Source organism: Zingiber officinale, chromosome 4A (assembly GCF_018446385.1).
Source record: "Zingiber officinale cultivar Zhangliang chromosome 4A, Zo_v1.1, whole genome shotgun sequence".
NCBI lineage: Eukaryota > Viridiplantae > Streptophyta > Magnoliopsida > Zingiberales > Zingiberaceae > Zingiber > Zingiber officinale.
This window is the reverse complement of record NC_055992.1, coordinates 135,465,252-135,537,340: the sequence shown is the minus strand read 5'-3', so window position 1 is coordinate 135,537,340 and position 72,089 is coordinate 135,465,252. Positions and strand designations below refer to the sequence as shown.

At 38.0% G+C, this 72,089-nt stretch overlaps 2 protein-coding genes across 3 annotated transcripts; both read left to right on the top strand.

The window, feature by feature from the left end:
* Window positions 1–30,882: 30,882 nt before the first annotated feature.
* LOC121971356 lies at window positions 30,883–52,671 on the top strand. Of its 2 annotated transcripts, none has more exons than XM_042522586.1 (9): window positions 30,883–31,039; window positions 47,144–49,084; window positions 49,727–49,853; window positions 49,922–50,007; window positions 50,767–51,008; window positions 51,620–51,706; window positions 51,788–51,887; window positions 52,171–52,371; window positions 52,460–52,671. In XM_042522586.1, exons 1-8 carry the CDS (start codon window positions 30,953–30,955, stop codon window positions 52,357–52,359), a joined length of 2,859 nt encoding a protein of 952 aa, XP_042378520.1. In that variant the 5' UTR covers window positions 30,883–30,952; the 3' UTR covers window positions 52,360–52,371; window positions 52,460–52,671. The 2 variants fall into 2 exon arrangements, with proteins under 2 accessions (XP_042378520.1, XP_042378521.1); XM_042522587.1 differs by lacking the exon at window positions 30,883–31,039 and adding an exon at window positions 46,548–46,754.
* A 1,341-nt stretch (window positions 52,672–54,012) lies between these two features.
* LOC121971355 (50S ribosomal protein L13-like) lies at window positions 54,013–58,871 on the top strand. The gene is made up of 5 exons (XM_042522585.1): window positions 54,013–54,307; window positions 55,772–55,843; window positions 55,956–56,122; window positions 56,206–56,317; window positions 58,275–58,871. Exons 1-5 carry the CDS (start codon window positions 54,269–54,271, stop codon window positions 58,479–58,481), a joined length of 597 nt encoding a protein of 198 aa, XP_042378519.1. The 5' UTR covers window positions 54,013–54,268; the 3' UTR covers window positions 58,482–58,871.
* Window positions 58,872–72,089: the final 13,218 nt, after the last annotated feature.

Below are 72,089 nucleotides of genomic sequence, written 5' to 3'. Positions count from 1 at the left end.
CATTTACGCAAAAGGGCACAATGCGCTCCTAGATCGATCGGCTAATCGATTGGGAATAACCAATTGATCAGTCGATCGATTGACCAAACTTTTACGTGAAAGATAGTATGCTCCTGGATTGATCAACTAATTGATTGTGATGTCTTCTTCGTGAAAAGTAATAGAAGCTCAAATTGATTTGAGGATCGATTAATGAGTTAAATCGATTAAGGTCTTGGCCCAATTAATTGAGATTCAAACAAAATAATCTACACCGTTGATCTGGAGTTGGTGGTGCTCAATGGATAAATTTTGAATCGATTGGAGACTTACCCCTATCGATTCACGACAACATCTCTATGAGAAACGACTATATTTCAAAGTTGCTTAAAATGTCTTTCAGCGAAAAATGAAAGCAACTCTTGCAAACACTGTTCGATTTCTCTCAAGTGCTCAAGATCTTTCAAGTGCTTAAGATCGACTCAAGCACTCCTTCTTGCTAGATTTTCAAGCTACTCAAAGAAGAAGGAGCTATTTCAAAGTTTGTAATATTTTCTTCTTCTTCCTTGTTGTTGTGAGCTATTTATTTTGAGAGAGAGAGAGCTATAAATCTTGTAAGGTTTCTCCACTATCGGCATAGTTCCAAGAAGGAGAGGTTCCATAGTAGAAGGGTGACTGTGGTGTGGATCTTTAGACTATTCATCTCCTTAAGGAGGTGGATGCCAAGTAAATATAAGGAATTAGCATTGCCTTCAAGTTTTTGCTTCACAAAACCAAGAAGATTAAGAAATCGAAGTGAGTCATTCACCCCCCCCCCCTTTTTAGTTCAACTGGTCATAACACTAAGAAGCCTAGAAAAGTTATTAGAAATGATCATGGGAAGTTATCCCTAATGAATACCTAGAACACCCAAGGATCATCAATAGGTATTGGGTTTCTAAAAATGTGTTCTCTACACCTTAGATGGATTTAGAGTGTGTTAACTCTAATTAGAAGGCTAGTTAATCCAACCACGGTGAAGTTGACACTTTAAGAAAATTATAACGTATTGTGACATCTTGAAAATAAGAGTTGATTTTTACTCTTCAAGAGTAAAAAGCTTGATAATTAAAATTTTGAAGTATGAAGCTTGATTAAATTGGTACAAATAGGATATAATTCAAAGAAATGTCAAGTTGAGACTTTGACATTTGTCTTAAGGAGATATGGACAACTTATGCTTATTTTTACTTAGCGATTAGTTGAAAATACTTAGATAAAAAATCTATGTAATTTTTCTTATGAGCTATTATTGACATGTTTTTGTGTGTCCTATCACATGCGATGACATCATATACTACTTTTATATTCTTATGAAAATGTTATATGTTATGTCATGCATACATCATTTAGCTATGATAATTTTCTTTAAAAAATTCTTATTTGATGTTTGTTATAATCATTTCATACATTGTTTTAAATTCCTTGTAATTAAGGATAATAATTTAAATTAACATTCTAGGTAGGATGATCAAAGTTAAAAATGCCTAGATAGCGATGCATGATTGATAACCATGATTTTGCTACAATATTTTGATTCATAATACATGCTTTTAATGATTTTCTCATAGGTTAAACTCACATTTACATCACATTTCATAAATTACATTTAATCTTGGACTTAATTGTAAATTGGCTTATAATCATGGTATTTGATACTAATATTTTGATATATTCTTTGTAGGCATCAAAAGGGTCATAGACCCAATTAGATCAGACTGAATTTGGGCTCAAGTCTGGGGCCAATCAAGGAGAGTCAATCCATAATTAATTTGGACTGTTCATCAAGAATAAGAGAGATCTGAATCATCCATTGAAGATCTGATCCATTAGAGCTAAGTGGAAGTAGATCACAGCCGTTGATGAAGATTCAAAGCTTTTGATCCATATCTGAATTTATCCAGCCGTTAGATGAGATCCGAAACATTTTCAGTCGTTGATTGAGATCTGAGGAGATTTAAAAGCCGTGAGAAGCTACAATGACAGAGAGCTCGGGCATTTCTCTTCTCACGATTTTCACTGTTCATCTTCGTCCCCGATGCTCCTGTCCCCATTCCAGATCCGAGAGCTCGTCACCTTCACCGATGGTGATCTCTGAGCCGCCGGCGTTCATCCTCCGAGGTTAGAGAGCGATAGAGGGAGGTACGTCAGTCCGTGATTTGAATTTTGTTTCACCACCGCGTTCCTAGTCGAGGGAGGTTCCCGATCGGCGATCTTCGCATTCATTGAAGCTTGAAGGGAGGTTCACAGGAGTTCCTAATCCTATTCTGATCTTCATTCCGCAACGATTCCTTAATCGATTTGATCAATCAATCAGGTTGAGCAATTCACAGAGTTCATCCTCTGTTTTTCGGGTGATGTGATTACCAGCAGATTGGAGCTTGAAGGGAGGTTCCCAGGAGCCGAAAACATCGTCTGGTAATAGCTGGAAGCTTGGTTATTCTTAGTCGGATGCTTGAAGAGAGTAGACCTGACCACGGTTCGGAACCGACGATTCGACGGTTCAGAACCGCCGGTTCGACGGTTCCAGGCAGGTCGACCCTTAACCTTAACCGCCCAAAATGGTTACGGTTCATGGTTCGAAACCGCCGGTTCACGGTTCGGTTCCCGGTTCGTCACGGTTCAAGATTATTATGTTAAAAAAAATAAAAATTAAAAATTAAAAGTTAAACATTACAAATTACAAATTAAAATTTATTGAGAAAAAGGGCTTGCACTTATTTAAGTTGCCTACGTATCCCCTTAGGGGAATCAAAGCCCACGTAGTTATTTTACTTTTTTATTCTTTTACATTTTCACTCACTTCCATTTCCCGTTCCTATCGTATTCATTCCTTCAGTATCAAAATCTTCAACTTCGTCATCTGAAAGTTGCATTCCTTGGATTTTTTTTCTCCGCTCTGGTCCAATCGTCCAGTAATGCTTGAGCTTCCAATGAGTCGGGAGACAAAGTTGATCATCGTTCATCTAATATGTTGTCGCCGACACTGAATGTCTGCTTCACAGTAATAGTTGACACTAGACAAGCTAAAATTTCTTTGGCGATCATGGAGAGGACGGGAAAGTTTTGAGCCTTTTGTGACCACCACTAAAGGATATTGAAATTTTTGCTATCTATTTCATTAAAATCAAAAGAAGTCGTAAAATAATTCTCAATTTCCCGTGTGGAACTTGAGGATCCTCATGGACGTTTTGTCCGTTCTTTTAATAAAAGTTGTACTTTTGTAAGTTTTAAATTACTACTAGTAGTTTGTTGTATTTCAGAAATATTAATTTGTATTCTATATTTGACATAATATTGATTATAAATATCATATAAATAAATTCTAACATTATATATAATATTAACTGTATCAGGAGAAGAAGAATCTTTAATTGGAATTAAAGCGCCGTAATATAAAGTTAACATTTCTTGTAAAACTTCTAATTTAAATCTAGGATCTAAAGCAAATGCAATTAAATAAATTTCAGGAATAAAATAAAAATATTTTTCTATTTAATTTCCATAGCTAAGATGCAAGGAGATAAAGATTCATTATTAATATGTTCCTTTAAAACTAATACTATATTAGAAAAATTTTCTAAAACTAATTGAGTAGTGAGATAATAAACACCGGAAAATTGTCCAGTTGCATCATTAAATACTTTTAAAATTTTACAAATACTACTACAAATATTCTATTATTGTGAAAATAAATATATATTAGTATTAGTATTTTGTGCAAAAAATAAACATAATAATTCTTTATATTCAAATGAATCTTGTAATAATTGGTATGTTGAATTTCAATGTGTTGGTACATCACATGGAAATTTTTTAGGTTTTATTCCATTAGTTTTACAAAACCTACCCCATTGTTTCATTATAGATGGATGAGACCATAAATAAGAAATTACAATTCTAATTATTTTAATATAACTTTCTAAAATTTTTAAACCATCTTGAACACATAAATTTAAAACATGACATACACAACGAATATGAAAAATAAACCGCCAATAATAGGTTGTCAAACAAATTTTAGATCATCTATACAAGCGGTATTGGAACTAACATTATCTAATGATATTGAAAATATTTTATGAGTTAAACCATATTCTTCTAAAATTAAACATAATCATTGTGTGATATTATGAGCATTATATGATTCATCAAAAACTCTATAAGCTAACAATCTTTTTTGGAGGTTCCAAGAGTTATCGATCCAATGACAAGTCACACCCATATACGAATGTGTTTGCCAATGATCACTCTAAATATCAGAACATAAAGAAACTTTATTATCTAATTTACTAAATTCATCAATTAAATTATTTTTTCCGTGTTTTACTAATTTTTTAATTATACGAGTAAGTGTAGTTCTAGGAACACATTTAGCACATGGATTAAGAGATTCTTTACAAAAATCTTCAAATGTGCATTTAGATCCAAAACTAAAAGAAAGATGTTCTATGGAAACAAATTTAGCTAACGATTCTCTTAATTTATTATCTGAATATAAAAATAAACCGGAATCGGTACTACCGCTAGTTGAAAAAAATCTTGATAATTATGTTTGAGAACGGTCAAATCCAAATTCCGTCGGGTGCTTCGTTTCTACATGTCATTTCAACGACCCATAGCCACCGCCGGCATGGAATTTGTAGGAAGCATTGCAATGCTTACATTTTGCACGCATTTCTCCCGATGGAAAAGTGACATTCTCAAAATGTTTAGTGAAAATAGAAGACTTTCGAGGAGGAAGTTCCCGAACCTTAGAAGTAATTGCATCGATACTTCCTTGTGTTTCGGGTGTGAGATTCGGAAGATGCTCTATCTCGTCATCGGTGGATTGAATGTTGGGGTCCTCCTCCCGCGGATTCATTATTTCCTTTCCCTTCCGAGCTCGAGATGATGCACCTCCGCGGCCTCCTTCCATTGTAATTGAAAATTGGAAACGAAAGCCTGTAGAGAATACGAAATTGAGATTAAGAGTAGAGAAGATGTGTGTGAAAATGATGAAATAAGTTCTCTATTTATAGAGTTTTGATAGTAACGGAAACTAAATCATAGCCATTGATCAAAAAACGGTCAAATGATCCTAACTGTTGAAAAAAATACCCAACCCCCCACCCTCTCCCAACCGCTATGAACCATCGGTTAACCGACGATTCAAGTCGGTAAAAAAAAAAATTCAAATGCTGAATTGGCGGGCCGAACCGGCGATTAACCGGCAGTCCGTCGATTTTGCACCAACTGAACCGGAACCAGCCCAGCAACTTGCCGGGTTGGTTCTGGTTTGACCCGGCGAACCTGGTCAACAGGCAACTGCCCGTTGACCCATTTACGGGCCCGAACCGGGTCCGAGCTAGACCCGGCCAGGGATTGGGTCTACCGGGGAGGTTGTTAATCCAAGGAATGAATCGCACTAGTATCTCCTTCAGGCAGAGAAGTCTTTACAGCAATGACGTACAAGAAATGAGAATCTAAACTAGACAAGAGAAGCACACAAGTATAGAATTTGCAATTGCTTGTTGTGTTTAGCTTCTTGGACTAAGGCTATATTTATACCCTTGGTCGGGGCGCCTGGAAGCGTTCTAGGCGCCTGGAAGCGTTCCGGGCGCTTAGAAGGGGATAAAATTTTATCCCTTTTGCATAAATCGCGTTTGACCGTAATCTGGATAAAATCTAGGTTCGAGCGCCCGGACCAGTTCGGGGTGCCCGGACCAAGAAAGTCAACAGTGTTGACTTTTCCAGTCCAGGCCCTCTCCTCCGATTCAGCTCGCCTCGGTCCAGATCTTCCGCTTCGGCTCTGCTTGCTTGGGTGATCTCGGCCATCCGGAATAGGGCTCACCCCAATCCAATTTCCAACCTTCTCGAGCAACCGTCCGCTCTGGCTTCTCGACCCTCGAAAATGCCACGCACTTCCTTCTCATCTGCCCGCGTACTCTTCCGCATCACCTCGCCCCTCGGATGCACTGTGCTCGTCTACTCTCTCCTGTGCCGTCCTTCTCGCTAGCTGCGTCTTTTGCTTGACTACTTGTGCTCCTAAGCTCCTACACACTTAGACACAAGGTTAAAATACCACAGGACCTAACCTAACTTGGTTGATCACATTAAAACAACCTTGGAGTTCCAACACTATTGGAGCTAAACAGTGAAGACCTAGTTGAAAACTAGGCAATGAAAGTCCTAACTGGGCTAGAAAAGGAAAGTCCAAGTGGTTTAAGAAGGATAACACATTGACAAAGGAAAGACCTAACTATGGTTAGGCAAGGGAAACCCCTAACTGAGGTTAGGTAGGATGGAAGTCTACCAAGTGGCTAGTCCTAACTGTGGTTAGACAAAGGAAAGTCCGAATGGATCAAGAATAATCACACGTTGACAAAGGAAAGTACTAACTACGGTTAGTCAAGGAAAAACCTAATTGATATTAGGCGGTGTGAAAGTCTATAGAGTGACTATTTGTAACAGGAGGTTAGGCATGAGAAAAATCCAAGTGGGTCAAGGAAGACTGCACTTGGTGATCGGAAATCTTAATGGGTATAGGCGATGAGAAAGTCCTGATAGATCAAGGTTGGATGGATGCTAGGTAACTGGAATTTCCAATGAGTCACGATTGACTTTGGGGTTGGGCAAAGGAACCCTAAACTAGAGTTCAGAGTTTAGGGTTAAACTGTAATACCTCAGTTCTGAGGCTCTAGTTAAGTATGACTTAAAAGATTAGATGGTACTATCCATATCACCAAGGTGCACCTTCCTTTTCGGAAGCCTAAACTTAAGAACTCCAAAGCTAAGCATACTTGGCTTGGAGAAATCTGAGGATGGGTGACCTCCTGGGAAGTTTTCCAGGGTGCGTGCGAGTGAGGATAAAGCACGCTGAAAGGACCTACGGTGGTCTGTGGAGCTAGTCGTCAATCCGATGGGCAATTCTGGTGGTGTTCCCGGTTCGGTCTGGGTGGGGTCGGGCCGGGGCGTTACAAATGATATCAGAGCGACCTTGTGACCGTGAGTGCGCCTGTGGCTGGAGTACCCAGGGCACCACCTAGTGAGGGAGATTCTGAGATTTGTTTGTGGTGTGATTCATGATTACACAACGAGGGCGTTGTGTCGTTAAGTGGGGGTGATTGTAATATCCCAGTTATGAGGTTCTAGTTAAATATATCCATATCACCAAGGTGCACCTTCCTTTTCGGAAGCCTAAATTTAAGAACTCCAAAGTTAAGCGTGCTTGCCTTGGAGAAATCTAAGGATGGGTGACCTCCTGGGAAGTTTTCGAATGTGCGTGCGAGTGAGGATAAAGCACACTGAAAGGACCTATGGTGGTCTGTGGAGCTAGTCGTCAATCCGATGGGCAATTCTGGTGGCGTTCCCTGTTTGGTCTGGGTGGGGTCGGGCCGGGGCGTTACATAAACAATTGATTAGCATAAGGCCAATCGATTAGACATAGTGCCTATTTGATTGGGACTGATTGGAGTAGCCTCTTACAAATGTTGATAACTTAGAACAAGACTAGGAAGTGAGTACAGAAGTTATAGTTGAGTTGTTGTTAATTTTCTAACTCCAAGAGTCTTTTTATAGCCCCTTGAAAAACCTATCCATGACTTGCAGGCGCCTTCAAGTAGATCCAAGGCACCTTCAATAGATTAAGTTTTATCTTCCTAAGATAAAACTTTATCTTTTGCTAATGGGTATTGAAGGCACCTTCAACAGGCTTGAAGGCGCCTTCGCACTGTTCATGCTATTGGGTTGTAAGGTTGCAAATAAAGTCCTATATTGAAAATACATGGGAAAGATTATAGATTTATAAGAGAAAGATATCTTCATTGATATAAGACCTTTTGGGTAGGGCCCAAAAATAAAACCATGAAGGCTTAGGCCCAAAGTGGGTAATATCATACCATTGTAGAGATATCTAAACCTCTTTTGGTCTCAACAATCAGTATCAAAGCTTGGACTGCTAAAAGGTCAGTGGACCATATGAGTAGAATATTTACCTCGAATAAAGGAAGTGGGGGCTCCCGTGTCCAAATCAAGAAGACCAGGCACCCAGTAGGAAGTCCTAGTTGCGGCTAAGGAAGTCCTAGAAGGTCGTGTGGACCAAGGGGCAAGAAGACCTAGTGGGTTGAGGATCGGACATGGGAAGTCTGTAGTCTTTTGTTTGAGGGGGTTGTTGGGTTGCAAGGTTGCAAACAAAGTCCTACATTGAAAATGCATAGAAAAGATCATAGATTTATAAGAGAAAGATATCTACATTGGTATGAGGCCTTTTGGGTAAAGCCTAAAAACAAAACCAGATCTTGTTCGCGTAGGTGATGCTCCGGTTAATCGAAGTTGAGCTCACTATAACCCAACTTTGATCTTCTCCTTGAGTAGACTTCCTCCTTGGCTTCTCATCCCTCGAGCGTCGCACACGTCCTTCTCGTCTACTGGTGTACTCTTCCGCAGCACCTCGTCCCTTAGGTGCACCGAGTTCGTCAATTCCCTTCATGTGTCATCTTTCTCGCTAGTTGCGTCTTTCACTCGACTTCTTGTATTCCTAAGCTCCTGCACACTTAGACACAATGATCAACACAAATAGACCTAACTTAACTTAGTTGACTACATCAAAACTACCATGGGATACTTACAATCTCCTCTTTTTTGATGTGCATCAATCCGATTTAAAGTTAGGGTCAAAATAAAATACAATATAATAATTAAGTAAATGAAAATTACAATGATACTAATTATTTGCAAATAAGTATAGGAATATAATTTTTAATTATCTCACATCCCTCTTAACTTATACCTATTTTTACCCTTTTGATCACATAAAAAAATAGAAAAAAAAATAAAACAAGCAATTAGAAAAATTTTGAAATTTTTTTTAAGGGTACAAACAAGAATTGTCAGTAGGCTAATATTTTTTAGAAATAATTTTTAAAAATATTCTATTTTTATTAATTAATCTTTCTGCTTTTATAAAAAAAAATTAAAAATTACTTTTTCAGTTTTAAAAAAAATTTAAAATTTTTTGTCGAATTTAAATATAATAAGATAGATCAGTATAAAAATTTCTATGGAAAGATATTATTTAATCTAATAGAAATGATTTATTTTAGTAGAGCAACTTAATTTTTAAAAATAAAACTTTAAAAATTTATTTTCAAATCTAAAAATTCTGCTAATTTTCCTCAATATGTAAAACACATTTTTAATGATAAAAAAAAAATTAAAGTTTCCAAATTTATATTTTCTCAACTTTTTAATATTAAAAATTAACTTTTTAGTAATAATTCATAGAAATTTTATTATTTATAAAAAATTTTAGAAAAAAAAAAACCCTTAGTAGAAACACGATTGTGCTATTAGTCTAGAAATTTTGAACATAAAATTCAAATAGAAGATAAATCAAATATTTTTCTAGGTCAAAATAATTTCTATCCTAACAGTAAAAATTGATAATTTAATCTAGAAAGGATTTATAAATCCAATATAGGTTCCTACCCATTAGATTCATTAGAAATTTTGGTGGTACATAATTCTAGGAATTTTCCTTATTTGTCTCTTATGATTTTTAATGTACTAGTTTATTCTACCATAATTCTAAACTTTGATTTAAAAACATTTGAACATGTATTGCCATTTTCTAGTTTTCTTGTTGTGCTCTTTGTTTTCCATTTTCTATTTTTAAATTATCATACATTACTAAAGAGCATGAATTTATTAAGTTTAATTTAAGCTTATCATTTTCATTTTCTAATTTTAGCATATTTTTAGAAAGTATTTTAATAAATTTAAAAGACTATTGAGGAGGTAGGGAATGTACCTCACTTACCTCGTGATCTGACGCTCCCTCTTCATCGCTGCTTATAAAGATCCTCCTCCTTCATTGATGTTCATTTATGAGAAACTTTCGTAGTTCCTCTGGTGGTCTACCATCAGGGCTAATATGACATATTCTTCTAACTCCATTTATAATGTTAACGATTCGTCCCATGTCACCTTCAGGGTCTTATGCTTCGATCTTGTTGGTCTTTTGCCCTTTTCTTTCTCCTTTCTTTTAATTTTGGGTAGTTATTCTTGATGTGCCCTTCTTCTTGGCACTTGTAGCATCGAACTTTCCTTTTGTTCCGAAGGTGCTTCTTTGCCTGCGACTTATTAAATTTATTAGCTTTACAAAATTTATTGAAATTTCTCACCATTAAGGTTGTCTCATCTTCGTCGATGGATGCTTCAGAGTTTAGATCTTCTGTTCTTGCCTTCAGGGCAAATGTCTAACTTGACTCCTTCTTTAATTCTACACATTTAGATTTGTGAAGTTCTAAAGTGAAAAATAAATTATCTAATATACTTATCTCTAGATCATTAGAAATATAATAGGAGTTAATTATTGAGGACCATTCGAGTGTCCTCGGAAAAGCATTCAATGCATACATTAGAGAATCTCGATTTGTTACCTTTTCTTTAATATTCGTGAGTCCAGTGATCAACTCTTTCAGTTTGGCATGTAGTTGCACTACTGACTCTCCTTCTTTGAGCCGGAGGTTCATCAGTTGGTTCCGGAGCAAGTCCCATCTCGCGAGTTTTGCATCGGACGTTCCTTCGTGTAGCTCCAGGAACTTCTTCCAAAGTTTCTTTGTTGATTTATAAGCTCCAATTCGATTGACTTCTTAGGATGGAAGTACGCACAACAGGTGGAACTCAGCTCATCCGTTCACTATAAAGTTGGCTTGTTCTTTTTTGGTTCATAGGTATTCTTCTTTTTCAACTCCTTATTGATCTTTGGGAGTTATAAAACCGTATTTGATTATTAGTAAAATTTCAAAAATTAGTTTTGAAAAATACTCCATTCGCTTTTTCCATAGGGTGAACTCTCCCTCGAACTTCGACGGATAGATACTTGGTCCGACCATTTTCTTGTTTGCTTTGGTTGGTGGTTAGTCCTTCTAAAGTGGTTGAGTTTTAATACCAATTGTTGGTCCCGGTGTGGCCGGCAAGAGGGGAGTAAATTACCAACAAAGATTAAACAAGTTCTTTCGCGATCTTTAGATTTGATTAGTTATGCATAATTCATTGAATAAAATAAGAATGAATAAAATTAACAACTTCTAAAAGAAAAGTAAGAATGCTAGATTTACTTGGTTACAACTTAGGTGATTGTTAATTTAAGACCTTGAAGAAGCTCCACTAGAAATCTCCTTTGTTAAAGGTGGAGTAGCGTCTTACAGACATTGACAAGTTAGAAAAAGACTAGGAAGTGATTGCAGAAGTTGTAGTTGAGTTATTGTTAATTTCCTATCTCCAGGAGTCTTTTATAGCTCCTGAAAAAAATCTATCCATAGCTCGGAGGCGCCTTCAAGTAAGTCCAAGGCACCTTCAATAGATTAAGTTTTATCCGCCGAAGATAAAACTTTATCTTCGGCTAACGAGTATTGAAGGTGCCTTCAACAGGCTTGAAGGCATCTTCGTACTATTCATACGAGGCACCTTCTAAGCGATTGGAGCTGCCTTCCATGAAGTAGATTAGCCTCCAAGTTGATCTTGTTCGTGTAGGCGATTCTCTGGTTAACCTGAGTTGAGTTCACTCGAACCCAACTCTAACCTTCTCCTTAAGTAGACTTCCTACTGGCTTCTCATCCCTCGAATGTCGCGCACATCCTTCTAGTCCACTGATGTACTCTTCAGCAGTACCTCGTCTCTTGGATGCATCGATCTTGTTGACTCCCTTCCTATGTCATCTTTCTAGCTAGCTACGTCTTCAGCTCGACTTCTTATGTTCCTAAGCTCCTACACACTTAGATATAAGGATCAAACATAAACAAGACCTAACTTAACTCGGTTGGTCACATCAAACTATCATGAGATACTTACATGACCTAGTATAATTGGTTAGGTAGAGAGTTTAATCAATTGAGAGTGGTTTGCGACAACACAGTGAGGACCAAAATTGATTGGGAAATCGATTGTTCTTAGTCTAATTGATTGGGCAAAAGTTGGCCAATCAATTAAGGCAATCGATAGAGAATAGAGGCTTAGTGAATTGATTGAGGCAATCAATTCATCAGTTTCAAATCAATTAAGCTAATCGATTATAGCCTTTGTTGTGAGAGAACATAGAGCTTGGGAATTGATTGGGCAAGCGATTAGGTTGTTTTCTCTCGTGAACAAAAAACTTCTAAATCAATTAGAAATTGTCGAATTGATTGATATAACTCACAAATCGATTAGAGGTTTGAAAAGAGCTTTCTGCATGTTGTTGCGACTGACGTGACAATCGATTAGAGGAAAGCCTAATCGATTAGGAGGTGAAAAGCAGTTTGAACAATATCCATATAAAGAGGAGTTCGTCTAGGGTTTTCGCCGTCGATTCTTGGGACGTTGAGTTAGAAGTGTTGTTGTTTTTCCAACTGATCAAGAGACATTTTCACTCAACAAGATAGCAAGCTAGCAAGATCTCATTGTAAAGTGTTTACTTTCATTTTTTACTTGTATTATTGTTGTATTTCTCGTGTTCGAGTTTCTACGAGATTTCTCAACCTTCGAAAAGTTTCTGAGAAGGAGTGTGTTCAAAGTGAAGTTCTGTGTACGATGTGGATCCTTTGATTAATCACCTCAAAGAGGTGGAGATCAAGTAAATCGGAGGTGTTAACATTTTGGAGTATTCACTTCGAGTTTCTGTTGTAAATCATCATTAAAGAAGAGAACGAAACTATTCACCTCTCCTCTAGCTCTCTATGTGTCCTAACAATATTATGATTTTTTTAAAAGTATCCAAAAAAAAAGAGAAAAACATGCCTAGAGCAGTTGAGCAGACGCTCGACTTTTTCTTTCTCTTTGACTGGTCTTTTTCTATTTCTATCTCCCTAAATCCAAAAATTCCTAAACATAAATTTAATTTATGTGCTCTATTAATGAATTTTTTTATAGTATAGATTTATTATTTTTTTATATAAATACAAATAACATTTTTTATATTGAATCTTTCAAAATCTAGCATCAGTTTTGAAGATAAATCATAGAATTAATTTATAGCAGAGTAGGATATATGAAGATTTTTTTTTGAGACGATTTATTAGAAATAATATTCAAGTTATCTAATAGTGTAGATTTTCAGTTCAACTTCACATTTTTATAAAAATAAAATAAAATAAAATAATTGGACAAAACATTTTAAAAATATCAAAACATTTAAATAATGAAACAATTAGAAATACAATGGAAACATAATATTAATTGTATAACTAAAGTATTTACTCCTTTTTTTTATGAATATACTTATATAAAAAGACACTTTCGTCTCCATGATACAATGAAAAATTATTAGTAGGATGTGTTTGGTTCAAGTTATTATATATAATCTTAATTATATGATTACAAGGTAATCACATAACTAAGGTTACGAGAAATAAAATATAATCAAATATTATTTGGTTCAACCTAGATAATGTAATAAAAAAATTTTTATTTGAATATTTTAATAAATAACTTAATTTAATATTTTACTATATTACTCTAAGTTACAAAACTCATACATAATATTTATTATTATTTAAACTCTATGTTTTTTCTTTTTCTTTTTCATGTTTTTTAATTATTTTTTATTTTTTTATGTTTTTTTCTAAAATTGTTTACGTTATTTAATTTTTTTATGTTTTTATTTTTTTACGTTTTTTTATTTTTATTTTTTTTACATTTTCCCCCTATTTTTTTTTATTTTTTTAAACTTTTTTATGTTTTTATTTTTTTTTATATTTTTTGATCCTGTCCGAACGCTGAATCGATGGACGCTGGGCACGTGGCGCTCTCCGAACCGATGATGTGGCTCTCTTGACCGGCCGTATGGAGCTCCGATGAACTTGCAAAGAAGCCGGGCCGGGAAGTGGTTCCCGGCGACGACCCTCCGACGCTCAAGTCAGGCAAGAGGAAAATGCAGAGGTGGCTTCGAATATCAGAGAATGCGTACCTCCGGCGAAGTGTGAGGACCCTTATATAGAGCTGTGAGGAGGCTTATGCACACATACCAAGGCATATACGTGTCCTCTTACCATACCTCAGTATGGGCTTGCCAGAGGAGCTTGCCTGACACCATACTGCTACAGTCCGAGCACCTCTCTGATGGGACGGCAGAACCTTCTGTCGTAAGATTCTGCGTATGGCTTGGCTGTCGAACATGCTCATTGTCAGAAGATGTTCCTCGATGTCCCCTTGTCCTTTGGTCCCTTCTCTCCCCGCGCCGAGCATCCAGCCGCTTGGCAATCCCATCACGTCCGACCGGACGCAAGTACTGGTACGCTCGGGAGATTCCCGGTCGTGTGCTCGGGCTGAGACTGTTCACGGCATTGTTGCCTTATGCCTCGGCCGAGCGGTTCACCCGCTCAGCCCGGCGACTTTGTTCACCATGAGCATCGGAAACCCGACTCCCCGTCAGGTTGTCTTTGATTCTATTCTGACCCGTTCGGCCGGTTGACCCGACCCTTACCCGATCGGCTGAACCTCATCTTGCCCTTAGACTTTTGACCTCTACGTGTTATTGACTTCCCTCAAAGGGGTCCTCCGTCCTTACTGCCGGATCACTTGCCTCCCCTTCAAGTCTAGTCGAAGGAGGCGATTAGTCCGACTGACTGGACCATCAGTTGCGCCGAGCGGCGTCTATATGCAACTATCCTCCGCTCGGTCCCCACGGGGGCAGCTATAACGTCGGTCAACGCCAATATTCCTCGGATCTCTTCGAAGTTTGTGCCAATCTCCATCATTAAGGTCGGGCACGCGCTCTGTGCCTCGTTAAGGCGCTTATTAAATGCTCTCCCGTGGTGGAATGCCACGTGGCATTGCTGCCGTCATCGTACGGCGGCGGCGCCGCGGGTGACGAGACCGAGGCGGTTTGAAATGGACGGCGCTATGCGTGCTCCGGTTCTCGCGATCTGAATCCGATGGCGGAGGCCGCTCGGGCTCAACCCTATAAAGCCTTCGCCTTCTCCGCCTTCGCCGCATTTATGCTCTCGCGTGCCCAGAAGCTTCCTTCGGCGTTTCAGCGCTCCGGCAGCTTTGGTTCTCCCTTTTCCGGCGATTCCGCATTCCCCGTCGATCCTCCTTCTTCTCTGTAAGGCTCTTCTTCTGTTCTATCTTTGATTCTTGTGCTTTCTTTGCGTTTCTTTCCCGAGTTTTGGTTCTCGGGGCACTGTTTCATTTGCCATCTTCTTTCTTCTATCCTCTGCCTTTCGTCATTTTTGGTTTCGTCCGTTCGGACAATGGCCAGTTCCTCTCAGCCCCAAGACCAAGCCCTCGGCCTGTGGTACACCACCATGGAGTCGCGCTTCGATCGGCGCGACGTCGATATTCTGATGGATAATTTTGACATCCCATCTGACTTCAAAATTATCTTACCCACTCCCTCCGCTCGGCCACACAAACCGCCGCGCGGAGCTTTTTGTGTTTTCCGCGACCAGTTCACAACCGGTCTGCGATTTCCAATTCATCTCTTCATCGCTGAAGTTTGCAATTTTTTCGGCATTCCGCTCGGAAGCCTAGTTCCTAACACTTTCCGCCTTCTATACGGAGTTGTCGTCTTATTCAAAATTCACAACATTCCCCTCCAACCGGAGGTTTTCTACTATTTCTACTACCCTAAACAGTCCGAGCTAGGTACCTACATGTTCCAAGCTCGGCCCGGTTTAGTTTTCTTCAATAAATTGTCCTCTTCCAATAAACATTGGAAAGAGTTCTACTTCTACCTTCGTATGCCCGAGCGGGCCTCCTTCCGAACCTAGTGGCAGGTCGGACCACCAATTTCCCCAGAGCTCAAAAGGTTCAAGACCCGACCGGACTATCTTCACGCCGCCAACATGCTAGCCGGTCTGAAGTTTGACATCACTAAGTTCCTGCCCGAAGGGGTGATGTACATATTCGGCCTGAGTCCGATCAGGACCCCCTTTCGAGCGGCTTCGGTAAGAATCTTACTTGTACATTTGCCTTGATTGCTAACTGATTTTCTCCTTTTTCCTTTGCAACGAACATTGTCATGGAGTCGGTGATGGCCGACATTTTGAAGAGGAAGGCGGCGGCGCTCGAGGCCGCAGCTGCCAAAGAAATGGAGCAATTGGGCATCACCCCGGTCAGCTCTAACGAAGGAGAGAGCGAGACGAATGCAGGGGAGTCGGTCGCTCAGGCTTCTCTCCCGGAGCCAGCGGCTGGCGCAACTGCTAGCCGAGAGCCTTCCGTCTGGGAGAAAGGCTCCGCTCAAGAGGAAAAGCGCCCGCTCAGGCAAAAGAGACGCCGAGTGGAGACACCCCTTCGATCGGCCACGTCCGCGGTCCAGCCATTCGAGCGGACTACCGCGGATTCACGAGGCAAAGCCCTAGCGGTGGAGGTGATCTCGTCCGATCGGACCCCCTCCCAATTGGACGCATCCGCGGACCCCCTCGAGGCCGTTCCTGTCAGTGCTCTTCCGCCCGCTTCCCACCAAGTCCAACGCTCGGCCCTTTTGTCACAATTTTCTGCACCGGTCTCCGATCCGTCTCCAGCTTCGGCCCAGACGACTCCCGGTCGGCACCATACCATCCGGGTCTCCTTGCATCTCCCCACCGAAGAGCTGATGCCGGAGTCCGATCGGCTAACCGCGCCCGAGCACATGATTACAATGAAGGGGCCCCTAGCCGAGATGTGGGCCGACGCTCGGGCGCGCGTCGCCATGATTCCACTCAGCAATCTGGCCAACAGCCACATGCAGCAGGCCACAGGGGAAAGTTTGAGTTCTTTAAGTCTTTTATGCGCTTCTTCCGATCGGCTGTTAATGATTTTATTTATTGACAGAGATGGGTGGAGGAGATCGCCATCTCCAATCGTCTGGCGATGGTGGACGAGGAGCTAAAAAGGTTAAGGAGCTCGGGCGGCGCGCCCTCTCAGGGTCCATCATACATCGAGTTGCAGAGGGAGCTCAAAAAGACCCAAAACCTGTTGGAGGCCGAACGGAAGAAAACGGCCGACCAGGCTCATACTCTGGCCGAACTTGATCGCCAGAACAAATCGCTAGATCGCAAAATAAGCCTGGCCACTGAGCGGAAGAAAACGACTATCTCCGATCTGGAGAAGAAGAATGTCGAGGCTCGGGGCCTGGAGCAACGGGTTAAGGAGCTGATGGATCAGCTGGACGGCGAGAAGGCGAGCCGCTCGGCCAAGGCAATTAAGCATAAGGATGAGCTGAAAACTCTGCAAGAGTCCCTCGCAGCCTCCCAAGCGGCCTTCAAGGAATATCAAGAGGCTGAGCCTGACCGAGTAGCAGCCCTGAGGCTGAATTACATCCGTTCGGACGAATTCTCGAAGAAAGTCTACGAACGGATGTACACTGCCTTCGAGCTTGCTATGACTGCCACCACAGCTTATTTGAAGTCCAAGGGTCATCTTGCCGACTCCGTCCTCATCCCGGCCCAAGACCAAGCGGCGCTCCTCGGCATCATCCCCCAGGACATTTACGATTATCTGGAATAAGAGTCTATATGTAATTCGGCCGTTCGGCAAGAAAACTCCCCTTTTTGTAATTCGGCCGCTCGGCCTTAATTTCTTTAATACTATGCTATCCTTTTGCTTGCTTTCTCTTGCTAATCAAAACGAGTACTGTCCGTTCGGCTAGCCAACTACCGTTGTTTATGTTTCTTCACTTCTCCTCGTTATTCGCCTACCTTTCTTGTGTTCGAAAGAGAGTTTTTTACGAAGTATTTTGCATAGCTAGTCCGCTCGGCTGAATATGTCTTGTTTCGCAAACGGTCGCAAACGGGATTTTTACCAGATGTTCACGAAATACTTTTGGTTACTTGGCCGATCGGCCAAACGACTTAAAAGTCACCCCCTGTTTATTGTCGCCGGCACGACTCTTGATTTTTAATGTTGGCGCTCGACGATCTTCCGGCCGGAGGGTTTATAGTCGCCGGCGCGACTCTCGATTTTTAACGTCGGAGCTCGACGGTCTTCCGGCCGGAGGGTTTATAGTCGCCGGTGCGACTCTCGATTTTTAACGTCGGAGCTCGACGGTCTTCCGGCCGGAGGGATTATAGTCGCCGGCGCGACTCTCGATTTTTAACGTCGGAGCTCGACGGTCTTCCGGCCGGAGGGTTTATAGTCGCCGGCGCGACTCTCGATTTTTAACGTCGGAGCTCGGCGGTCTTAGGAGGGTTTATAGTCGCCGCGCTCGATTTTTAACGTCGGAGCTCGACGGTCTTCCGGCCGGAGGGTTTATAGTCGCCGACGCGACTCTCGATTTTTAACGTCGGAGCTCAACGGTCTTCCGGCCGGAGGGTATATAGTCGCCGGCGCGACTCTCGATTTTTAATGTCGGAGCTCGACGGTCTTCCGGCCGGAGGGTTTATAGTCGTCGGCGCGACTCTCAATTTTTAACGTTGGAGCTCGACGGTCTTCCGGCCAGAGGGATTATAGTCGCCGGCGCGACTCTCGATTTTTAACGTCGGAGCTCGATGGTCTTCCGGCCGGAGGGTTTATAGTCGCCGGTGCGACTCTCGATTTTTAACGTCGGAGCTCGACGGTCTTCCGATTCGGCTGACGAGGCCCTATACTTGTGCTAATTTTCCGATTTTTTACTCCTGCATGTCAAATATACAGCCGAACGGAAAATATACAACATATATTACATTGGCGCACCTTTCACCCCGCCCGGTAAGGCTGGAGGTGATTCGCGCTCCATGGTCGATCCAGTTGTCGTCCGTCTTCATCCTCCAGATAATAGGCACCCGAGCGGAGCTTTTCGATGACTTTGAAGGGACCCGTCCAAGGAGCCTCCAGTTTGCCAACGTTCCCAACTGGCTTTACTTTCTTCCACACTAGGTCGCCGACCTGGAACGCTCTAGGGATCACGCGCCGGTTGTAGTTCTGCTTCATTCTCTGCCGGTACGCCATTAGCCGGACGGACGCTTTGGCTCGCTCTTCGTCGATCAAGTCCAACTCCATGTTCCTCCGCTCAGCGTTGTCCTTATCATAGTTCTGGATCCGCACGGACTCGACGCCGACTTCAATCGGGACAACTGCTTCGCCTTCATACACTAAATGGAATAGCGTGACGCCCGTTCCCTCCTTTGGGGTCGTGCAGATAGTCTATAAGATGCCCGGCAGCTCGTCCACCCAACTTCCTCCTATGTGGTCAAGTCGAGCTCGAAGAATTCTAAGTATTTCTCTGTTGGTTACTTCCGCTTGGCCGTTACTCTGGGGATACGCCACGGAAGTGAAGTGTTGTTCAATGCCATAACTTTTGCACCATTCTTCGAGCTGCTTCCCGACAAACTGTCGTCCGTTATCATATATGAGCCGGCGAGGAATGCCGAACCGACAGATTATATGCTGCCAGATAAACTTTTTGACCATTTGCTTGGTGATCTTCGCCAGCGGCTCGGCCTCCACCCATTTGGAAAAGTAGTCGACCGCCACCAGTAGAAACTTCCGCTGATCGGTCGCCATAGGGAACGGACCCATGATATTCATCCCCCACTGATCGAACGGACAGGATATCGTAGACGCTTTCATCTCCTCCGCCGGTCGGTGGGAGGAGTTGTGGTACTTCTGGTAGGAAAGGCACGTCGCGACGGTCCGAGCGGCGTCTTCTTGCAGTGTTGGCCAGAAGTATCCAGCCAGCAAGATCTTCCTGGCCAGCGATTGTCCGCCCGGATGTCCTCCGCACGATCCTTGGTGCACTTCCTGGAGGATGTACGTCGCGTCTTCCGAGCTCACACATTTCAAAAGTGGGCGGGAGAAAACCTTCTTGTAAAGTTGGACTCCAACAAGTGTGAACCGGCCGGCTCTCCTTCTTAATAGATGGGCTTCCTCCCGGTCGGACGGTGTCGCACCAGAGCGCAGAAACTCCATGATGGCTGTCCTCCAATCGCTTGGAAACGCGAGGCTCTCCATCCAGTCAACATGAGCCACCAAAGATACTTACTCAATTGGCTGCTGAATGACGATCGGTGATATTGAACTTGCAAGCTTGGCTAACTCGTCTGCTGCCTGGTTTTCCGCTCGGGGTATCTTCTGGATAATGACTTCTCTGAAGTGGGTCTTGAGTTTTTCAAAGGCCTCAGCGTAAAGCTTGAGCCGAGCGTTGTTAATCTCAAAAGTGCCCGAGAGCTGCTGGGCGGCCAGCTGAGAATCTGAATGGAGTGTCACCCGACCGGCTCCAACATGCCGGGCGGCCTGCAAGCCGGCTATAAGGGCCTCATATTCTGCTTCGTTATTTGTGGCTCTGTAATCCAGTCGGATGGATAGGTGCATCCTTTCTTCTTGGGGTGAGAGTAACAGCACGCCAATCCCGCTCCCGAGCCGAGTGGACGATCCATCCACAAATATTTTCTACATAGCTTCGGGCTCTGGCTTTTGCACTTCGGTGACAAAATCTACTAAGGACTGCGCCTTTATCGCCGAACGGGGTTGGTACTGAATATCAAATTCACTTAACTCCGTTGTCCATTTGATGAGCCGCCCGGACACTTCTGGGTTCAGCAGCACTCTTCCCAAAGGGTTATTTGTCCAGACGATGATTGTATGTGCTAGGAAATAAGGACGAAGTCTCTGAGCGGTGAGGACCAAAGCAAAAGCCAGCTTCTTGAGTCCAGTGTAGCGAGATTCCGTGTCTTTTAAAATATGGCTCAAGAAGTACACGGGTTGTTCTTCTCCGCTCGTCCTCACTAATGCTGAGTCTACTGCCCGCTCGGTTGAAGATAAATAAATACAGAGCGGCTCACCTACAGCTGGCTTGGCTAGCACGGGCAAAGTGTTTAGATATGTCTTCAGTTCTTCAAACGCTCGATCGCATTCCTCATCCCAATGAAACTTAGTAGCTTTGCGTAGGATTTTGAAAAACGGGAGGCTCCAGTCGGCAGTCTTGGAGATAAATCTTGACAATGCAGTTATCCGTCCGGTTAGACGCTGGACTTCCCTCAGATTTCTTGGTGGCGGCATATCTTGCAACGCTTTGACCTTGCTGGGATTTGCCTCTATGCCTCGCTCGGTCACTATATAGCCCAAAAAACGTCCGCCTCTTGCTCCGAACAAACATTTCTGAGGGTTGAACTTGACTCCATACTTCCTCAGCGTTCGGAAGGTCTCCTCCATGTCCATAAAAAGATCAGCCGCTCGGACGGACTTGATGAGAATATCATCCACGTATACTTCTAAATTGCGCCCGATCTGCTCCTTGAATACTTTGTTCATCAAGCGCTGGTAAGTTGCTCCTGCGTTCTTCAATCCGAACGGCATTACATTGTAGCAGTAAGTGTCGTCGGCTGTGACGAAGCTAACCTTCTCTTGATACTCTCGGGCGAGCGGTACCTGATGGTAGCCCTGATAAGCGTCTAGCATGCATATTAACTCGCACCCGGCTGTGGAGTCCACCAGTTGATCAATCCGAGGTAGAGGGTAGAAATCTTTTGGGCATGCTTTGTTGAGATCCCGGAAATCAATGCAAACCCTCCACTTGTTGCCTGGCTTGGAGACTAGCACCACGTTCGCCAACCAGCTCGGAAACTGCACTTCACGTATGTGGTCGGCCTCCAGGAGCTTCTCGACCTCCGCTCGGATTATGACGTTTTGTTCGGCGTTGAAGTCCCTCTTCCTTTGCTTCACCGGCCGAGCGTCCGGTCGGACGTGAAGTTCATGCTGCGCTATACTTGGCGAAATTCCCGGCAGCTCATGCGTCGACCAAACGAAGACATCGCAATTTCTCTTGAGACATTTGATCACCTCCTTTTTCTGGCTTGCCTCCAGATCGGCCGCAATGAATGTGGTGGCTTCCGATCGGGTCGAGTGGATCTGCACCTCCTCTTTTTCCTCATAAATCAAAGAGGGTGGTTTTTCGGTTATGACATTTACCTCGATCCGTGGCGCCTTCCGCGTGGCATTAGCTTCGGCTCGAACCATTTCGACGTAGCATCGCCGAGCCGCCAGCTGGTCCCCTCACACTTCTCCGACTTTATCTTCAACCGGGAACTTTATTTTCTGGTAGAAGGTGGAGACGACCGCTTGGAACTCATTGAGCGCTGGTCACCCCAAGATCACGTTATATGCTGAGGGAGAGTCGATCACGACAAAGTTTGCAGTCCGCGTCCTTCTGAGCGGCTCTTCTCCTAGCGAAATAGCTAGTCAGACCTGTCCGACCGGCAGAACTTCATTGCCCGTAAACCCATAGAGGGGGGTTGTCATGGGCAGCAACTCGGCTCGATCAATTTGGAGTTGGTCGAAAGCTTTTTTGAATATGATGTTGACCGAGCTGCCTGTATCAATGAAAATGCGGAGAATAGTATAATTAGTTATTACCGCTTTGATGATGAGGGCGTCGTCATGTGGCACTTCGACTCCCTCAAGGTCCCTGGGCCCGAAGCTGATTTCGGGTCCGCTCGCCCTTTCTTGACTGTAGCCGACCGCATGGATCTGGAGCTGCCTGACACTTGCCTTCCTTGCTCTGTTGGAATCACCTTCGGTCGGCCCGCCAGCGATGATGTTGATTTTGCCGCGGGACGTGTTGCTTCTATTTTCTTCCTCCCGGGCGGACGACCTAGGCCGCTCCTTAGATACCCGGGGATTGTCCTCGTGCCTATGAGGATGATACCGCACGGGAGACTGTCGTCGATCGGCTTCACGGTGTCGTTGTCGCCTGTCGGATGATGGTGATCGACGGTGGCCACTCCGGGGCACGGGGTGGGCGATCAGGGGAAGACTTCGACAATCTCTTGTATTATGCGTGTCGGTCCGGTGGAACGAGCAAAGCATGAGGGTCTATACCTTCTTTTTTGGTTCGGGCCGCTCGGCAGATACCTCTTGAATGGCGTGGGATCTCGCATGTTGCTGAGGGCGGGCTGCTTCAGCTCGCGGCCCTCTGGGCGGCTGGTGGCCAGTGTGCGGCTTCCGCTCAGCAGGGGCTAGCCGCTCGGTTGGAGCTTCTTTCCTTCGGGCCGCCTGGGCTTCTTCCACATTAATGTACTCATTGGCCCGGTGTAACATATGATCGTAGTCTCGGGGCAGCTTTCGAATGAGTGAGCGGAAGAAGTCACCGTTCACGAGGCCTTGCGTGAATGCATTCATCATCGTTTCTGAGGTGGCCGTTGGAATATCCATGACCACTCGTTTGAATCGTTGAATATAAGCTCTGAGCGGCTCCCTAGGCTCTTGCTTGATGGCAAATAAACTGACACTGGTCTTTTGATAACGCCGATTGCTTGCAAAATGGTGGAAGAAGACCGTGCGGAAGTCCTTAAAACTTGTGATGGATCCGTCCGGCAGCCTCCGAAACCACCGTTGCGCCGATCCCGAGAGGGTGGTAAGGAACACCCGACATTTCACTCCATCTGTATATTAATGTAGTGTAGCGGTGTTGTCGAACTTACCTAAATGATCATCCGGGTCGGTGGTTCCGTTGTACTCACCGATCGCCGGGGGCATATAGTGCTTTGGCAGAGGGTCCCGCAGGATGGCTTCTGAAAATTGCCGATTGATCCGCTCGGGGGAGACGTCCGTTCGGGGGGCCTTGCCTTTTCTGTTGTCTCTCATGGGTGCCTCGTCTAATGAAGATTCTCGATCACGGTTAACTGCTACGACTTCAGGAGGCGTACGGAATAGAGCCCAATGAAATGGAACGGTGGCAGGCGGTGCTTCCGCTCGGCCTCCTGATGCTGATGTCACTTGTTGCTCCAGTCGCTCGGATTGAGCCTTTTGTTTATGTTGCTCCACGAGCTTAGCCGTTCTTGCCTCGATTAGAGCATTGAGCTCCTCCTGGGAGAGCATCACAGTGTGTGGTTGTTCAGCTTCGTCCATCTCTTCCGCTCAGATGCAGGTGCGTTCCCACAGACGGCGCCAATTTGATCCTGTCCGAACGCTGAATCTATGGACGCTGGGCACGTGGCGCTCTCCGAACCGATGACGTGGCTCTCTTGACCGGTCGTATGGAGCTCTGATGAACCTGCAAAGAAGCCGGGTCGGAAAGTGGTTCCCGACGACGACCCTCCGACGCTCAAGTCAGGCAAGAGGAAAATGCAGAGGTGGCTTCGAATATCAGAGAATGCGTACCTCCGGCGAAGTGTGAGGACCCTTATATAGAGCTGTGAGGAGGCTTATGCACACATACCAAGGCATATACGTGTCCTCTTACCATATCTCAGTATGGGCTTGCCAGATGAGCTTGCCTGACACCATACTACTATAGTCCGAGCACCTCTCTGATGGGACGGCAGAACCTTCTGTCGTAAGATTCTGCGTATGGCTTGGCTGTCGAATATGCTTATTGTCAGAAGATATTCCTCGATGTCCCCTTGTCTTTTTGTCCCTTCTCTCCCCGTGCCGAGCATCCAGCCGCTCTGCAATCCCATCACGTCCGACCGGACGCAAGTACTGGTACGCTCGGGAGATTTCCGGTTGTGTGCTCGGGCTGAGACTGTTCACGGCATTGTTGCCTTATGCCTCGGCCGAGCGGGTGAACCGCTCGGCCCGACGACTTTGTTCACCATGAGCGTCGGAAACCCGACTCCCCGTCGGGTTGTCTTTGATTCTGTCTGACCCGTTCGGCCGGTTGACCCGACCCTTACCCGATCGGCCGAACCTCATCTTGCCCTTAGACTTTTGACCTCTACGTGTCATTGACTTCCCTCAAAGGGGGGCCCGTCCTTACTGCCGGATCACTTTTATATTTTTATGTTTTCTTATCTTTTAACGTTTTTATTATTTTTTTAATGTTTTTTATTTTTTATGTTATTATTATTATTTTATTATTTTTTATGTTTTTTCTATTTTTCTATTTTTTTTACAATTTTTTTATTATTTTACAATTTTTTTTATTTTTTTTACATTTTTAAGTTATTTTTTATTTTTTTATTTTTTTCTTTATATTTTTCTTTTGGGTTATATTTTTCTCTTATCCGAGGATATTTTGGGTAAAAACATCGTTAATTCCGAAATTAAAAAAACCTTTGTTAAATCGGATTGTATATCCCTTTTGTTGACATATCAGGCAAGGAACATTATTCGAAATCATCGATTACCTAATTCAAATAAATTTTTCATTGATAATCTTAGATGAACAATTAAGATTATCAAGAATAATCCTCAACTAAATCTACCCTAATAAAAATAAATATAGGGATTAGAATTTGAATTTCAATGACGTCCATCTCTAATTATGTATAAATATAACTCCGGATTTATCCAATATAAATAGAGTTGTAAACTAATGAAGTTGTGCCAAATTTTATGATGTTTAAATTTATTTCATAGGATAACTGTACTAATCTAAACTGAATTTAAATGAATTAAGATGTTAAAATAATTATTTAAATTTGGTTTTTGTTTTTTTAAATGAGTTTGACCTAATTTCTATTTTATTTCAGTTTGATTTGTTTAAATGTTCGTGAGTTCTTAATTTAAATTTATTTGATCATTTGAAATTTTTATTAAAATTATTTAATTAATTATTGAGTTGGATAATCTAAAATTATTTATTTATTTAAAAAATTCTGTATTTATTTAGAATGTCTGATAAAAATTTTATTAATAAATATATTCATTATAATAAAAATGATTATGTTCACCATATGTGTCCTTTACCGTTCATCTTCCGGCTATATGAAGTTAAGTAAATCATAGGATCGACTAATAGCCAATCGTCAAATAATTAGGAGGTGAGAAGAATATTTTTCTGAAGATATGCATCTGCTTAGAATTAATTCCGCATAAATATGATTGTTAAATATTTTTTAGAAATACTAGTGATCGTGCACACGCATCGCGTATGTAATATAATATATTGAAATCACATTGACCCTTTATAATGGAATTATATTAATTAAAGTATTTTAGCATTAAAATACTAAAGTAGAGTTATTAATAGAGTCATTAGGGTAAAATACTTGACTTTTGTTTGGATTTTCGAGTGTCACCCTTACGTTCAGAATCAAGAATTAATTATTTGGGTAAGATTCATCAGACTAATGCAATAATGCACTAATGTAAGGGTGACGCTAGAGAATCCCAGTAACAAACTACTGTAACGGACTTCCCTATGAAAAAATTAATTTAATTTAATATTATACTTATCTTAGTAAAAAAAACTAAGAAAAGTATATTTTTTAACATTGTTGGCTTAAAATATTTATACAAGATTCTTTGATCATAGTGTTGTCAATTCTAAGATGTGAAATTAAAGAGAACTATATTTTTTTTATATAAAACAATCAGAGAAAATTAATGATGAGAAAATTTCATAATAATACGTCGCAGCTGAGTCTCGAACTCTAGATCACTGATTGTTTCGCTTGTGGAATTACTAATAAATCTTAGGATTATTTTTAGTGTGAATAGAAAAAAGGATATTAACATAAATTCATTTTAGGCTTCCCCAAAATTAGTTAGTAAAGGGGGAAGATTTTTAATAAAATAGTAAAATTATTTATGAATATTCATCATGAATGTTGTTCATTAATATTAAGAGCAGAATATAAATGTGTTTAATGTTGATCATTTAATTTAAAAGTCATTAATGTGGCAAAGTGTAACGACCCACCTTCCTTACTACTCTCTAAGGTGACCGTTACTTAACTACTAACTCTACTTAACCGGTATGATCGAAACCATGAGGAGTCCCTACCAAAAAATTTCGGCAGTCTCCCCTGTACTGGTGACCATAAACTGAGATACAAACATAGTATACATCAGCCACAGGTGGCTGGAACATATAACAAACTCTCACGCAGTTAAATAAGTGTCAAACACCAAAATAACTACTTATTAAACAAAACTCATCTCAGCATACAATCCAAAACAAGAATGAACTCAAATGACCTGGAATGTAAGATACAATCTCAAATATTTATTAATCACTAAAATGCGGAAACTTAATAATGTCCCAAGTCTCTCCCATAGTCCTGACATCACACACCATCCGCGTCACCTTGTCGCCTTCCTTTGCTAAATCTTTTCCTTTCCTGTATCTGTAGTAAGAGGAAATGCAATCTATAAGCAAAATGCTTAGTAAGCGCTATCTAACTCACAAAAATCTCAATATGCATGTACATATATCTATAACATGAACTAACTGAATGCTTACTGAAGACTACTCATGCTCATCTAATAGTAAAAGAATCAAACATACTGAAATGCTAAACATGTAAAGCTACTCATGCTCTTCTAATAGCAAATAAAAGTAAGCAAATCTAAATAACATGCTAGCATAAAAGAAAGCTAAACTTGCTGATTTTAAAACAAAGTGAAACTTAATTCATTTGTTCTAAACTTATTCTTTTATCTTACTTGTTTAAAACTTATCATTTAATACTTTTATACTTATGTAAAAAACTTGTTTTACTTGTTCAAAAGCTTATACTTATAATACTTAAAAATAGTAATCAACTTCTCTTGGGCCCAGATATAGTACCATCTTATGCGCGTTCCCTAATAGGTTGGGGTAGCGAGCCACCAATCCTAAAAGAGCAGACCTCAGTCTACCAGGCCAAAATCTCGGAATTGGACACCTGGATTTGTTTAACGACAACCTCGAAAGTCGGGTACTAGCCTCTTCAAAGTAAAATATCTTAATTACTTCTTCTTTAAATGTCTTGACATTTTAATAAGCACCTTGTGTGCCAAAATCCCTAAAGTCTTGACTTTGGGATATACTTAAGGCCTTCGCCTTTTTCTTTCTTTTCTTTATCTTTCTTATACTTTTCTTTAACTCAAAATACTGTTAGGGTATTTTTCCATATGCATCTATAAGTGAAATCAACTAGGTAACACACAATCATGCATATTTAAGGGAAATCTAAAGCCTTGTTCTACAATGCTATCCATAAACTATCTATTAGCAAATCTGCACTACTAAAGAAACTAAATACTTCAAGAAAATCTACACTACAATGCTTAACAAAATTCTGTACTGCAATGCTTAACAGAAATCTGCATTACAATGTTAAATAAAAAACTGCACACTAATGCTTAATAAAAATCTGCACACTAATACTTAATAAAAATCTGCACTAAAATTCTGCACTACAAGGAGATCTAAACTGCACTAAAATTCTGCACTACAAGGAGATTTCAACTGCATTAAAATTCCGCACTTCAAGGAGATCTAAACTGCACTAAAATTCTCACATGGCAATTATAAACCTAGAATTTCATATTCTAGTAACCGGCTGAGACCAAATGGAATCCTTGATATTGACACATCTAAGTACTTTAATTCTGAACATCAATTATGCCATTAAACTTATGGTCAGAAAGGAATTCTCAGTATAAAATATATATTGATCAACATATAAATCTCTTTTCTCATCTTCTAAACTAAACTTCTACTCTGAACTTACTACTTGCATATCTAAATTACTCACATACTTCTCACCTTTTAAATTCATTACATCAATTTAAATCATCTTTAGTCTTAATACATAATACTCACCAAAACAACATATTACATATGCTCATCTTCACTCTTTCATCCACACTTCTGCACTAAAGAGATTATACTACCTACTTCATCATAAAATAAACCAAAATCATTGCCGGATCAACCTCCAATTAGCCTAATAAACCAATACTTAATCCAAACCATTCTATGTTCATTGCCTAATAGCAGAACAAAGGGAAACTAAAAGCTTAAAGAAAAATCTAACTATATACTTGGAATAAAATGCAGTTCGTTGCATAGATATATATATAAACTAAAACTGAAAATCAGGAAAGGACTAAAATCCCTAGCTATTCCAGTTCTGTACAAACCAATCAAACACCTCAAGGAAAAGATGATACTGCTATCAAAGAGTTGATACATGATATACTGGAACCAGAACTTAATGGGTCTACACATTCTAAATTCTTTCCAACTAAGTAAAGCATAAAGAGAAGTTGTTGCTGTTAAACGTGATTTACTAGGACAGAACTTGGGGGATCTACTTATTCTTAATTTATTCCAACCAAGCAAAGAATAAAGGACAGAATTGCTACTGCTATCACAAGTTGACACGTGATATGAATCACTTCCAACATAAAGCATAAGGAAAGAATTTGCTACTGCTAAATGTGATTTACTAAGAAATCTGTAACTAAAATACTATACTATGAAATCAATGAATCTAAAACCCATATAACACTTATTTGCATTGTCTAGCAGTGAAAATCCAAAACCCATAAACTCCATATGAACTGATACACAGGATAGGAAATCAGAATTCAACTCACTCAATTCTGTCCAAAAATTCGAGCAAATCAAAGAACACCAAAACTCCTCAAATTCAACCCAACCACACCATCATGGTTTCAAGAAGAAAACACAAATCGAATCCACAACTCCAAATCCATTCAATGAAACATAAACAGAACCGAACAAGATCTGGCATAGTTAAAGGATCAAAACCTTATAGCCTAAAATCATGCTTCTGTAACAAGATCTTACCTAAAGATTTCTCGAACTTAACTTACCACGGAAGGAGTACCTCAAAACCGGAGGAAACAAGTAACGTTAAGAAGAACCACAGTAGGAAACCCTAAAAACCAACAATCACCACAGAAAATTCGAAAACAAAAGGGATAGGAATCCGGAACTATCCTACTGCAGGTGAGTAGCGACTTACCCTTCGTGTTCTTGGACTTACAACCGAAGAAGGAAGACTTCTAGGGTTCGGGTCTCTTCAAATCGTGGCCTCTCTTCGTGCTCACAGGTCCTTCTTGACGAGAGGAGCTCGAATCCGAGAAGAGCTCGCGGAAATCCCCTTCGGTCGGCCGCCGGAGACGAAGCTAGGGCTTCGTTTTCCTTCGCTCGGGCAGAATCGGTGCATGCACGAAGAGGAAGAAGGGAGAAAGAATTAGGTCACGGGTAATCACAAACAAGCCCTAAGTTCTCTTCTTATAACCTTAATATTCCGTTAACTACTATTGCTTATATATATTTCGCTTCCCTTCTTATTAATAACATCCGCGTGAACACTTGGTTAACCGCGCCTTGCTTAAGGCTTGGATCTGGTTAGGGTTGCGGGTTCGAGTCTCGACTGCATCCCTTCTTATTCCAATTTATTTTCTATTCATTAACTACTGCTTAAATAGATTTTGCTCCTTCTTTAGTTAGCAATGCTTGCTTGGGCTTTTGGTCAGCCGAGACAAATAAAGGTTTTGCTTAATCGGAGGTCTCCAGTTCGAACCTCGGCTTATTTTCTTTATTTTTTTGTAACTTGTTTCTTTTGTTAAAAATATCAAACGAGATCCAAAAATTGTATAAAAATACTCTAAAAATTTCTAAATATTTTTAAACATTATTAGAACTCCAAATGAGGAAATTTGGGTCGTTACACAAAAGGCGATTCGCTCGCCCTCAGCGCCCCCACTAACCCGTCCCTAGGCCAATACGGAGGAGGTAAATCACGGGTGACTACTAACCATTAGTGCAAATGGCCAAGATATGAGGGAGGTTATGTTCGGTCACGTCGATTTTTGATCCCAAGACCTCATGCGGCAACACCCCATGCCTTAACCATCACACCATCCCGAGGAGACATTTTTAAAAGTCATTAATGAGCAGAATATAAGTGTGTTTAATCTTGATACTTATTTATTTCGGTATATATTAAATAAATATAAATAAAATATTATCTCGAATGATAGACATGAGTAAGGCGAACACTTAGATTATAAAAAAACGCACTTTTAATTTATAAATATATAAATGTAAACTTTTAGAGCATTTAAATAATAAATCTTGAAATTTTAATAAGCAATCATGTAAAAAAGGAAAGTTCGGGTATCAAAAGAAACTTTCCCCATGCAAATATAAAAATCCGATTTTACCGGACTCGTTTACCCGATTCTTGTCACTGCCGATTTTATCGGATCGTTTGCCCGATCCGCTCATCTATCAAACCTTCAAAGCCTGAGCGGTTCAGTTGGCCGTTTCATTCGGCGATCAATCGGTCGCTATCTCTCTCTGCGCTGCGAACCCTCTGCGCCGGCATCGATGGAGGTCTCCGGCGGAAGCAGGAGGAGATGGAGGTGGGAGAAGCTCCCAGGACGGAGAAAGCTTCTTACCGGAGAGGAGGTCGAGGTATCTATCTATCTTTCTCTATTCGAGCCGGGAAAACCCTTGCTCATCAAATGCAACGCAAGGCATTGATTAGGTTCAGTTTTTATCTCTCTCTCTTTTGTCGCTTTTGTGTCTTCTTCTAGATTTGCTTTCCTCGTTTCTCAAATTCCCCATCCTCGATGCTCGGGTTTTGCCTTTTAGGTCTCCTGTGACGTTGTGGTCTACCCTGATCCATCGTCGGAGGATGCCACTTTGACATCGTACTCTGCCCTGCTGCCCGGATTATTTAGGGTTCATTGGGACTCACAACGCTGCGCTCCGCCATGACCTTCTCGCTCTTGTGTGTTCTTCTAGATATGCTTTCCTCGTTCCTCAAATTTCCTGATCTCCGATGCTCGGGCTTGGCCTTTTGGGATCCCCTGTGACATTGTGATCTGCCCTAATCCATCATCGGAGGATGTCACTTTGACATCGTATTCTGCCCTGCTCCTCGGATACCTTAGGGTTTATTGGGACTCACAACGCTGTCCTCCGCCTTGACCTTCTCGCTTTTGTGTCTTCTTCTAAATTTGTTTTCCTCGTTCTTCAAATTTCCCCATCTCCGATGCCAGGGCTTTGCCTTTTGGGTCTCCCGTGACATTGTGGTTTGCCCTAATCCATCATCGGAGGATCTCACTTTGACATTGGACTCTACCCTGCTCCTCGGATTCCTTAGGGTTTATGGGGACTCACAATGCCTTACCTACTTTTCCTTAATGTGCATCTAATTTAAACTGATTTTATGCATTTTGTCCTCATCCGGTTTGTGGTTTCTTGGAAGTTTAAAGGAAAAAATCGATTGTTTCGGTGTGGACAATGGTTTTCTCTTTCAGATGATAAATTTTGCTTTTTAATGAATTTTACTTTCGGTACAATAATTCTTAATTCACTTCATTATCTGATATTCAATTTTGTTCATTATTAAATCATAAAAGATATAGATTTTTTAAGCATTCATTATTTAATACGAAGGGAGGTCAGTTTATAAGAATCTCTAATTATTACACTAGAGATGTCATGTGTCCATTATTACACTAGAATCTCTAATTTTGTTCATTTATACGAAGGGTGTAAATAAATATTTTAAATATCTATTTTTGAGTGTGTTATAAACGGACCAAAGGATAGGTCTGATAACTCAGGCCCATAAGGAGGAGGAGGATTGACACTCGGGTCTCAAGTATGTGAGAGCTCGAGATCAATGCTTTGGGACTCAAGTGTGTAAGAGCTTGGATCATTTGGTGCTCGGTGCTCGGGATTCGGGTTAGGGGAGTTAGGAATGTTAGTGGGCAAGGGCTTAATTTGAAGAAGCATTTTAGCAAGGAATGACCGGTAATGAAGGCGACTGAAAATGACGAACTTTAGCCACTACATAGGGTTGAACGTTACGAGAAGATGACCATTAATGGAGGTCAGCATGCCATTACAGAAGGGATATCATAATATCATAATGAGAGTATAAAGAGGAGATTCGTAATCCAAAATGGGATATATTTTCTCTCTAAATTCCTCTCATTCCATAACATTTCTACTCTTCTCTTCACAAGACCAATACCCTTTGTCGGCCTTGGGCAGGAACTTGCTCGTTGGATTAGGAGACAACAAGGAGCGAACATTCATGGATCGTGGGCTGGGCCAAAGGATGGGTCCGACAACTCAAGCCCCAAAGGAGGAGGATATGATATTCGACACTCAGGTCTGAGTATGGGAGAGCTCAAGATCGTATGATGCTCGATGTTTGGGACTCGGATGTGTAAGAGCTTGGGTCATTTGGTGCTTGACACTCAGGATTCGGGTTCGGGGGAAATTAGGAATGTTAATGGGCGAGGGCTTAATTTGAAGAAGAAGCATTTTAGGAATGAGTGACGGTAACGAAGGTGATTGGTAACGATGAACGTTAATAGAGGGGTAAACGTTGGGACCGTTATGAGAAGATGACCATTAATGGAGGTCAGCATGCCAGATATCTTAATGAGAGTCATTACTAGGTTATAAAAAGGAGATTCGTAATCGAAAAAAGGACCACTTGACAGCGAACATTCAAATTTCACAGTAACAACCTGGTAGATGAACTAGGAGAAGGCCGTCTACTACCCTGGATTAGTCGAATGAAATTCGATCATTAAAAGTTCATGAAGTACTGGAACATTAACTTTTCATGGATTAATATAATAGTATCATATACAATTATTAGATTATTTTTACCTATCATATATTTAGAAAATTAATTTAAGAACTATATCTAGCTAATGGTAGGCATCTTTCTTCTAATATAGTTTCTTCTGAGTCGACACTCTTAATTATCCTAATTAATTAAATATATTTAAGAGTTAACTATTGTGAAGTTTAGTTAAAATAAACTATGGATTAATTTATCCAATTACAATTTTAAAACTAATGGGTAATTTTTATTATAATTAATTTAATTTAAAATTCTAAAATGGTTAAATTAAAATTAATTTGAAGATGAAATAATTAAAAGAAATATTTTATCAGGTTGTAAAACTCTAAAGGTTGAATATTTACAATTTGTTATTTGGTGAGATAAATTATGAATTAGTTTTAAATTTATTAAATATTTTAATTAATTTGATTTAAACTAATGATCCAGATTAAAATATCTTTGCAAATCATTAATTTGTGTAATTGTCATTCTCCAATGGATGCTAGTACCTTCGTGGTACGATGCGTAAAGGTCGGATAATCTTTTTGCCACTTCTACAACAAAAGTGGTATGAACTTGAATCCATTGCCTCTCCTCGATTTATTCCATTCTAAAGTGTATAAGGCTGTCCGGAGGGGCTGTTAAGGTAACATCTTAACTTTTGTTGAAATGAACTTCAATCAATACTATTTCAATGCCTATTTTCCAATTTGAAAAAATATACGTCAAAACATCCTCTTCGTAAGTGATTTAAATTTATCCTACCGATTACTCAAAATACGATTCCTTTAAAAGTTGAAATGTCTATTCTTTTATGAAGATCTTATATATGAAAATCTCATATATAATTTTATATTTCTTTTTCTTTGATTGAGAATTAACATTTCTTTAAGTGATGATTGTATTTTTTTTTATTAAGTAAAAGGTGATTATGTTCATCTAGGTGTCTCTTATAGTTTATTTTCAGATTATGTTAAAGAAGGTAAATCATGGAATCAGTTTATAGTCGACCATCAAATGACTGAGTTAGAGGGAGTTTTTTTAGGGCATGTATTTGTCGAGAATTTATCTTTGCTTCATTGTAACAAATTTATCTTTGTTTTATTGTGACAAATTTATCTTTGCTTCATTTCAATTTATCCGTCGAAATGATCTGAGCAGATAATCTCAGGCTATCAATATGGTTGGTGCTGAGTGTAGATTGCCAAATGCCGAGTTCGAGTGTAAAAGACTATAGATTCCTTGCTAGAGAGTCTCAACTGGAGAGTCCTGATTGAGGAATCTCGAGTTCAGAAACGAAGATGTTGAGACTTGCTTTCAAGTAGTTTAGGCATGCTTTCAACAATTTAGGAATGCTTTCAAGTAGTTTTCTTGAAACAAATTAACCCGCCTCTAATTGTGCTTCGAGATTTTCTCAGATAGTCTATTTTTCAAGATACAACAGTTAACCATGATAGATATCAAGTACCGGTGGTCATGACGAACTGAGAGATACTCGATTGTTATTACGAGTACACTATTGAGCAAGAGATGAACGATAAAGGAGAGCAAGGGGGAACGTAGGTGAAGAGCTTTTTTTTTGTGTGTATTCTTTTGCCTATAATCGCAGCCTCCTTATGTAGGAGCTTAAACCAATGACAACATTTAATGATTGATTAATGATTATTACTTACTGAGTTTTGAAACGCCAACGTTTCACTCGATCGTTTACCAATTCTACATTAATTTTTTATTAATACATCTGTTACACACTTAAATAATTGCCAAAATGATTCATGTGGTAAAGCATTGGTCCATTCGTTTGGAAAATTTTTTGTCGATCGGTTCGACATTCGATACGCGTAGGTCATGCTTGCACACTAGTCAACTTGGTTCAGTGTAATTTGGACTCTGAATTTGCACCCGTTGCGTACCCACGCGATAGAGACACTCTCCACATGCATTTGTTCACATTATTAATGCATGTGAATCAATATAAATAAACTAATATGTCTTAAAATTCCTAATGTGGGACTAAAGTCCCATTCACATTGAAGCTTCTTACCTCTTCCTTTCAGCTCTTTTTCATTCACATTTCTAGCAATCTTCCATATAAATGGAAATATGGTATGTGATAGTATTCAGCAATTGAATCTAGTATAGGATATGTAGGTTTTACCCTTTGATCCGTCCCTTGTGAAAATCTGTTTGTTTACTAGCTGACAGTAGACATGATGTCCTTGAACTATTCTGCTGTCTGTGTAAACATTGACATATCTCATCTTGGACTCTCTTTGATAAAACTCAGTTTTCATGAGTGTGTTCGTTCTTGTCCATTAACACGTTTGGTTTTGTGAGAAGTTCTAAGAATTATGCTTTCAAATTTCTTCAAAGCGGTCCTACTTCTATCTCACATAGGAATCTCTTAAGACTATTTAACATTACTCTATCGGATTATTAAAAAGTCGTGTGCTTTAACCTCAATCTTTCACTGATTTATTGAGTCGTTCTTCACAATGATCAACTTTGTCGATACAATTAAATTATTCTTTGAATCAAGTTCTTGTGATCTCCAGGCAGTATAGGTTGGGTTTCCTTTTCACAAACATTTCTCATCGGCGTCAAGTCCATCCCTTACGATGATCTTGCAACTAACTCTCTGTTTAATTCAATGGTTAACGGATTTGCTAGATTATCTTTTGACTTCACATAGTTAACAGTGATAATTTCTGTTGAGAGTAGTTATCTAATGTTATTACGTCTACGATGTATATGTCTACACTTAGCATTATGCAGATGATTCTGTGCCTGACCAATTGATGATTGACTATTGTAATGTATGCAAATTGCCGACATTAGTTTCGGCTATCTCGGAATATATTCTAATAATTGTCATAACATTCAGTCTTTTCACCATATTTGTCAAGAGTTACAAACTCATATTCTATCGTGGATCTGGTTATTATGGTTTGCTTAGAAGATTTTCAAGAAATGACTGCACCTACAAGAGTGAATATATATCCACTTGTAGACTTAGAATCTTTTATGTCAGATATCCAACTTCATCGTTGTATTATTCGATCACAGCAGGATATCTCGTATAGTGCAGTCTATATTCACGAGTAGATCTCAAATAACTTAGTACTCTTGTTATCCCTTCCCAGTGCTCAACATCGAGATTACTCGTATATCTATTTACTTTGTAGGTTACGTCTAGTCGTGCATAATTCATCAAGTATATCAGACTTTCAAGCACTCGAGAGTATTTTATCTGAAAGTTATTTTATTCTCGATTTTTCAATAGATATTGACTCGTGTTTATTGGCGTTCGTGTCAACGCAGTATCACATTAGTGAATTTCTTAAGAATATTATCCAATGGGAAGAACAAATTTTTCTGTTCTAAAAATTTGATTTCTAGAATTACATCAGCTAGACTTATGTCTTTTATATCAAGCCTTGAGTTCAACATGTTTTTAGTGGATTTGATTATCTTATTATTATTTTTAATGATAAGTATGTCATCTATATAAAAGTATAAGATGACGTAATCATTTTTATGTGGCTTTTATGCATATATATTTATCATATTAATTGATTTTGAATCCACATTTTTTCTTGGCATTATCAAATTTCTCATGTCACTATTTTGGTGTTTATTTCAAGCAGTATAACGACTTTATCAATCTACGAACCTTGTTTTCATGCTTAGGTCAGAAAACCCTTCAGGTTGTTTCACGTATATTTTCTTTTTTTAAATCTTTGTTTAGAAAAACTGTGTTTACATCTATTAAATATATTTCCAGATTTCATACAACAACGATAGTCAACAATACTCTAATGGAAGTTATTTTCAACATTGGAGAATACGTGTCAAATTAATCAAAACATCCTCGTTGTTGGTAACTTTTGATTACTAATCTGACCTTGTACTTATCAATTGTGCTATGTGATTTCATTTTCTTATTAAAAATCCACTTGTAACTTAGTGTTTGCTTCCCTAAGGAAGATCCACAAGTTCTCAGGTTTGACTTTGTAAAATAGTCTATCTTAGATGCAATTGTCTCTTTCTAGTAAGGTCCATCAGAAGAGTTTACTATTTCTGAGTAATTGTGTGAGTCACTTGCCAACATGAAAGTGATAAATTCATTCATAAGATTTTTCCACCCAATCTCTTTTACTTCGTTTGAGCTCAACCTCCACTACTTCTTGTGTTTCATATGTCTCGTTTAGAGGGGCTAATTTCCTCTTGTGTTTTATATGGAAACACATGCTCGAAGAATGAGGCATTTTTCGATTCTATTATTGATTTTTTGTGTATATTCGATATTTGTCACTCGTATAAAAAAAATTGATATGCACTGCTGTTATGTGCATATTCAATAAATATACAATCAACAGTTTTTGTTCATATCTTAATCTTTTTTGGATTAGGCATCAAAATTTTGACAAGACACCCCCACATTCGTAACTATTTATAGATCAGTTGTTTTCCATTTCACAACTCATAAGGACTTTTATTTATTTATTTTTGGAATATTTTATTTAAAAGGTAATTAGCTGTTAACACAACTTCATCCCATATGAACTCTAGTAGTCTAGAGCTCAACAGAAGAGTATTCATTATCTCTTTTAAAGTTTTATTCTTTCGCTTAGCAACTCTATTTTGTTGACATGTAAAAGGAACTGTTGTTTCGTGTCTGATTTCGTATTCAACACACAATTCAATGAATAGTGAAACATATTCACCGTTTCGATCACTTCGAATAACCTTAATCTTTTTATTAAGTTGATTTTCAATCTCATTCTTATATAAAATAAATTTTTCTATAACTTCATATTTACTTTTAAGAAGATAAATATAACAGTATTTTATGTTATCTTCTATAAAAGTGATAAAGTATTTATTCCTACCACGGGTCAGTGTACCTTTGAGATCATACACGTTGATATGAATTAAGCTGAGTGGTTTATTGCTTCTTTCAACATGTTGAAAGGATGACCTTGTCATTTCCGTTTCAACATAAATTTAACATTTGTGTTTTGTGTTAAGGTGAAATGTTGATATGCTTTGTATGTTAATTAATATATGCAACACATCATAATTAACATATCCTAATATACAATGTTACAAATACGAAGACTCAAGCATATAAATGGAAGAATTTATAGTTTTATTAACCTTTAGGTGTGTTTGGTTTAAGTTATCATGTATAATCTTGGTTATATGATTACCATGTAATCACATAACTAAGATTAATTTTTTTACATTTATTTATTTATTTATTTTTATTTATTTTTATTTTTTAATGTTTTTTAAATTTTGTAAACATTTTTAATTATTTTTTTATTTTTTTTACGTTTTATTATTTTTTTAATGTCTTTTCTCTTTTTAAAGTTTTTTGATTTTTTTGATTTTTATGTTTTTCATATTTTTCTCTTATTGAAGGATATTTTTGATAAAAATAATTCGTTAATCCCGGAAATAAGAAAAATCTTAATTTTATGAGATTTTCCGATTTCGGATTGTATGTCCTTTTTTGTTGACGTGTCGGACATAAAATATTACTCGGGAATTATTGATTACCTAAATCAAACAGGATTTTCGTTGATAACTTTGAATGGATAATTAAGATTCTCAAGGATAACCTCTAACCAAACGTACCCTAAGCGTAGTTGCTACTATACTGAGCTTAAACAGCTCATCAGTTACATAACTTTTTTCTAAAAATATTTCATTCTGTCCATGTTCTTTTTGTGTTTTTTATTGTTTTACGTTTTTTTGATTATAAGATGATTTAATGATTTATATCTCTTCGTATAATCTAAAAATGAATTGAAAGACGTTTGAGATGAGTGTAATCATATTTTACTATAATTGATAAGCTTTGTGATAGTTGATATTCGGGTGACAAATTTACCGGATTAGTAAGCTTTGTGAGACACTGCAATGGGCAATCAAAGGCACAATCCTTATTTATAGCAGTAATATCTCGTACAAGGATTTTTTTTTTTTTGGAAATTTTATTAATTCAATACTATTATTAACTTATAATAATTTTATAAGTATTATAATTAATTTCCTATTTATTATTAAAATAGAAAAATACTAATTAATAAATGATAAATTATTTTTTAATAAAATTGTTCTATTCTCAAATATTTTTAAATTGATTTTTTATTATCAAAGTGTCCATTTAAAATTATCTTCAATTATTATTCTTTTAACAAGCTTGCATTTAAATACTCTCTGAAAGTCTGTTACCAAGTGCTCAAAGTGCCAAGGACTTTTGAGGGTTTGGGTAAAGGTTAAAGGCTGCAACTCAAATTCTCGATAACTCTTGGATGAGTGCCTAGTCGCTTATCATATTGACTCTTGTATAAGGTTGGTTATAGTGGATTTTGAGTGTGACACATCAAACATATAACAAGTTAGAGAGTATGAGTAGGGTCGTTCAATCGCCGCTAACCATAATTGATATAATAAATTAATTAATTTAAAAATATTTTTTAAAAAAGTGTATGAATATTAATTTTTTGAAAATGTAGAATAATAGTATTTAATTCAATACATTCAAAATCATAAAGTAAAAATATTATTTAAGTTGTGTTCTTTGATTCTTCTTAAAATTAATCTTAGTAATTATTATATTGTTATCAAAATTTTCAATGACTTCTTATTTAATGTAAATGATTATAGAATTTGTTAAAAATTATTTTTAATTTGTTATGAAAGGCTATTTTAACAAGTTTTATAGTTGAAAATACTCGTTTTGTTGTTGTAGAAATGAGAAGAGTTAAAACAAAATGCATCAATGAGCCAATTAAATAAATAAGATTCAATATATAAGTAAATTATATAATTATAAAATACAAACTATAATAAATGAGAAAAAATTACCTGCCACTCAAATTGTAGATTAAATTTTTCTTTACATAACTAAATGAATTTTTCTTTAACATAACTAGAAGAACAAATCCTTCTTTCCAAGTATGAAATAAACTTTTAGTAGTTGAAACATAATTTATTTCATTTAAAATATTTAGAGATTTCTCTTGAAATGCTTGACAAAATAGATTTGTTACCCTTATTATGTTTTTGTACCAGGTGTAATATGAATATGAAATCAAAAGAATTTATTACAATCAACAAATCACTAGCTTCACCATCGAGTTAGAGCTGTAGCTTTGAGTGCTATGGATGGATTGACGAGAGGAATGGAAATAATTGATACGGGAACTCCTCTAAGCATTCCAGTCGGCGGAGCTACACTCGGACGAATTTTCAACGTTCTTGGGGAACCTGTTGATAATTTAGGTCCTGTAGATACTAGCACAACATCTCCTATTCATAGACCCGCACCCGCCTTTATAGAGTTGGATACAAAAGCCGAATACACTAGCTACACCTAACATGTGAAATGGGTGCGTAAGAATGTTGTGTTCTGCCTGGAATACAATCATGAAGTTGAAAGTACCAGATATTCCTAAAGGCATACCGTCAGAAAAACTTCCTTGACCAATATGATAGATCAAGAAAACAACAGCAGCTGCTGCAACAGGAGCTGAATATGCAACAGTAATCCAAGGACGCATACCCAAACGGAAACTTAGTTCCCACTCACGACCCATGGATTTGATTCACACTCCATGTTCTGAGAAGGATTTCCCATCTGGAAAGAGGAAAAAAAAACGGAGTCTTTCTCTAAAGAAATGCATTGAGAAAGGGCAGATGTATAGAACCTTTCAACGAGATAGTGCTCTTTTCAATCTCTCAAAATGGAATCTTTTCCAAATATATATGCCATGGTTCCTTACTTCGACAGGGTGGAAATATCTAAATTTCACCACCCTTTTAGAGATTTTTTCAGAACCATTGCCGATACTAAGGATACTAAGTAGCAGGCACAAATTTGTATCATGAGATTTATGGGCACTATCTAATAGTAGGAAGTATAACAAAAGAAATCCGTTCTATATACATTCGAACTACTTTTGGTCATATTTCTTTTTATAGAGAATTAGAAGAAGCCATACAGGGTTTTTGTTGAGCCTACTCATACGCTATCTAATCTAATTTCTTAGATTAGGTGATGTTTGTGCCTAGTGCCTAGGGTAATTCAGGTCTCCCAAATTTCACTGGTATTCTAATTTCTGAATTTCTTTGTGAATCAAGATTGAGGAAAGGAAATGTTAGAAGAGCCATCGTCCACCATGTTTTATAATATGGTAATCACAGCTACACCTGTCAATCATGTTACAAATTGATTCAAAATTAGAACTCCAATGAATTTTTCAGGTCGTAGTACATTTTTAATTTGATTACATTCTCTATCGGTATCACGTTCACTAGTAGTTACTATATGCGCGACTTAATTCTTTGAGTAGGATGTAACTCATCAATATGTTTAGAGATGTGTTAATAAGATTACAAATGAAATTAAATTTTTAAAAGAATAACTAAATAGATTCCTCTTTTTCAAACCTTGCACTTAATACTAGTTGGAGTCGATGAGTGAACAATGTACATTATATGCACACGAACAATCTTTTAAGAAAAAACCTGTAATCCATTTCAAAAGCCACATATATTACTAGCACCATTATATCTTTGTCGTCGCATGTTGTGGATATGTAAATCATAATGGCCAAGAGTATCAGATATTTATTTTTTAAGTATTACAACAGTTGTATCAGTACAATGTACATGTGCAATGATAAAGAATCGCTCTCATAAAAAACCATCAATATCCACAAATCTAAATTTGCTCCTTGTTAAATATATCTCTTGCTTCATCAATTAAAATGTAAAATTTTGCATTCTCGATTTTTTACGAACCTTAGTTCTCACTTGGTTGATAAGAATATTCAAGACATCTTTTTGAATATCTAGTGAATATACTTTGCAATTTGGGGTGTTTTCTCTAAGACTACATCCCTAATGCTTTCATTCATTTTTCTTATAAATTTTATCATCTCGATCAAATTTTTATGATTATTAGAAGATAGAGATTATCATGCCCTCTAAATGCATATGCTTGCAAAGTGAGGTATCAAATGTTTTCAATAGTTGTTGTAAGCCATAATCAATTTTTTTTTTTTTTTTTTTTTTTTTGAAGATTGTGTATTCACCACTTTGTTAATACATGACAAGGCATATTTATTAAATTATCAAGATATTGCGCTATATTGTTATATGATGAAGTATTGCATCTAAAAATGTACAACTCTCTTCATCATTAACTCACTTTCAATATTTGAATCAAATCATCGTAAATACAGGATTGTCATATGCTTATGTTTAAACAAGAAGCATGGAAAGTCTAATAACTTTGTAATCATTGATTTTAACTTTCTAATTTGGTTGGTGGCTCGTCTAATTTTATTTTTTTTGATTAATCGAATATTTCTATATTGGAGAACGTAATGTCATATTAGATTCAAGTTCTGAATTGACATCGACATTAATTTTAGGAGATTTGTTAGGTTGTTGATCTTTGCAATTTGAGATATTAATATTGGATGAATAATGAGTTGATAATTTTTTTTCTCTATCCCATAATTTTTTTTTATTAAAGTGAATAAATACAAAAATTAGTAATTTTAAAAATTCTCAATAAAAATTTATTTTTAAAATTTCACAATTATTCATGAAAATTAATACCTCTTGCAGAACTGACGGTTGTCAAGAACCATTGAATTCAATATTGTCATGAAAACACTCGTATAAGTAAACAACATACCTCTCAATTTGACTCTTGCTTTTTTCCTTTGGTGAAGAAAGGAAGAAGGCGGCTCTGACTTTTTGCATCTCTTGAACAGAGGATAAATAGCGCTTGCAATGAACCCTAGGCGAATCTCTAATTCAAATTCAAGAATGATAGGGTGACGTGCCCCTAGGGAGAGAAACTAGGGATACCGGCGTCTCAACGGCTAGCAAGATGGGAGAATATGGATAAGAACTAACATAAAGGTCGGGTGATCCATCTAAAGGGAAGATGATTACTCGGGGTGGAAGGAGTGATATTTATGGTTTGGGATGAATAGAGGAAGAGGAAGGCACGGGCTGAGGTTGTGTGTGTGTGTTGAAAACAGGGGGAGGGGGAGGGGGAGGGGGAGGGGGAGGAAGGGGAAGTGAATTACGTGATTTTAAAAATTTAGAATACGTTTGATTTGTTTGCATTTTCATTTTATTTTCTAGAAAATTATATTTTCTCATTTTCAAAAAATAATTTTTTCGTGTTTTTTGTTTTCTTAGAAAATGATTTTTTTTTTCCTGAAAATGAACATGAAAAATGTAAACTAAACGTATTTTTCATTTTCTCATAAAATGAAAAATATAGAACCATATGGAAAATGCAAACCAAATGTCCTCTTACATTTTTTGATTTTTAAACGCGAGTATGCATCGGAGTAAAATAAAGTAGAAATTGAAAAATATAAGTATACGAGGAGTTACTTGATTTGAATCTTTCAGCGATTCCTACTCCAAGACCTATGATTTCTCGGACCGTATCGATAGGTAATTCACTAAAATTTTTTTATGAAACTGTCGAAAGAGAGATTCGAGTATAATAATGAACCAAGGACAAATGTAACAATTTACACTTTTCTTTATGCAATAATTAAGTACTTAAAAAAAATTCGTTATCCAACATTTGAAGATTATCTGATCGAGCTCAGTGTTAGATAACGTTTCAATAGTAGTAGAGTGTAGCAGCATCGCGGCACAACTGGAGGACGAAATCAGAGTAGCCAGAAACTTGAAAGGTCACATATTGAAGTTATGAATAAATGCTGGCCCAAATTGCTCTTATGGACCATTGAGGGCACTTCCAAGGCCAATGAGGACGTCTTTAATTGTGAATTTTATCTCGAAGATTTTGGTCTTGATAAACTCTGCTTACTATGATTTCTATCTGCGCTAGGGCATCTTCAAGCACTTTGAGACGCCTCTAATGAGCCTTCGAGGCGTCTCTAGGGCGCCTCAGCTCCACGAAACCTTATTTGTCACTCTTATTTTTTTGAGGGTGCCTCCAGCTTGTTTAGAGCACTTCTAAGCGTTGTTTCGAGGTGCCTCCAGTTAGCTCAGAGGTGCCTCAGACACTGTTATTTGAAATTATTTTTTTGCTCATTTTATTTTGCAAAATGTGTTAATATAAAAATAAAGTATAACATGCAAAATAAAGTCAACACCATAATAATATAATTTTTTTTTTACTGGATCTTGTCTTACTGAGATCAGGATTTAGTCACTGTCTTAGTCTAGATTTCTAAAATGAACCTAAACTGGACATGCATCTAAAATTCCTAATTGAGACTTATCCTTACTGAAACACTCTTCTTTAGTACTTACTTTATTTATCAGGCAGAATTGCTCGGCTCTACTTTGACCCACCAGATCTTCTCGTCAATTGTCAGATCCACAGACCCAACTAGACTTTGACAAGGTGTAAGGTTCTGCAAACCCAGCCGAATTTCTCATCAAATATTATGTCACTCCTTGACTTATCTATCAGGTCCAATAAATTTAGTTGGATTTTAGTCTAGTGTTAGATCAGTTAAGTCTTGTACATTTAGTAGAAATGTTAATTACAACATATTTAATTTAAATTAATTTATTATTTATTAAAATTTAAATTTAATCATTGATGTCAATGGTATAAATATATACAAGTAGACTCATAATACCATCTTTGTTATGCATGTGAGGAAAGCGACTCAGGTCTGTGTTGGACGATTTTAGTGAGATGCCCAGTGCAAATGAATAGGTGCAGGCCGTGCGGCGAGTTAGGATGAACTCCATTGAGTTGGTGTGGATTTTTTTTGCAGAAACACTAGATGATTGTTGAGTAGGCTTGGGACTTGCGTCGGAGTTCTTGAGGGTGTGGATCACATTTATAAAAGGCTAGATCGAGCCCTAGCCTTACCCTCATGGTAAATCCAAAAGAATTGAAGAACTCAATTGCCTTATTGAACAAGCGTAGATTTCATAAAGTCAGTTTACAACCATCCAATGGTGCGTTTGATTGAGAATTATTCTTGATAATCTTAGTTATCCATCCCAGCTTATCAATTAAAATTCTATTTGATATAGGTAATCGATGATTTTCGAATAATGTTCCATGCCCGACACATCAACAAAAGGGACATGTAACTAGGAATCGGAAAATTTCAGAAAATTGAGATTTTTCTTGATTCCGGAATTAATGAATTTTTTTTTATCTAAAATAACCTCGGATTAGAGGAAAATGTGACAAAAAAGAAAACATAAAAAAAAAATAAACTTAAAAAAATTTAAAAAACGTAAAAAAATAAAAAATTGTAAAAAACTTAAAAAATAGAAAAAACATAAAAAAATTGAAAAATTAAAAAATAGAAAAAACACAAAAAAAAAAAAGAAAAAACACAGAAAAATAGAATTTTTTTTTTAAAAAAGTAAAAAAATAAAAACATAAAAAAAAACAAAAAATAATAAAAAACGTTAAAAAACATAAAAAAATTTTAATATATCAAATAACCACGCAGTTCATATATAACTAAAATAATCAACTCTCGCAAGGCACGATAAAACGATCCATAGAATAGCATGTACAAGTTCTAAATTCTTTTAACAATTTGACGAAAACAGTCTTAATAAATTTTTGGCAAATCCCTAGATTTCTCCCATAGTCCTGGCATCACACATCATCGAACACCTTCTTGTCGTCTTCCTTTGCTATATCCTTTCCTTTTTAAAAATAAAAAATAATAAAAAATGTTAAAAAACATAAAAAATAAAAAATAGAAAAAATGTTAAAAAACTTTAAAAAATAAAAAAAATTAAAAAACGTAAAAAATAAAAAAAAGAAAAAAAACATAAAAAAATTAAAAATTAAAAAAGTAAAAAAATCTTAAAAAAATAAAAAGCATAAAAAAAACAAAATAAAAAATTATATAAAAATAAAAAAAACGTGAAAAAGGAAAAGTAAAAAAACGTAAAGTTTAAATAATAATAATAATATTATTATTATTAGAAATTCTATGAAAAACATAATAATCAATATTGTAATTAGAATATTTCTCCGATAGATTTATTAAAAAGGCACTAAATATATTTTTCTAAACTTAGATCTTAAAATTTTAGTAAGCATTGTCGTAAAAAAGGAAAGCTCGGGTGGCAAAAGCAAAATTTCCCATAAAAATATAAGATGGTAACAAATCAGAATAATTCTACGGGCGATCCGATTTTATCGGATCCAATTCGATGGGTTACCCGAAGGTTTATCGGACCTGTCACGAAATTCACAAAACGGACACGTACCGTTTTGGACTTGTAACCCACGTGGTGAATTTCTATTCGATGGATTGTTTATGGCATTAACACTAACCTTCGTTCCTTCCCGAAGCGGCGGGTCACCGCCGTCTCGCCCGAGTTTTCACTCGCCGATCGCCCGTCGCTCGCCGCCCGCTGGAAATTTTCACCTCTGCACCGGCATCGATGGAGGTCTTCGGCGGGAGGAGGTGGGACAAACCCTACGGAAGGAAAAAGCTGCTTCCCGGAGAGGAGGTCGAGGTATCTCTCTCTCGAATCTTGATTCAAGCCGGAAAAACCCTCTCCGATCAATGTAATAATGTAATGTAGGCATCGATTAGGGTTTCAGTTTATTTTTACCCTTATCTTTCTCAGAAAAACGCTCAGCAAAACTTTATCTTTAGACAGATTTGCCACTTCTATTCTTCCTTGTACGCTTTAAACGACACAATCGCTATAGTTCTATACAATTTGATCGTACACGAATCATGAGAAAAAGAACCAAAAGAAAAGTCAGAAGCTATCTCAATGGCATATCTTAGGAGGAAAATTTAGCATTCTCTAAGTCGATTTTAGTTTTGATTAGATGTTTCTGAATATCTCTTTTTAAAAAAAGGTATTTGATTGTTGCTTATTTGTTACTGCTATAGGTGTTATCTCTGGAGAATGGGCTTGTAGGTTCTTGGCACACAGGGACTGTTATCGCTTGCGAGGAACTCTCCCGACTCATTGAGTTCAAATATTTCGTGACCGAAGAGGAAAATACAAATCTTCAAGAGACTGTCACTGTGTCACCTGTTATAGAAGGCCAGGCTGCAAGAAACCCAGTGAACTATCGAGGCCGGATAAGGCCCTTGCCTCCTTATTGCGATCTCAAGATTTCTGTGTTGAGGTTCGGGCTTTGTGTAGATGCATGGATAGATGAAGCTTGGTGGGAAGGTGTAGTGTTTGATCATCAAGAAGGTTCTGAAGTTAGGCTGATATTCTTCCCGGACCAGGGAGATCAACAGATGGTGACAGTCGATCACCTACGTCTTACCCAAGATTGGCGCGAACCATCTGGCAACTGGGAATCTCGTGGTGAGTGGTTGTTGCTTAAAGTTCTTCAACCGTTTGAAGGGGGAGGTGTGCTTCCAGTCTCAGTAAGACAAATCTGGTATGATTTGAGTACTCTGGATGCCTTTAGTGAAAGGATTGGACTCTGGATGTTGGGATCTGAGTCAGTATGGGACCATCTAGTGACTGGGTTAATCCAAGATTTACTGTTAGTCGTTCATGGATTATTAGATGTTCCTTATGACAATGCTGATGGTCCAGTGTCTACTGGAACTACAAAGAAGCAAAGAAAGAAAAAGGTCAAAGGTACAAGAAGCACAAATTGCCAAGGCCCTTTCAAGCCTTTACTTGCTGGAGCTGGGTCCCCTCCAGAGGAGGCACTCGACATGCAAAATCTTCTTGTGTGTTCATCTTCAAATAAGAGGAAACGAACAATATCGTCTACCTATTTTGAGTCTGATAATAACAAAGACGCAAAAATATCTAATGATAGGTGTCTAACCTACTCCAAACTGGCTGATGATTCACATGAGCTTGACTCTGACATAACGAAGCTTCATTCTGCTGAGTTCTGTGAAGATGAGCAACAGTCAGATAATTCTGTTTCAGGTAAAGAAAATTTGAAGTTAAATGTTTCAGTAAGTGTGCCTACCTGTAAGGATGTAGAACCTGAGTACCACCCTGATGCTATTGTAAATTACAAGCGATACATTGAATCATCCCGAGTTAAAGGCTGTCAGAGAACTGCCAACCATGATATTGGGATACTGGAACTAAATGCTTGGAAACACCTCTTGTACATGGGTTGGAATTTTGGTGAAAGAAGAAGAAGATCTAGATATTCTTCTCCTGATGGTGAGGTCTTTTATTCTCTTTATACAGCTTGCCAGGCTTACCTGTGTAAAAAAGAAAATTTGTGGAAAATCGATGCAGTTTATTTAACAGATTCAAATGATAGCCAAACTTCTTCTTTATCAAAAGATCTTTCATGCTATCAGAACTTGAAGAAAAGAAAGAGATATCTCACCGGCAAAGCTGATGAACCAGACACTGGTATGTTTCCATCTGATCAAAAGTCAAGTAAAAGTCACCAACAGAAATGTCTCAGAGAACAGGAGGAAGGAACAGCTTTATCACTTCTAATTGACAATCACATTGTATCAGATAGGCAGAAGGTCCACTACATTTGTGAATGGGATGGTGAGGTCAAGAAGGAGGGCTATATTACCCGCACTGGAATTAAATGCAAATGTTGTAAAGAGCTGTATACTGTTGTTGGATTTGAGATTCATTCTAGCAGCAACAAATGCAAACCTGGTGCCAGAACATTTTTGCTTGATGGTATGTCTTTGCTACAGTGCAAATCTCAGCTGGTGTATGGTAAAGACCCTATAAAGTTCTCCCATCCAAGGTTGAAGCACGATTCAACTGACAGCCAAAGCGATGATACATGTTCTTTATGTCATGGAGGTGGTACTCTAATTCTATGTGATGCCTGCCCATCAACATTCCATGTTAGCTGTATTGGATTAGAGGTACGTTCTCAGCTTCTCTGTTGTTTAAATAGATTTTGCTATTTGCTAAATTTTTCGGAGTTGAATTATTTCAAGTCATTTTGTTGATCAACAAATAGTTGCATTCAAATAAGTTCCTTGTACCTATTTAGTTATCATTGCTATCCAGACTACACAAATCACAAATGGTTAAATTGATGCAAAATTATAATTTTCAGTTTGGTGCTAAAGAATTTTTGTCTAGTAACAAGATTACAAATAGTTCTAATTGGCAGCAGACATGCTTGAGTATCCCGATATCTTCTCCCAATAATCTTTTCCCATATAATTTAGCAAGTGTATTTCAGCAGCCTGAGATGCTAGATAAAGCGAAGTAAGGATAGTTATTTTATGAACAATTATGCTTATCTTAAGTATCATATGATGCTTATGGCAAGGTCTTTCATTCAACCTAAAATAAGGGACACCTTGATGTTTTCACTGAAATCCTTATTGTACTGATGATGGCCAACCATTATTGTCCTTTTCACCTGTTATAATTTTTTTTTTTTGAGAAACTAGCAACGTTAGTAACATTTTGGTTCGGTTTATCTCCTACATGATCCTAAACTAACATATTACTTTTGTTTCCTAATTGCTTTTTTTTTTTTGTGTTTAATAAAGGAGGTGCCAGAGGGCAAGTGGTTTTGTTCGTGTTGCCTATGTTGCATATGTGGCTCAAGTGAATTTAATTCTGCAGAAATAATTACACAGAAGACCATCTTATACTGTGATCAATGTCAATCTGAATGTAAGATTCTTAATAAAACTTCCACTCTAACAATTGGTTCCTTATGATTAACTTTTTGTTTCCTCCAGATCATGTTGGGTGCTTGACAAATCAAGGAATTTCAGTAAGTGATTGTGCTACTGGGAACTGGTTTTGCAGCTCAAAGTGTTCACAGGTTGTTTTTCTACTCTTTCTTTCTCTCATTTTTTATGTGTATGCATATGAGCATGTTTTATTGACTTAATGCTATTCAGCTATTAGCATGCTAAATTTAGTGGTATTAAAGAGAGTAGGAAACAAAAAGGAGAGGATAAAAGCCCACCTCTTGGTTCCACATCACCAAACGAGGATCCTTATAATGTGTTTAAACCATGGTTTGAAATTTCATACCGTGCCCGATGAAATAGTTTAAATACATTATTTTGGTAAATTACCGAAACTCAGTATCACTCCATGCATACAATCTTTCCTTCCTATACTTCATTGCTTTCTTCCTTCAACATCCAATTTGTCACCGACACCATACATCAAAATGTCATCACAATACCAAAACATTATTGATCAAGTCAAAGATTAAAATTCCTGGTTTGAGATTTTGAACTTTGATTTAAACATTAAGATATTCTCCACCTAGGTGTTGTGGCATTTGGGTTGAATTGGGCTCTTTATTAGTTTTTAAAGATGCAATTTCGCACCTCTAATGGCATTTGGTCTGCGAGAGGCATGCTAAAGAGTTCAGGAAGTTAGAATGAGGGGGGAAACTCCACTTCATAATACCACATCACCGTATTCTTCATGTTCTCTGATTTATACCGTTCCATCATGTATACTCCTGATTTACTTGCTCCTCTAGAAACCATTTGGTATACTTTTGGTTGGAAAATGTGCATCCCATTTCCGTAATTGAAAATCCTGATGTGTGCTTTATGTGCAGATATTTCTTCATCTTCGCAATCTGGTTGGGAAGCCAAATCTGACAACAAAACGAGCATTAACATGGACAATTCTGCATTTTGAAAGAGAGAATGTTGCGCTTGAAAATTGTGATTTCGAAACTTTTCCTGGATATTGGAGCAAGCTCCATGCTGCATACAAGTTATTGCATGAATGTTTTACTACGATGATTGAACCTCGTACCCAGAGTGATCTTCTATATGATATTATTATGAATAAAGAGTAAGTTCATTTTGTTCTGCAAGTTAGTTGTTATTATATTCTTCTATACATTCTTTACTGGTTGCATGCTGTTTATTGGGCTTTGCTTCTCGATCTTTGTTTTGTTAGTAGAACAATTAGATGGAATGGTCATGCTCAAATGGTTTAGTTTAAGGAACCAAACATCCTTTTTTACCTATTTGGATGCTTTAAGCTTGTTCCAACATACCAACTTTCTTTGTTTTCCTACAGAGTCCACTTCTTCTTCAGCTTGTCCTAGTGTTCACCTTGCTAGGATGTCTAAGTGAGATGTTCGCAAACACCAAATTTGCAGGAGTTAAATGCCATTTCGCCTTGATAAGTTAGGGTTTCTCACTGAAACTATATTTAACGTTCATCATGAATTCATGATGACCGGTGGATTGGCCTTAAACAATCAAATCTCATGCTATAAAATTCTGATTTTTGACAGCTATGAACTGTAGAAAGCTTTAAATGATACTGTCATACTGACCTCTGATCAATTCACAGAATACAATTGGGTGTTTCATTTTCCATACAATTTTTCTTGAGGAATTCCTGTCTTGAAGCTCTCTGAGTGCATTGAATAATTTGTTTTTCTCAAATTGCAGATCTGAACTGAGAAGACTAAACTTTTGGGGATTCTATACGATAATTCTGGAGAACGGAGATGACCTTGTCTCTGTGGCTACATTCAGGTAACACTTGCTTTACTATGAAACAATGATTTATCCCTGTCCTTTTCAGGCTTAACAGCCTTGATACATGCTTTAATCCAGGGTTCACACTGAAAAGGTTGCCGAATTGCCTTTTGTCGGTACCACCGAGAAATATCGTCGGCAAGGAATGTGCCACATTCTTGTGGAAGAAATTGAAAAGGTAATTGCAGATTTGCTATTCAGATCCCATAGGAAATTATATCGAACTCTAAATAACAAAAATATTAGAAACATGACTTAAACCACATGTGGAACTCATTAACAAAATGCAAATGTTCGAACTGAGTTAGCGAGGGTTCACAATTGTTTACAACGAAATTGTTTCAGCGTCAAATCCATATGGTAAAGATAACTGACTCGACAATAAATTTGGAGTGGATTTAAATTTGAAGTATGTGTAGTGCTTTGCTTGCTCATGGATTTGTTTGCAACTTCTTGTGCAGTTACTTTCCGACATGGGGGTCGAAAGGCTGTGCCTTCCTGCGGTGCTGAGTCTCGTCGATACATGGACGACGTCCTTTGGGTTCTCGAAAATGACTGACTGCGAGAGACTACAACATCTGCTCGACTACAGCCTTCTCACTTTTCCAGGGACCACTATGTGCCAGAAGATCCTCAGAGCCACTCCATAAGTCTACCTCAAGGTAACACAAAAAAAGAGTTTCATGTAGCTCTCTTTTAGCTCTTTCACCTTCACTATAACTTAAAAGAAGTTTCTTTGTTTCACTGCAGGAACAAGCCACGTGGCAGCTGCTGGAATAATCCTCTTTATGATTATTATTATTATTATTATTTTTTGATAATCTAGATGTATGAGCTTTGCTCGATTAATTTTGTAGGTAGATGACCGTCTCTTGGTTCGCTTACTGATAAATCCTTTTTAGCTTGTATGCTTATATGTTGGGAATTTTAATAATAGTTAATAATTTCTTATTATTTTCTAATTTGTAATATTGTTTTTCTTTTCACATATATTATTGAAAAAGTTGCTTTTATGGGCACTGAATCATTTTCTGAAATCCTAATATTCATTTATAAAATTGAAGCATTTTTTTTAAATAGACCATTTAATAATTCTAAAAGCAAATTAAAACTACTAAATTTCAATAATTATAATTTCTTTAATATTGATGAATGTTTGGAAATCTACATTTCCTTTTTTTTTTAAAAAAAAAATAATAATAAATGAATAAAATTAAATATAAGATATTGAAGTGAATTAAAGATCATTGTATAAGCTTTAACTATTATAAGTAATAAATAAAATAATTAGTATTTTATTAATAATTTATATTCCAATTAACTTTATTTTTCGTAAAAGCAATTTAATTGTGAACAATTCAACTAAATTAATATGACAACTTGTTTCAAATGTATATTAACATTCGTCGAAGGAAAATGACAATTTCATCTTAATAGATTTACATTCAAATGTGAAGTTGTATATGAGTTTCTAGGGCCTTCTTAAACGTAATGGGTCGAAATACATTGCAGAGTTTTTGGAGCCAGTTAAAGAAATATTTAATTCATATTAAAATCATCGAATTTACGTAATCTGTTTAATAATTTTTCGAGTAGAATGAGAATCTATAATATTTTATTTGCTTGTTTATGAGTAGCAACAAGTATAATGGATTAAAAAGTTTACTGTTTTTGAATTAGAGGATGGTTTACAATATAAGTATGGTCGGATTGTAATTGTGATTCAGTCATAATTAGTTATGATTTATTCTTGGATTCATCTTTTCATTCAAGTTATAATTTGGATCGGGGTGGATGACGAAGATTGTCCTTATTCGACATTCGATAGTTCGACCATCTACTCATCACTTGTGGTTTCCAGACGACCTTCGTCCTCCCACCTCAAGTTAAATTATGATGGAAATATGAACTCAAAAAAGGATTGTAATTAATTATGATTAAATCATGATCATAATTATATTATGAAAATGATAGGTAGAAGAAAAAATTTTAGGAAAAATTTTTGACATGATGAGACTTATAAAAATAAAAAAGATAAACTATTAATTTATATATCAATTCTTAAATTTTTCTCTAAAATTTTTTTACTCTGTATTCCTTACTGAAAAAAAATATATGAGAGGATCCTCCCGCCCAAATAGAGTGGGCGGCGATCAGCCATAGCTTTCGAGATTACTTTTGGGATGAGCATTTCACACACACTCTCTTTACTAAAATTGTAAGTCAACCCGCTTTAATTGAATTAGGATTTGGTTCAATTGAACCGGATTTATTTAGATTGTTTTTAATAGAATTGTGTTCCGGTTCGATTGAATCGGGTTCTCTTCTAGTTCCAAAACCAAAAGCGCATCCCTAATCCTGCCTTACGCCGTCCCCGCCGCCTCTCCCCTTCGCAGCCCCGCTGCCGGAGTACGATCGCCGTCCCGACGTCCTTCCGAAGATCTGTCGTGGAACTCGAACTCTCTCTTGGTTCTCAGTTCTCGCTCGTCGTCTCTGCTCCACCGACTAAGCTGACGCCCCGCCTCATTCCTTGTCTCACCTTTTTCGCAGAGACCGACAATGGCATCAGCTGTTCAACCTTTTACAGGAAACTTAAAGGTGATGGTCGTACCTATCTCCGCCGTTTTTCCACTTCATTGTTTCTACAATGGATAAAATGACATTTTTTTTTTCATTTGGGATTTCTCGTGCTTTAGTTTAGCGGTCTAATTAATGCTACCGTAACAAATTTAAGTTCTTGAAGTTGGATCTTATCTTGATCTTTGGTTATTGCTGTAGATCGATAGGTGTTTTCTCTGTATAACGTGTGGAACATTTTACTTATCACGTGCACTCTTTCCATATCGGAAGATTTTGATAAAAAGTTCATTAATCGAAAGTATATTTTGGTCAAATAATCTGTTATGTTTTCCCTTTAAATTTCCCAATTTTTTACTGTACCTATTAAGGAAAAAAGTTGCTTCAAACAATTGCCTGATCATTGTAGTATTGTCTTTTTTGATCAAAATATTGTGACCATTCTCTTTCCCTTCTCCCACAATTTTTGAAAAATTATGCAACTTCTGGATGCTCCTTTGAAATAAAATCTTAATTGATATGGCATTATAAGAATGCATGCAATGTTTCATCATGGAATCTTATTCTCTGGTTTTCAAATGCCAATTTGAATTATAAACTCCTGCTGCCTTGGAACTTTGGGTGGAGCAGTAAAAAAAGTCTCATGTTTTGATAAGTTAAATCGTCAAAGGTGTCTTCGTGTTTAGTCAAAGATTTTGATCCTTCACAAACATGGTCCATGAATTGCGAACTGCCTTACCTGTGTTCGTGGATCGAACTCCCATAGACTTTTGTTGGTTCCCTCAGTTTTCTCCCTTGTCATACTAGATTTCTTTATCAAAACCTCTAGAACCTAAATTCATAGTTATCTTCAGATAAATCCTCATCTAACTTCTTGAGGTATACAAAAGTCTTCAAAGATAAGGATGATTATTAGATGGCTAGAGCTTCTTAAAGGGATGTAAATAAGGGCAAATCTCAAGTTTGTACCAGGTGAGGGAGCAGCAGGTTTTCAAAGTTTGGGAAATGCTATACACTGGTCTACCTTTTAGTGTTATAACGAAGTTACATGTTTGTTTTCCATGGTTCTTGGCTTTGTTTTCCAAGTAAAATTTGATGGAACTAGTCTTCTAATTATTTCTCAAGCGGTTATTCATTTTGTTCAATGCCCTTTATATTGTTTGTCATAGTTCTTACTCATGCCACAATGACAGTAACAGCATAGCCTCCTATCCCCATCTTCCCATAACCATAGATCTCATCCTGCTATGGCCAATTTCCTCTTATGGTTTATTTATCAAATCCTTGATTCATTGATAAGAGACATTTTCTCACACACATTAATACGGATTGAGGTGGTATGTTAATTCTGGCACTCGATTTAATGGTAACTTTAAGTGATCTTAGTACTTATTTTCCCTATTTCTGATTATCATTGGTATAAACTATAAAGTGCACTAAACGGTTGTACTTCTTGTCTAATCTTTGTATTCGCAATTTACCTAGAAAGCTCTGGCTGGACTGAGGAGGATCAATTTAGAGGGTTTGCGGTGGCGAGTATTTGATGCAAAAGGCCAGGTTGGTACTTCCTACCTCTGGTATCTTGCAATCTGATATTCTTTTGTAAACAGCCCACAAAACTGATGAACGTGTTAGACAACCAGTCATCAACTAATTGTCCATGCACTAGGTCCTCGGGAGGATGGCGTCTCAAATATCAATTGTACTTCAAGGCAAAGATAAACCGACATATACACCATATCGGGAAGATGGAGATATGTGCATTGTGCTTAATGCAAAAGACATCTGTGTTACAGGAAGAAAATTGACTAACAAATTCTACCGCTGGCACACTGGGTATGCATCAAAATGGTGCATGGTAAGTTAATTCTGGATATTTTCTTTTTCCGAGTATTCTAACTATGAACATATGTTCACAGATATGTTGGTCACCTGAAAGAAAGAAGTTTGAAGGATCAACTAGCAAAAGATCCTACTGAAGTGATTCGAAAAGCTGTCTTCCGCATGCTACCACGCAACAAACTACGTGATGTAAGTTATGCTTTCGTCTAAATTTTCACTTTTATTGAATCAGCATCTTAGAGAAGTGAATGCATCAAATTGTTGCTCTCTATTAGTTTTGTGCAAATGTTTTCCTTCTGAGAAACTGAATACCACTTATCAAATTGATTTTTTTTAGGAACATATTCTGCTGTATCATCTTTTTGATAGAGTTTTAGAAGCAAAAATATTCAGAAATTAGTTGTACTTGGCAGAACTTCAAATAACTGTGCTAAGTTCATAATTTGTTTTCACATATGGATTTCTGTTTAGAGTAGAGTAAGCTCCTCATGAATCGGTACAGATTCTTGAGTGTTGCTTATTTAGAGTTGCTATTTGATTTACTTAACTATCACCGACTAGTCTATTGTGAGCTAGACTATGCCCATAAATGTCGCAAGTCCTTATAAAGCTGTTTCTTATGGAAGTCTGAAAAATTAGTCAGCCATATATCGGAAAATGGTCTGCTTCAAGATATTCTTTTACTTTAGTGGTCATGTCTTCAAAAATTTTCAAGTACCAGAGAACCATTCATTTATTTTCTTGATATTTTGACTGCCCTAATTTGCATTTGGAGGTACGATACATGTAAACCTCAATTATTATTATGACAACACTAAATTAAAAGGTTTTGAAGTGTTTTTACATTCTAACTTGACACCATTCTATCGAACCTGATGATAACTAACTCACACACTAGCTATCCTCTTTCTTCCGGGACTGTAATTGTATTCGATGGTATAGTTTTTACTGCATGATGCTGAATTATCATCATGAGTTGTATATGATTATTTGCTTTTTGAAGACAAAGAAGTGAATAAAATGGAATCTGCTGTCGTGAGATGTGTAATATGTATATAGTAAGGCCGTGTCTGCCCGTCAAAAGGTAGAGGAAAGGAGAGGAGAGGGAAAAAGGTAGAGAGGAGAGTGGAGTGAGAAGTACAATTTGTTGAAGTTGCACAAGTGGTTGAAGGAAAGAGGAAGAAGGGAAGATGGGTGGGAAGAATTAAAATCCGGAAACTTCCCTCATCTTCCTCACTTGCCTCGCCTATGAAACCGTTGCCCTCTCCCTCCCCCCCTCCCTCCCTCCCTTGCCTGAGCCTCACTAGCCCACTGCTTTAGCGTTATCTTCCTAATGAAAGAGAACCGTTGTGGGAACTTATAGAATAGAATACTACTTGGTTATTGTCATTAGAATTTCGAAATTTCAACTGTTCCCTATGTGAATTCTTCCTTGTTGCATTTAGAATCTCCATGACCGATGAACAGTAAGATGTTATCATGATTACCACTATGGGTAAACCTCGTACCCTCGTACCCTCAAGACGGTGCAGTGGTTAAGGTATGGGGTGTTGTCACATGAGGTCTTGGGTCAAAACTTGGCGCATCCGAGCATGTTTTGGCCACCTACACTAATTGCTAGTAGTCACTCGTGATTTACCTCCTCTGTGTTGACCTAGGGACAGGTTGACGGGGGTGCTGTGAGCGAGCGAATCACCTTTTTTGCCACATTGTATGCTTGTATCCTTGTCCCCAGGGCTTGACAGAGATGGTAAGCACATGCCATTCTATCTGAATCGGGTTTCACCGCCAACAGAGGCCCCGCCATGCGTTTGCCATCTGTACTCTTGTTGAACCTCCATCCATACGACGTGGGGCCGTTGTAGGGGGCCGCTAATGTGGCTGTTTTATATATATATTTTTTTGTATGCTTGTATCTTAGGGGTGACATATTTGGTACAATGGGCAGGGATCAATTCCCAGCGAACGTATGCCCTCGAGAAAAAATTCCTCACATTTCTAGCCACTTGATTATAAGTTAACCCTTGATTTACCTCCTTTCATATAACTTGTGAACGGAATGTGAGGGTTGTTTGGAGTAAGTGTAATCACCTTTTGCTATTATTATATGCTAGTATCCTATGTGACTCTTTGAACATATGTTCAGGACCGAGACCGCAAGCTCAGGATATTCTCTGGAAGTGAGCACCCATTCGCCGATCGTCCTCTGGAGCCATTCGTAATGCCTCCCCGTAACGTGCGGGAGATGCGGCCCCGTGCTAAGCGTGCCCTAATTAGGGCTCAGAAAAAGGCAGAGCAGGGCAACGCTAACCCAACCGCAAAGAAGGGAGATGAAGCTCAAGTGAGTGCATGAATGCACGTTTCTTTTTCGCATTCGCAAAGTCAAGATTTCCGCAACTCCAACGCCTACTTTGATGCAGTTTGTGTTCATTATTATTATCGTAGCCTATGAATTCCAGACCCTGTTTATTTCTGAACTATTCTCTACTTAGCGTGTTTCGATAAACATGTAACTATCATAAGCTGGAAACAAACATAGATGCAAGCTGATGTTAGATGGCAGTGTATCGAAGACTGGACCAGATCGGCTAGCTCCACGGACCGGATCAGTTAGTTCAACTAGTTAATCAGGAAATCGAAAGAAAAAACGATCTGTAATTGAGAATTTCCAGTCACCATTTTGCTTGTTTCCTTGAGATATAAATATGCAAGCTGTTGTTAGAGGGCAGCATCTTGAACATACTATTAAGATTTATTTTTTTTCTTTTTCAAATATTATTATTTTATTTATTTATTTTTGTTTCCTGGATATGGAAATAAAAATATTTTGACGTTTGAAATTAATGAAAATTTAATTGACATTTTGAAAAGCTATTAATAATTGCTATAAAGGGATAAGCTATAAGGGTAAGGTTTGTTAATTGGGTGATTTAGGGTTTATATGCAACTATAAATAGTAAAATATCAATTTGTATTTTCTTTTAGTACAGATTTTAAATTAATTTAAATTAGTTTAAGATTTTTTTTTAAAAAAATTATGCAGTGTAAAATTTATTTTATTTATTATTTCATTGATTTGCATGTGTTATGACTGTTTTTTTTGGTTGTCTTTGTTAATTATGTTTTACATTGACTAAATTGATGAAAATATAATTTTTTTTCCTAATAATGCAAATGCAAATTTTAAATTGTCATCTTAATTTAATTTTGACATTCATTAAAGGTTATTAAAAATTATTAAATTCTCAAAATTAAAACAAATACATGGAATAGAAACCATTAATAACTATCCATCTATGCATAATCTCTATTTTTGTTCAGAAAGGAAATTAAAAAGGATATTTTTTATTATCATAAAAAAGTCCACTATTTTATAAAAAATTCATCATCTGATTGGTTTGCCTCGGGAAATCTTCAACTCAATATGAGATGTGTTGTATGATAGGCGGCTAACCCATAAGTCCATGGATTATAAAATTATTAAAATTTTCATTTTCATTTTAAATTTTGATTTTTTTTTAATAAGCCGGTCGATCCGCAACCTAGACGAGCTGGTGCCTTTAGGCCCACCAAATAATGGGTTAATAAAACTTCAATTTAATCCTTTTAGGATGAGTAAATCCGATGAATTCAATTTAAATTGATAATTCGGATTAAACTTGTTGTAGCAACTCTAGTAAAAAAAAAAAAAAAAAAGAAATCTATTTCAACCCAACTCAAAATTAATAAGTATTATCAAATATATTAATATTGAATAAAATTACCTAAATATTAGGTTAAAGCGTTTTAATTTAATCAAAATTGGTCAAATATTATTGGAGTGATTTATTAACATTGGTACAATATAAAATGCTTTGCTCAATTTCAAAATGGGATGCTATTTTGATAATATTGAAAAATAAAGGGTGCCCTCTTAATTTTAATTAATTGATAGTTAATTATCTCACCATTAATTGACAAAACATCCTTATTATTAACAAACCCAATCTAATGTTTCATACAATTAACTAAAAATTTCTAAAATATAAAAAATGGAAATTAAGTTTAATACAAGTGTCAAAAGCATAAAAAAACCTTCTAATAATTTAAAAACAAATTTAAAATTGGCATCTTAAGCTATCAAACTCTACCATGTATAATACTACCCAAAAATTGAAACCTAAGATTCTACATCATCCACAGGCTTTCATACATCCAAGTGGTCATATCGACACTCCTTGTTCCCTTTAAATTTACCTTGCGAAACAGGTCTCCAATTCCTCCGATGCACCGAATTGTACAAGCTTAACTTAAACTACACCTAGTGTTTGACCTCTCAGGCATTACATATGCTAAGCTTGTTTTACATATCATCCTTCTCTCTTCACCTTTCAAGTCCAATTACTTGGCATCTTAAGCTATCAAACTCAAAACAACTAACTCAACCGCATCGAGTCGATCATCCACTTCATATGTTTTATGTGCACTATTACAAATCTATGCAAACCTTGATTAATCCTTAAGACAATCCAATTTGATTTAATAAACTGCATCTTAACTAATTTTTAGAATAATCGACTTGAATTAGTCATTCAAAATATAGATTTAGGTTATCGATTATATTCCTAAATAATAATATTAATACTATCAAATATTCATGATCCTCCTCTTAGATCGTTTGATGTAAGACCATCTCCAACCCACATCATCAAATTTGGTATAATTTTCACACTAAAATGGTGCAATTTCAACACCAAACACTATTTCAACTCCAACCCATTAATACCATATCACACCAAAAAGGAATATTCTTTAGAATATTCTATTATTCTTATTAATTTTTTATACGATAATTATTATATTTAAAATTAAATGTATTATAATTAAAATATATTAAATAAAATTAAAATAATAATTTAATAAATTAAATATTTACAAATATACATAATAAAATTTAAATATGCTATTAATTACACTTAATTTAAATTTATAATAAATAATAATTACATTTAATTATACTATAAATAAAGATAAAGAAAATAATAATTATTAATTAATTACATTTGATTTTATAATAATATAATAAAATTAAAAAAATAAATTCTCTCCATCACCAAATATGGTGATGTGAATAATGCAACACCATATTTGGTGTTGCACATCATCATATTTGGTGTGGGATTTAGTATATGGGTTAGAGTAATTTGGTGTTAAATTTATACCAAATTTGGTGTTTTGGTGATGGATTGGAGATGCCCTAAGAACCATTGGTGAGGTGTCGCTAATGTTGACTAAGTCGTCATGAGCTGGAGGGAGGTGGGGCCATTAGAGAGGTTTGCGGAGCTATATAAGGACTTCACCATGCATCGTAGGGGGAATTGAATTGTCTGAAGAGTCCGTGGAGAGTAGAGGAGCGTATGAGAGGATTAGAATGGAGGCCAGAGTATTCTGGTTCGTCCACTTCGACGTTCAAATTAGTCTTCGACAGGAGAGAGAAAAAAAACACAATAGTAGGCTAATGGAAATAGATGCATGCAAAAATGTACGCGTACCTTGGCTCGCGAGGGCGAAACTTTCTATAACACAGAATGGGGGTGAACTGGAGCACCGGTAAGAGGGGTAATAGCACGATGGTGAAGGCTTAGAAGTCGGAGGGCTTTGGAAGGTGGAGCACAGTTGGGAGGCCGGAGGGTTCCGAGAGGTGGAGCACAACGGGATGTACGGCGACGACGACTCAATGGCAGAAGGGCTTCGGGAGGCGGAGCACAACATCATAGCATCATAGAGGGAGGAGGCGGCGGCGATGGAGGGGAGGTTGGAGGAGGAGGAGGCTATGATGGAGGGGAGTTGGTTGGATGTGTGTAGGGATGTAAATGAGCCAAACAGAGCCAAATAGTATTAAGCTCAAGCTCGGCTTGTTTAAGTTATATTCGGGCTTGAGCTCGAATCGAACTTTTATCACAAGGCTCGAACTTGGCTCATTTTGGAATTACTAAGCTCGCGTACAGTTCAAGCTCAGCTCGTTATTAGCTCGATTATCATAGTTAATGAGCCTAACTTATTAAGCAAGCTCGAGTTCATTTTCGGGCTCATTTTTGGGCTAGTTTTAAGGCTCATTTTGTAGGCTTGTTAAGCGAGCTCGAAAACTCATTTGAATAAATATTCTACAAATCTAACAACTAAAATGATATAAACTCAACATATCATCGAATATCCCAAACTACTGTATTAAACTTCCAAACTCAACATATCATTGAACATATTCGCGAGCCCTTTAATCAAGCCGAGCTCGAGCTCGAGTTCACGAGCTTATAAACGAACATATTCTCGAGCCCTTTAAACGAGCCCAGCTTGAGCCCAAGTTCACGAGCCTATAAATGAACATGTTCTCGAGCCATTTAAACAAGCTAAGCTTGAGCCCAAGCTCGTGAACCTATAAATGAACATGTTCATCGGCTCACGAGCCGAATATCCTTAAGCTCGAGCTCGGCTTGATAAAACTGTTGAGTTCGAGCTCGGCTCGATAAGCTAAACAAACGAACTCGAATGAACTTTTTACCGAATCTAGCTCCGAATAGTTCGTGAACCGTTTGCTTCATTTATATCCCTAGATGTGTGGTCGGCGACTGCATCATAGAGGGAGAGGGAGGACTAGGTTATGACGACGGAAGTGGCACAGGAAGGACAACGAGATAGTGGAAGCGGCGACAAGGGAGGCGGTGCTGTGAGAAGGGTGGCGTTGTTGAGATCTACGCCGAGGGTGACGAAAACAATGGGATCTATGCCTAAGGTGATGGTGGCAGTAGTGGCGGGATCTATGCAGAAGGCGAAGGCAATAGCGGGATTTGCACGGGAAGCAGCGTCAGCGGCTGGATCCACACTGAAAGTGGTGGCAACAGTAAGATCTATGACGGAGGTGGTGGTAGCGGCTGGATCTGCATCGAATGTGGTGGCAGTAGTGGCAACAACAGAGCCAAGCTGAAGGCGGCCACAATAGTGGGATCTCCGCCGGAAGCAGCAATGGTGGTGGCAGGGGCTAAATCTGTGCTGAAGGTAGCGACAACATCGGGATCTAAGATGAAAGTGATGTTGGATCTGTGCTAGAGGAAGTGGCAACGCCGGCTGGATCTGCATCAGAGGTGGTGGCAGCGGTTGGATCTGCGTCAGAGGCGGTGCCAATAGCTAGATTTACGCTGGAAGCGAGGGTTGGATCTATGTTGGAGGCGGCGAAGGTGGACTGTAGAGCGACGCTGGAGGTTGCACGAGGCCGGATCTGTCACAGGTGGAGGCAACGAGAGAGGCACTGCCGGCAGTGGTCCAATGCAGTTGTGAGCTCGGCGGCAAAGGTGGACTGCGACAAGAGAAGGGAGGCGGAGATGGTGGTTGTCGGTAGATGCAAGGATGCTCGATGAGGGCGGTGAGTCTAGTGACAATGGTGGAGGGCGGTGTCATCTATGGCATCAGGTGGCGTAAGGCTAAGTTGTGGAAGGGGTGTGAGTCCAACATACTGGACTGTGATGTCGTGGAAGGATGAGTGAAAGAATTGTTGAGCCCGTCGTAAAGCTAAGTTGCTTCCGATTAAGGAGTTAGGAAATGAAACTCCACGATTGTATTAAAGCGAGTCGCTAGCGAGGGGTTAAAGAATCCGAGTCTATCAGAAAGTTAATCATAGCATGGGGCTAGGGACTCTGAGCTCATCATAAGGCTAATGTCCTTCGACTGAGGATAAAATCTTTGGGCTTATTACAAGGAAATCTGTGTAGGGATCTTTTTGCAAAAAATAATAAATATATGTAGTGGAAAAAACTGATCCCTCTAGAGATTTATGCGATTACAATATACAAAGTTTGATCGAGTTGTTACCTTTGTTACATGAATAGAATAATCCTGGTAGCAACTTTACTTTGGCAGATCTTAGCACGATCAGAATGGTTGTGCCTCTTCGGTATCCACACAAGCACACTCTTCATTCGTCTCATGAACTCAGTCTTCGGAGAAGAACAACCTTCGTCGTGTTAGAAACTACACAAGGTTGTTTCGGCCAAGAGGAGAAGAGGAAGAAGAGCAAAAACCAAAAGGATGACAATCACTAAAATGTTACTTCACCAAAAAGGTTACTTCGATTTTTGGTATTCATCCATGAAATACCAAAGAGAAACCTTTTGGTCTTCTTCCATCAATGCTCATTAATCTCTATTAATCACCATTATTCTTCTTTAATGGGTTGGATGTTAATATATTGGATTAACCATTAACCAAATAAATTAATGAGTCTAACCCATTAATCCAATTAGTCTAATCCGAATTCATTTGGATCAATCCACTAATCTTATGGTTCATAGTATTTTAGTCAAACTAAAATAAACCTATCTCCAAATCAACATGTTTTCTATGCGTGTGACCCAATAGGTTCTTGTAATATTGACAATGCCTCTAAAATAATATTTTAGATATATAAGCAATGAGTGACATCTAATAATGCATTATTGCTATCCAAGTGACAAGAATGTTTATATCCGACCTAACCTTTCTGTGTCTATTATCTTGTATAACTTAATCCTTTTATCCTTGATCTCTAGATTGATAACATGAAGTAAGATCGTGTTATCCTCTTATCAATTTTTATGTTTCTTGATTTCCAAGTAGACTCCCTTAACCAAATGAGTTCAATATCTGATATTGACTTATTTAAACATAAACATACATTTTAGTAGTCCTACTTAATCAAGGGGCCCACATATATTACTTCTGTCATATAGAATGGATAGATCCTATTTACATTACTCACATCCCTTCACATAACTTATTGTATACCCAGTGATCAACTTTATAATCCACCTTGTTGTAGGTGATGTTTGTCGATACCAAAGTACACAACTCCTTATGTTGGGAACTATAGTGACTTTAGGTTTAAGGACTATTTATATACTAATAGTTACTATGAGAATATTTATGACACTCATAAAATGATCTATGGAACATTTTCATGGCTGGCCAATTAAGCACATATTCTCTAATATATATATACCCATGTATCAACTTAATATTTTATATCCATGACTTGTGAGGTTAAGTTATCAATTGACCTACAGGCTAGTCTCAATGTATTAATATTGTGCTTGTTATTAATGCTTGACTAGGAATAGTTAAGAGTAGTATTATATATATATATACAACCTCTTATTATCAATTGAACCAATTGATATACTGTAGATTACAACCTACTACTCTAGGATATTATTATACTTATTCATGTTGTACAAATCTAAAGTAAATATAATAACCATAAACTTTATCTTTTATTAATGAAATATGATATAAAAAATTCCCTTGTTAATCCTCTTATAATTGGCTTTACAGGCTAATACTAACAATCCGAGCCTGTCGTAAGGCAAAGTAGAGAGAGTAGGCCCAATATCTCATCATGCTTGATTTGCAACTCCCAAGTGTTCGCAGAGTCGAGGAGAGAAACTTACCGATTCACGACTGTGTCCAAGTCGAGAGAGAATAATAAGCTCAATCTCATGACTCTCGAATACCAATTGAGTCAGAGAGAAAAAAAGTTGATCCACGACCGTGTCCAAGTCGGGAGATAATAATAAACTTAATCTCACGACTCCTAAGCACCGGTGGAGTCGATGAGAGAATAAGTCGATCCTCGACTAGTCGAGATAATGCTAAGCTCGATCTCATGACTTTCAAGTATCGATAGAGTCAGAGAGAGAATAATAAGCTCTATCATATGACTCTCGAGTATTGGTGGAGTCGGAGAAAGAATAATTTGATCGACTACTATGTCCAAGTCGGGAGATAATAATAAGCTCACTACTGATAGAGTTGGAGAGGGAATAATAAGCTCTATCTCACAACTTCTAAGTACCGGTGGAGTCTGAGAAAGAATAAATCGATTCGTGACTATGTCCAAGTTGAAAGACAATAATAAGCTTGATCTCATGACTCCCGAGTATCGGTGGAGTCGAAGAGAGAAAAATAAATCCAATTTCTCGACTCCCGAGTATTCATGGAGTCGGAGAGAGAATAATAAGATCGATCTCATGACTCCCGAGTACTAGAGGATTCGGAGAGATAATAATAACCTCGATCTCACAACTCTCGAGAACTAGTGGAGTTGGAGAGAGAATAAGTCGATCCACTACTATGTCCAAGTCAAGAGATAATAATAAGCTTGATCTCATGATTACTGAGTACTAGTGGAGTCAGAAAAAAATAATAAGCTCAATCTCATGACTCCCGATTATCGGTGGAGTCAGTGAGAGAATAATAAGTTTGATCTCATGACTCTTGAGTATTTGGAGTTAGAGAGAGAATGTCAATCCGCGACTATGTCCAAGTTGGAAGATAATAATAATCATGCTTAGGGGAGGCTTACCGACATATATAGCATCGTGCTCAATCCGTAACTCCCAAGTATCCATGGAGTTAGGAAAAGGCTTACCAGCATCTTGCTTAGGGGTGGCTTACAGGCATATATGAGCTCAATCTCGACTATGCCCAAGTCGGGAAGAGAGTAAGCCTTGAAAAGGACATAACGATATGATACACACTCACCGGCATATATAGCATGTACGAAGGGGAGGTTGATATCGCAGTCAAGAGGATCTTGACCCCGACTATGTCTGAGTTGGGGGAGTTTGTACCTTGAAAAGGACTTAACGAGATGATATGCACTTGACCCTTAGCCGAGAGGATCTCGACTCTGACTATGTCTGACTCAAAGGAATCTGAGTCATTAAAAGGGCATGACGATACGATATGCGCTTGACTCCTGTATAAATGAGAGGTTGCTATCATAGCCGAAAGGATCTTGACCCCGACTATATCTGAGTCGGGGGAGTCTAGGCCCTAAAAAGGATATGGCGATATGATACATGCTCGACCCTTGTGCAAAGGGGAGGTTGCTATCTCAGCCGAAAGGATCTCGACTTCGATTATGTCCAAGTTGAGGGAGTCTAGGACCTGAAAAGGACATGTCAATATGATATGCGCTCGACCTTTATGCGAAGGGGAGATTGCTATAGTAAATAAAAGGATTTTGATTCCGACTATGTCTGAGTCAAGATAGTCTATACCCTAAAAAGGACATGATGATATAATACGTGCTTGACCCTTGTGTGAAGAGGAGATTGCTATCACAACCGAGAGGATCTCGACCTTGACTATGTTTCAGTCGAGGGAGTTTAGGCTATGAAAAGGACATTTGTTGATAAAGATCACTAGTTCAAAAATAGGAGAAATAGTCGACGACCTCGATGAAGTATCTTTAAGTAAAGCTATGAGGAAAAGCTACAATTTATATTCAAAATATAGGACTAACTGCGCTTAAACCTGAGGTGCAATTTAAGGTAACCTTGCCACTGTTCAGGAAATAATAGCTTGATCCCGTAACGTGGTGGCAATGAGTTTGTTGAAATCATTCGGGGGTCACAATAAGGGTAGCAGATCTTCTGGTGTCATCTATTTTAACATCTTAATTCAGGGTCTTAACTCAGTTTTCCTACAGACGACACCAATTTGATCAAGCTTTGAAATCACCTAATGGAAGAGCCACCGGTGAGGTGTTGCTGATGTTGACTAAGTCATCATGAGTTGGAGAGAAGTGGGGACATCAGAGATGTTTGTGGAGCCATAAAGGGAGTCACCTGTAGGGTGAATCAGATTGTCCGAAGAGCCTACGGGGAGAAGAGGAGGGCAGAAGAGGATTAGAATGAAGGCAGTGGTGCCCTGGCTTGTCCACTCCAATGCTCAAGTGAGTCTCTGACAGGGGAGATGAAGAAGATGCACAGTAGTAGGTGTATGAAAATAGATGCATGCAAATATGTATCTATACCTTGGCCCGCGGGGGCGGGACTTTCTATAACACAATGTGGGGGGTGAACTGGAGAGGCGGGTCAACGGGACAACAACACGATGGTCAGGGCTTAGAAGCCAGAGGGCTCTAGAAGGCGCAATCGAGGTGAGTAGTGGTTATGGCTCGGAGGCCAGAGGGCTCCGAGAAGCAGAGCACAACAAGGATGTACGACGGTGACAGCTTGATGGCCATAGGGATTCGGGAGGCGAAGCATAGCACCGTAGGATGCACAACAACAATGAGATATGTCCTTAGAGGTATTGATTTCAATCAATTGAGATTTATTATATTTGACATTATAATCAAGATCAACATTACAATCAAGATTGACATGAATCAAATAACAAAAATAATATTTTCAAATATATTATATTCATTACTATGTTTATAATTGTATGTCATATTTAATCTTTCCATTATTGTTTGGACAACTTGTATTAATCAACCTATTGGCTTTAGTAAATAACATATCAAAAGAATTATTCTCTATTCTATATCTTTTCTCTATCTATTAGTTTTAACATGGTATCAGAGTCATCTTCTCTTCCTTCCAATTTTCTTCTTCTGAATTTTTATAACAGCAGCTATAGGAGTTTTTACATGCTAGTTTGATATCATCGTCTATAGTGTGTCAACCTCAGCAACTTTGACGATGTCAACAGCAGCTTCGACAATAGTAACTTTTCTTCTCCTTTCATCAATAACTCTTGCGTCGACGGTAGCAACTTCGGCAATATCAATTGTAACAAGGTAGAGTGACTATTTATTCATTTTGTTCTTCTCTTGGTTTTTTCTCTTTTTTTCCCTTCTTAGTTCTGTTAGATAAAAAAGGAAAAAAAACAAAGAGAAAAAAAATTGAAAACAAAGCCAAAAAAAATAAAATAGAGCAAAAGAGGACAGAGAGCCAAAAAAAAAAAGTCTTCTTTTGGTTCTACTAAAATCCCCGCACCAAAATACCTCTTTCCCTTTTCATATGGTTCTTTTTTTCCATTAAACTTGACCATGATAACTATTTACATTGAAAATTATAATTTCTTCCTTTACTTTGTGCTCGTGAGTTACTTAGTCATGTTGATGGTACTTCATCCCCACCTCAAGTAGATGATCCATCTTATGCTATTTGGTTTAAGAATGATCAATTAGTCTTAACTTGGTTAATCTCATCGATTATTGAGTCTATACCTCCCATGCTCGTTGGGCTCAACACCTCTTGTCAGGTTTGGGAAGCTCTTGATCATTTTTTTACATCCCACTCTCAAGCATGGGTTCAGTCTGTGCAACAAGGAGATACCTCTATCAATGACTATATGCAATCAGTCAAGACCATTACCAACAACCTAGCTACAATTGGGCATTTGGTCTTTGATCCAGAACTATTAATACTTGTTCTTGCAGGTTTGAGTCATCAATATGATAGCTTTGTTCCCAGTGTGACGACTCACATGGATTAAGTGTCACTCGAAACTCTTCATAGTATGCTATCCTATCATGAAAGATTTCTACAAATACAATCTTAAAGGATGTCAGATTCTTTATCTTTATTGACACACATGATTAGCAAATCTCTACAACCTAATCAATATAATCAGCCTCCACCCCAACATGGTTATTAAAATCAGATTGGAGGTTTCAGATGCCAAGGTTGAGGTTGAGGTCAAGGTCGAGGATGCTATCAAATTTGCTTCAACTATGATCATTATGCTCAAAATTGTTATAAAAAATATGATTTAAATTTCCGAGAAGGACTTGTATCATCAAATCGACCCCTCTCTCATCTTGGCAATCTAGTACTCAATCATCTCATTCTAGAACATTCTCACTCTTCATCCCTCCTAATGCACCATCATCAGTTCCTGAAACCCCATGATGACATCTTGATTCTGGAGCGACTTATCATGTTACATCAGAGTATAATATGTAGGATCAGAAAGACGCTAGATGGGGGAGGGATGAATAGCAATCGTCGAACATCGATAGTGAATTAAATTGAAGTACGCAGTGGAAGAAAAGAAAACAATTCTAACAAACCGAGTTTTACTTGGTTCGGAGCCTTCGATGACTCCTACTCCAAGGCCCGTACTCGTCGAGTGCTTTCGTTGGACAATTCACTATTAGTTCATAAATGTATTACAGGAATTGGTTACAAGAATTGAAAAGAATAATGTTAGCAACATAGAAAGGAAATTTGAAGAACTCTTTGTTCTTTGAACTTCGGAGCAGCCTTTCGGTGTCGTCGGAGCTTTTTCAGAGCCGCATACAAGAGAGAAAATTATAGTACTTGTTGTTTTAAAGTTCCTGGTCGAAGGCCTTTAAATAGGCTCATTCTGGGCGCCTGGAATCCCTCTGGACGCTTGGACCACGTGGCTCGGCCAGTAGACGTGCTCCATATCAACTTGTGGATGAATTTTACGGTTCGAGTGCCTGGATTGATTTCGGGCGCTAGGATGGCGAGGGCACCCCAGGCACCCGCCCGGGTGATACTGGTCCGGAGCCCGGACCAGCTCCGGGCGCTCGGACCCCCCTTTTTCAACTCCTTCTTTTCCTGCAAAAAGGGCTAGTCCTGTGCAACAGAAAATATATTTACCTTGCAAAATAGAGTTAGCACAACATAATAAAATATGAGTAGTAATTAGATCCTATTTCCCTGAGACTAGGATTTAGTCAAGGTCTCAGTTTAGGTTTCCCAAATAGACCTAAGCTAGACCAACGCCTATAGTTCCTCAATGGGGAACACGTCCTTACTGGATCTCTCCTCTAGTTGCTTACTTTCACTTACCAGCTGCAGTCACTTGACTTGCCTTTGACCCACCAAGTATTCTCGCCAGTTGTTAGGTTCATAGACCCAACTTGACTTTGGCTGATTATTAGGTCCAGCGGATCCAACTGGACTTCCCGCCAGATATCGGGCCCCACAAATCTATCTGGACTTCCCACCAGTTATCGAGTCTAGCAGATCTAGCTGGATTTTAGCTTGGTGTCAGATCCTTCAAATCAGTCAACTCCTACACACTTGGTAGAAATGTTAGACAAACAACACATCCAACGTTAACTTATTTGTTATACATCAAAATCAGATTATTAGTGCAACTTGCACCAACATAATATTCTTATAGAAACTTTGCCTTATCATGAACCTGACGTGGTACAAATAGGCAGTGACCCAGATTTACAAATTGCTCACATTAGAAATACATCATTTCATTCATGTGATCGTACTTTTTGCATGCATAACACTCTTCATGTTTCTTCTATCACTAAAAATTTACTTTTCGTACATCAATTTGTTCTTGATAATAATATATTTTTGAATTTCATTCTCATCATTATCTTGTAAAGGATCCCGCGATAGGAACTATTCTACTCTAAGGGGACACTAAAAATAGTCTTTATCATATTTAACCCACCTCTCTCAAAACCTTTGTTGGAAAAAGCATTGAGAAATTTTCTTGGCATGCACATCTTGATCATCCATCCTGCGTCTTATTCAAGACATTATTAATTGTTTTGATTTACCAACTTCTTTAGTGTCATCATCTCATTTATGTGAATTTTGTATGAAAGAGAAATCTATTTGTATCCTCTACTCGCAACTCTAGATTTCCTTTGGGAATTATTCATTTTAATATATGGGGTCCTGCTCCTATTCTTTCTAATCAGGGTTTTCTTTACTATGTTATTTTTATTGATAACTTTAGCAAGTTCACTTGGATTTTTCCTATGAAAATAAAGTATGGTCTCTTAGATATTTTTTGTCATTTTCAAAAGTATGTTGAGTGTCATTTTGATTGTAAAATATGTTGGTGTAGTTGGCACCAATGGTCAAATTTAAGTTTTGATGAATGACAAGTGAATTAAAGTTAGACGTTGTTGTTGGTGCAATTAGCACTAACGGTCTAACTCAGTTTTGATGAATGACAAAGTAGGTTAAGTTAGGTTTGTTGTGATCTAATACTTTGATTGAGTGTGCAGGAGAAGTCCAGATAAGTTGACGGGCTGACCAGATATCTGACATGAAGCCCAGCTAGATCGACGGGCCGACCGGATAGCTGGCACAAAGCCCAGATAGGTCGACGGGCCGACCAGATAGCTGGCACGAAGTTCAGACAGATCGAG

Excerpts from the sequence above, each read along its gene's own strand:
- LOC121971356 (XM_042522586.1), top strand. The coding sequence starts at position 30,953 with ATGGAGGTCTCCGGCGGAAGCAGGAGGAGATGGAGGTGGGAGAAGCTC. Across the intron at positions 49,085-49,726 it reads TTAGCTGTATTGGATTAGAG|GAGGTGCCAGAGGGCAAGTG; the intron begins GTACGTTCTCAG and ends TGTTTAATAAAG. Across the intron at positions 49,854-49,921 it reads TGATCAATGTCAATCTGAAT|ATCATGTTGGGTGCTTGACA; the intron begins GTAAGATTCTTA and ends TGTTTCCTCCAG.
- LOC121971355 (XM_042522585.1), top strand. The coding sequence starts at position 54,269 with ATGGCATCAGCTGTTCAACCTTTTACAGGAAACTTAAAG. Across the intron at positions 55,844-55,955 it reads TATTTGATGCAAAAGGCCAG|GTCCTCGGGAGGATGGCGTC; the intron begins GTTGGTACTTCC and ends TCCATGCACTAG. Across the intron at positions 56,318-58,274 it reads CACGCAACAAACTACGTGAT|GACCGAGACCGCAAGCTCAG; the intron begins GTAAGTTATGCT and ends ACATATGTTCAG.